Source organism: Adiantum capillus-veneris, chromosome 7, assembly GCF_014529385.1.
Source record: "Adiantum capillus-veneris isolate H3 chromosome 7, ASM1452938v2, whole genome shotgun sequence".
NCBI lineage: Eukaryota > Viridiplantae > Streptophyta > Polypodiopsida > Polypodiales > Pteridaceae > Adiantum > Adiantum capillus-veneris.
The window spans coordinates 4,839,478-4,911,566 of record NC_140937.1 but is presented as its reverse complement, the minus strand read 5'-3'; the positions used below and the strand labels follow the sequence as shown (position 1 = coordinate 4,911,566).

General features: G+C 40.8%; 1 pseudogene; it reads left to right on the top strand.

Moving 5' to 3' along the window:
- Nucleotides 1-37,096: 37,096 nt before the first annotated feature.
- LOC147453376 (uncharacterized) lies at nucleotides 37,097-46,631 on the top strand (annotated as a pseudogene).
- The last annotated feature ends 25,458 nt before the right edge of the window (nucleotides 46,632-72,089 follow it).

Here is a 72,089-nt window from a genome sequence, read left to right as displayed (position 1 = left end):
CTCCTTTAGTGAGCCAGATCTAAATGCAAATCAAAAGCAGGTCTCAAATAAGAAAAAGAAAAACCTTAAGAGGCGTCGATATCGAGCCAATGTACGTGCTAGGATAAACAAGAAGAGATCCTCAGCAGAATGGCTCAGTTATATAGGAGCATGTGATGCTCATCGAAAATTGGTAGACAATTGGGGTGAATATCTCCAAAATGTTATGTGGTGTAGACCACGACCCCATGACATAGCCCAATTAGAGATCATAGACAAGCCAAAGTTGAGCCGCACTGCAAGGAGGCGTCAAAACCAAGAGTTAGCTCGACAACACAAGAAAGCAAAAATGGAAGCACAAACCAACGCACAACCAGAATCCACAGACTTGCACCCTGCACCAGAACATTTCAAATCTTACACCACAGGGGAAGCAAAGGTTGTGTACACAAAAGCCCAAAGAATACCTATCGATGGGAATAATGGAATCTATGATGGTCCGGCAATAGTTAAAGAAATAGAATTAGCTGACCCCGGTGAAGAATCAAAACCTGTTTTTATTGCCCAAGACCTCACAGAAGTTGAAGAGGCGGTCCTCAAAGAGCTTCTCAAGGAATTCAAGGACGTATTCGCTTGGACATACCATGATATGAAAGGTGTTCCGCCTTCTGTGGTCCAACATACAATCCCTATGATTAGCACTGCGAAGCCCGTACAACAAAGACCCTACCCGATGAATCCTAAGTACGCAAAGATCATTCAAGAAGAACTAGAAAAGCTTATCAAATGTGGGTTCATATATCCTATTGAACACTCTGAATGGGTGTCGCCAATAGTTATCGTGCCAAAAAAGAATGGGAAACTCAGGGTGTGCGTGGACCTCAAAAAAGTTAATGCAGCTACTAGAAGAGACCATTACCCCCTACCATATTCCGAACATGTACTCGAAAGAGTTGCAGGCAAGGAAGCTTATAGCTTTCTAGATGGGTACTCAGGCTACAACCAAATCACGATAGCGCTAGAGGACCAAGCTAAAACTGCCTTCATCACAGAATTTGGCGTGTTTGCATTTCGTGTGATGGCTTTTGGCTTAACAAATGCCCCTGCTACATTCCAACGATTAATAAACACTGCTTTTAAAGAATATTTGAGAGAGTTTTGTGAAGCTTTCTTAGACGACCTTTGTGTTTACTCTTCTTGGAAAGAACATCTATCATGTTTGCGGAAGGTGTTTGAAAAATGTAGGTTATATCGTATCTCATTGAACCCGTTCAAATGCCAATTTTGGGTCAAGCATGGAGTTATTTTAGGGCATATAGTATCCAAGAATGGTATCTCAACCGATGAGAGCAAAATTAAAGTGATTCTAGAGTTACCACCACCAACCAATTACAAGGGAGTTCAAAGGTTCATGGGACACGTGGGTTATTATCGACGGTTTATTTTATTTTTCGCTGAGATAGCACGTCCTTTGTACAAGCTTCTCATTGAATTTAAATGGACTGAAGAGTGTGACCAGGCCTATGAACAATTGAAGAAAACACTAGCAAGTGCTCCGATTTTAAGGACACCTAACTGGGATGTCATTTTCCATGTGCATATTGATGCATCAAACTTTGCTATTGGGTGTGTTCTCACTCAACCAGGAGAACATAAATTGGACTATCCCATTAGCTTTGCAAGCCGTCAATTGAACGATGCTGAAAGGAACTACACCACTACAGAGCGAGAAGGTTTGGCAATGGTTTATGCAGTAAAGAAATTTCGCTACTACCTTCTGGCAAACAAGTTTGTATTTTATGTGGATCATCAAGCGTTGCTGTATCTGGTAAACAAGCCATGCTCCACAGGAAGAATCACACGATGGTTGTTAATTCTTCTTGAGTTTGATTTCACGATTGTAGTGAGACCCGGTAAAAGGCACGTCATGGCTGATCATTTGTCTCGCATACCCAATGGTGAAGCCCCTACAGGAGTTGATGATGAATTACCCGATACTTCCCTATTCATAGTTGAGACTATGCCTGAATGGAGTGAGAACATTGTTAACTTTTTAGTTAATGGTTTTCCACCCAAGGAACTTCGTAAGGATATCGCTCGAAGGCTAGTAAAAGAATGTGAACCCTATTGTTTGATTGCCGGAACTCTGTATAGACTAGGCAAGGACGATATTCTTAGGCGTTGTGCCCGCGAGGATGAATATTTGTATATCTTGCAAGAAGCACATATGGGCATAGCAGGAGGACATTTTTCAGGGGACCTGACTGCTAGAAAGGTGCTGCAATCAGGCTATTGGTGGCCAACTTTATTTAAGGATGCATCACTTTTTACAAAAGGGTGTGATGAGTGCCAACGTTACAAGACCACACAGCGCAAGGACAGAATGCCCTTACATCCTATTAAAGTAACCCAACCATTTGAAAAATGGGGCTTAGACTTTGTAGGTCCAATTAGTCCCGCAGCTCGCAACACTCAATCTCGATATATTCTAGTTGCTACGGACTATGTAACAAAGTGGGCTGAAGCTAAGGCTTCACAAAAAGCTGACGCGAGGACAACAGCTAAGTTTCTTTTTGAGAACATTATCACAAGATTTGGTTGCCCTTTTGAAATTGTTAGTGATAATGGTACCCATTTTATAAATGAGGTAATAAGAGAGCTTACCACGACCTTTATGATATCCCACCATAAGTCTACACCTTATTACCCGCAAGCTAATGGACAAGCCGAGAGCACCAACAAGACTCTAATCTCTATTTTAACCAAGACGGTAGAAGCTCATCGCACTGATTGGGATTTGAAGTTGACATCTGCTCTATGGGCTTATCGTACTGCTTATAAAGTGGCTATTAATTGTACGCCATTCAAAATGGTATACGGCCAAGAAGCGGTTATGCCTTGGGAGTTTGTCATTCCTAGTCTTAGGGTAGCTTCGCAAGAAGGATGGAATGGTAACCCCTTAACCGAGCGTTTGTTTATCTTAGAAAAACTAGACGAAGAGAGACAGTTGGCTGTGCAAAATGCTCTTGTGGAAAAGGATAGGAGAAAGAAGTGGTTTGATCGCCATGTGAAGGACAAGGATATCAAAGTTGGTGATAAAGTCCTTATGTATGGAGTACGTAAAGAGAAGAAAAAGTTGAAATATGCTGGTAAAGGACCATATAGAGTATGTGAAATTACCCCACAAGGTACCCTTCGTGTGGAAACTCTTGATGGAGTTGAAACCATTGGATTCCTCAATGGGAGTAAATTCAAAAGATATTATGATCCTTTAAGCCAAGAAGAACTACGGGCCATTCATCAAAAGAAGGCCGCCAAAGCACAAACCGAGTTAAACAAGATACAAGCTCAAGCTGAGGCTAAGGAGCGACAACAACGTATAAGACAAAAACGAGAGGCTAACCTTGGGGTCACAAATGCATTCCACGTGGAAATCGAAGAGGATGGGTTGGACTCTGACACACCTCTACGATACCCCATTGAGTTAAATAGTGCCTATGGAAAAGTGCTATATAACGCCTTATTGGACACGGGTGCTAAATACAATCTGCTATCCTATGGGGTGTGGTGTCAGTTAGGGAAGCCACCTCTATCTGAGAGTATTATCCAAGTCAAGGGTGTCAACAAGAAAAAAACTGCGGTTTTTGGAATCTGGCACACTTCTGTCAGTTATGACAATGGGGTGGTAGCTCAAGACTTTTTGGTCATGCCTACTGGAACTATGGAGGGTAATATAAACCTAGGCCGCACGTGGATGATAGCCACCAAATGCACTATTGATTGGGGGACTGGGGGTGTTACAACGCAAAAACCAACTCTTAGCCCTACCACTCAAGCCATAGTCCCTGAGATATTGCCCAAGGAAATAAAACCCAAGACATTGCATGTCCAGGAGGTTGAACCATACGTCCCCATAGCCCAACTCTCTAGAGCTTCAACTAATGTAGTTGAAAGAAAGCTTGAGACACACAAGAACCATCCTAATATAACAGAGAAAACATACAAGTGGGTCCCTAAAGCTTCTTTAGTGACCATAGCTAGTGCTAAAAAACAGAAGCCTTGTAAGAAACGTACCACTCGCTCCAAGAAAAGTAAGAAAATGTTGCGATGGATCCCTAAACGACTATTGGAAGCCCAAGGCTACTATCAAGGAAATGATCAAATCTGGGTGCCAAAACGTAGATTGTGCTCTTACCTATCACCTGACCCAAGTGAGCCCAATCCCGTAGCTCCAAAACGAATCAATAATCGTGGAAAGGAAAAAATCATAGAATGCTACACACCCGCTCCCGAGTTAGTTTGGGTACCAAAGAAAGAACGATTTGTTCCACCTAGCTCAGGAAGGGGGGAGTCCCATGAAGATTCTAGCTCCTCATGTAATACATCCATAGAGGTAAAAGCTTCTACACCGCCTCCATCTATGGTAGTGGACCTCAATGAAGCTACAAGAGAATCCACACCTCCCAGTGTTCAAGAATCACCTAATGAACCACTTCAAGTTCGATCCTGGGAGAGTACCTTACCACCCTTACAACTTGACGAGGCACCTAGGGTAATAGAAAACTACTGGCAAAAATCCTCACCTATTACCAACTGGAACAATTGGTTTCAAAGGGTGACAAGCTCATTTCAAACGGTATGATCTACCCAAGGAAGGGGGGAATGTTTGTGGACATCCATCATTCACTTGCTTCCCTCTCAACCTTTTTCCCTGACCTCTTAATCTCCGATCTTAGGGAATGTATATTTATAGCCTTATACTCGCAAAAAAACAAAAATAGTAAAGAGCAAGAGCGCCTAGCAATGAGAGAGCACCCTATCAAATCTTACATATAAGTCCAAATTCACCGTGTCAAGTCAAGCAACACACAAAAACAACTCTTATGTTTTAAAGGCCTAACCAAATCTATCTGTCTTGTCAGAAATGGCTACTTCACCAGAGGCATGCACTTCTATTTTTGATGAAAGGTACCCCTTGTCTTTTCAACAAGTGTTCTACGTATGCTACCCTATACTTTCTTGCGAATGGGATTTGATAGAGAGCCTTGCATGTGAGAGAAATTTTGAGGAGTTAGAATGGCTGATACGTCTATGGCTAACTAGTGATCCCTACCCAGTAGCGAATGTGTCTCCAATGGCACATGCTTATTCTTTTGCACAAGATGAGTATCCACGCATCACGAGGTTCTTGATTAGCATGCTTGCACAAGAGGATGATGAAGAGGAACTAATAGAGACCGAGGAAGACTATGGCCTCACGGACAATGATTTTATTTATCTAGATGATGAGGATAGAGGCCTAGCCTTAGGGTGGCCACCCGGTTTATATAATATCCTCTTTCCTTGATTCTAAAAGGGGTGACAGATAGGTAGGTTAGGGGTCTAGATTGTGTTTTGAGTTTGTTTTTTAGGAGTTTTAATTTTTCCCACTGATGTGCCTCCTGGAGGTATTCCTTTTGTTTCCTAGTGTGTACAGGAGCGTGTTGCTATTGATAGGATTTGGATCTTCATGGAACCTTCAAATCAAGCGCGACCATCAACACAAATAGGTGTTTCTTATCCATTAGCATTGCCCTTATCTTTTTTGCATCCATGTTTGTCTGCTTTGATTGTGATTGGTAGCATAATATTCAGCGCATTGGCTTAGTATCAAACATTTAATTCAATGTAATGTTTTGTCATAATCACTTGTCTAGGTTTAAAAATCAAGCAGTCCGACTAAGCTAGTTTGACCAAGCTAGGTATTAGAAATCTTCTCTTAATACCATGGGGAATGCCTTCCTAATAAACAATGGTTACTTAGGTTCTTAATCCGATTTAGGCAGCATTGTATGAAATGTACTAGGGCTTTCTAGTGGGCTTAACCCTATCGACCTTTAGCTTAAGTATTATAAAGGGAGTTTACTAATGTGATGAGCCTGGGGAGTGTAACAATGTTATATGACCCCCCAAAGTTACAAAATTAAAATGCTGAAAATGAACAAGCAAAAAATCAAAGTGCCACAATGTAAAATTTTAAGCTGGAAGAGAAATCTCGGCTTGATTTGGTACTTCACTCACATGTATCGCCTATGGTACTAGAGCCCTAGAGGTTCCCAGTGTGGGCGCTTTTCCTTGAAAAGCAAAAAACCCAAGGCATACAAAATAAGCACCCACTTCAAAATTGAATCAATGTGAAAAGACTTTGAGGGGTCAAAGAAAAAGTAATCAGTCAGGCGATGATTTCATGAGAAATTCCTTTTATGGTAGCTTAACTACAAAGTTTTCTAGATATAGCCTCTAGTCAGCCCTCGAACATGAATACTTGGCTCTCGCGATTAAACAACTCAATTGACCACAGAAAATTAAGAAGCTTACCCATGGTATTAATATTCGATCTCTAGTGCTTTTCGACTGTCATATTAGCGACCCCAGACTTGTTTAATTTTCTACCTTTACATCTGTTTATGCATTTGATTACATTGCAATTTAATGTTCATTGCTAACAAATTGTTTGAAATTCTTTGACCAATCAATTTTTCTATCTAAAACTGCATATGCTTTTTAAGAGAATGCAATTACTGTGCCAATGTTGTTTGATTTTGCAGTGACTGAAGAAGGCTAAGGACATTCATCTCAAATGCTCTTCCACCTCGACGATCCAGTTTCAACTCAATAGCTTCCGAGGACGGAATCTACATCAGGAAGGGGGGCATGTTAACCCTCACGGCACACGGACACCCTATCGCCTACGATGGACGCGTATTATGTATTTGGTAGAGTCAGGTACCGGGCTTGTCGGACCAATAGGGAAAGGTAGAGTGATCGCCAATGAGAGGCGCACTTTAACTTGGACATTCAAGGGATTAGTTGGTTAAGCATGGGCGCCCAAGTGTGAATGGGGTGAGCTCCTATAAAAGCCAACTAAACCTAATTTTTACTCATTCTCTCATTTGTGCAATTGAAGAGTGCTCTTGCTCCATCTCCATCTTCTTCTTCTTCACCTCCTTGTGTGTGTGTGTGAGAGAGAGAGAGAGAGAGGGAGAGTGTGTGTGCGATCGAGCATTACGAAGGCACGACGGCGGCGAAGCGGTTGAGCGCGGCACGACTGCAGCTTCTTCTTCATCGCGGCGAGGAATCCACCACGAAGGCGAGCGTAGAGCGGTGAGTGACACACCCTTTGTTTTCTTGAGCTTGCTAGTTTAGGCTTGTTGTGTGCTTGGAGCCGTTTGTGGCTCACATACGGTGTATTGGCAAGTCCCTTGCTTCGACAGTGCGGCAAGGAGCGCACACTTGGGAATTGCGTTGTCGTTGATGATGCTCCCCCCTTCCTTGAGTGATTCATATCTTCCATGTTGTTGATACGTGATTTGATCTTTGATCTTTGATTTTTGAGGCAAATTTTCTTCTTGATATGCATTTGCCTCTTTGTTGCCAGTCTTGGCCACCATGAAGATGGATGTTGATGTGTCTGAGCTTGTAGAACTGATCCTCTTTGTTGTGTGGACTTTACGATGGATTTGCTTTCAAGGTCCATTGCAATTTGAGTTCTGCACAATAGGTAGCCAATGATAAAGCACTGTGTGAGCTACTTTTGATTGTTGTTGATCACTCTCTCGTGGAATTTGTCATTGCTTTTCATTGTAGGCCAGTCTTTAACTTGCCATTTTTTGATGGAGCTTTGTTGTCTCCCTTGAAGATAAAAGATGCTCTTGATAAGCATATGGAGACATGAAATTTTTTCTCCAAGTCGTTGTCGATTGATTTGAGTAGTCGATTCCTTATTGTTGATATAGAAGGAATATATACAAGAAGTTGATGATGAGACTCTCTAGATTAGGGTCTTAAAACTTGGATGACCAAAGGGAAAAACCCGGTGGGAAAAATGTGCCTTTGGTATACGATCTTATTGGAGTTGAGCATTTGGACTTGAAGTACCTGTCATGCAAGGTGAGTGCTTGGGAGAAACAAAGGAAGAGTGCGTAATGAAAGTGCCAATTATGGGACACTCTATATGTTTATGAGAAATTTGTCAAACAAAAGCATGTAGTGTAAGAGATGAGTTGATGGGTGCTTCAAGGAACAAATGTAGCACATGGGACATCAAAGGATGTCTCAATAGCTTCCATGTTTCCAAGAAGGATTTTTGATGTAGAAACTTCTCCACTCATACCTCATTGTGTTGAGTGCATGAGTGTCTTTTGAACTTCATCTTTTACTTACCACTATACTACAATGACTTTGACTCTTATGCTCACCTATACCAGCATGAGTGACACAACATAAATATGCTCAACTCTTCTAGATTGAGCAATACCTAGAATAACTAAGATGCTTAGACCACGGAGAAATATTACATGAAGCTGTGGGACTAATACCTTGCTCATTTAGTGGCTTAGCTGCCCGACTCTAACTTTTATGCCATTTATGTTTAATGGAGACTTGGACTTACCTGTTCAAGGCCAAAAACCCAATTCCATAAGTTCTAAAAATTTAGGCCTTCCATTGTGTTGGTCTTTGGATGCCACCATTTTGTCAAGTAGGTTGGCATATTTGGGCTCCTCTTGACTTGCTTGTCGTATGTTCACATTGCTTTGTGAAAAAAGTCTTTCAGCTCTTGTAGGGATTGATGTAGCCTTTACTTTATCTCCCATGAGAAGAAATTGTTGAGAGGTGTGGGTTCTTTGTGATTGATTTTCTACTAGCAATTTTGGAACCCACCTTGTCTTTGCTCCTTGCGTGAGTGTCTTGTGCATTTGCTCCTTTTGCTTGATGACTTGATGGACACTGGTTTGGTAGCTAGATTTGATGATTTCCATTATAGAAGCCCTGATTTTTTTAGTTGATGATGAGGTATCCATCTATAGATCTTAGCAGCCTTGGTTGCATTTGGCTTCTGTTGGCTCTTGGTTATCATTGCTTTCCTTTGGGTAGAAGCTTGTGCTGTATGATTTCTCTTGGTTGTGCCAGAGTGAGCTACAATTTTTGGTAACCATATTTGAGTGTTACCTGCATAAAATCCTTGTGCTTCGAGTAGCTTTGACTCGAATCATCCGTTGCTTCACCTGTTTGTGTTGGGTAGCTTGGCCGAGGTCTGACTTTGGCACCCATACTTGTCGCATTGCTTGCTGTGAAGGTCTTTTCTTTTGTCTTTTGCTATTTTTCTTTCTCTTGGTTGAGTTGTTTATCTTTTGTTGATAGATCAGCTTGTCTTTTGTAGAACTCGTAGATTGAGGTGCATAGATCCAAGCTGTTACTTTAAGCTTTTTGGCCCAAACATTAGTGTTTCCTTGGAAGTAGCCCTGAGTAGTGATTGACTCATTTGATGCTACCCACTCTGTCACCTTTTGTTATTGTGGTTGAACACGTGCTTCAGGTATCCAAACTTGGTTTTTGACTTTGATGTGCTCTTTGGATACTAACACTTGGTTGATTCTCTTTGGCTTCTTCCTAATTCTTTGATGTGATGGAAACTTTGGTTGATAGACTTTTTGTTTTGGTTTCCATTGCCTTGTCGATGGTTTGGCTCTTGATATATAAGCTTCGTTGGAAGTTTGATGTAGGCTCGTTGAAGGTAAAGTCATCTTGCAAGGTTGATATACTTCAATTTTTACCTTTGCTTTACCCTTTTCTGTGATGGTCGTCGATTTCTTCTCCGCATGGATATGAGAAGCTTCATGAACTCTTACAGTTGTTGTTGTTGAATCTTTTCCTTGTGGTTGAAAGAAGATGTTCCTCCAGCTTTCTGTCAGGATCAGACTCTCTTTGATATGATGGGAGTCAATTATGTGGAAAGTATCTTTATATTCCCTGGTACTCAATTTGAGTACGGCTTCTGCCATGCCAAAGCTAAGAATTGGAATTTTTGAGCTTGTGTACACAATCTCCTTTAACTCCATAATTGGCGGCTTTCCCATCATTATCCACGTATAATAAGACATTAGATTCTTTGTTACTTCTGGATCTATCACAGTTGAACATGTGATTTTGAGTCCTGTTTCTCTATATATGCTAAATTTGCCCATTGTAGGAGATAGAGGATCTTCTTCCTTGTCCCTGTTCTTCTTTTGATCTTGCACTTGTTCAACATTTGATGAACTTGGAAACTTTGCTTCTTTGTCTGCTTTCATTTGCACTCTTTCTGGAGTTGGCTTCTTTGAAACAGATTTTGTCGATTCTTCAGGTATGTCAATGATGACATATTCTCATGGTTGCTCTGCTTCCTTCGTTTTCACTTTTGCCTCATGCTCCATGATGTAGCTATCTGTCTCACATTTTTTGTTTTCACACTCGCAAACCTCATTAGCTTCCTTCAACACCTTTATTGTAAACAAGGGAGTTATATCATAGCCATCTTCATCACAAAATTTGGTGCATGTCACCTCATTTACGTAAACATCAAGAGTCGCCAGTATTTCATCCCATCCAAAGGGTTCAAATAACTCCTTCAGAAATTGTTCTAGAATATAGTGTGTGTCCTCTATAGGTCAATCAAGAATACACTCCTCCTTCCTCAGTTTACACTCTCAGGAGCTCCTACATCCAAATATGTGCTTTGCTTTCCAAATCATCTGTGGAGTTTAATTCTTCCCCCGGGGTCTGTTATACATCTCTATAACTATGATCTTTGACACTGATTTTTGTAGTAATTTCCTTGTGTCTTAAGTAGATATAGTCATAGCCCCATTCTTGTACCATTTTGAGCTGATGCATGAATGGTCTGCCCAATATGATGTCAAAGTTGCTGCTCTTATCAATATTCATTATGGAAAAGGTGTGTACATACTCTATGCCATAAGAGGATACAATAATTTGTTCTAATATTCCTATCGATTTCTCCATGTATCCATCCACTAATTGCAGTTTCATTCGAGTTTTTGTATGAGCGGGCTTTCCCCATTTTTTCCATATTTCTTTGGTTGCAATGGCAATTCCTGCCCCACTATCTAATATAGCAATCATATTTACTCCTTTTTACTTAAATGATAAGGTGTGTTGGGTATGCAAGCCCGGTAATGGTGTCTTAGCCTGTGGGAACACTCTTTATAGCATGCAAGCAAGTTTAGTTAGAGTTTGAGTCTGCATGGTAAGTTTGGTTACATATATGTAAGGTTATTTACACAAAAGAAAAAAACAAGCATAGTGAGTACTTTCTCTTTTCAAGCTGTGTCAATTTCTCTCTCTTTCTCTACAGCACGCTCTTCTCCTTGCCATGGCCCCTCTCAGGCGACATCCCCCTTAGGCATGCAACCCCAACATATGGTATCAAAGCCTTGAGGGCTTGAGCTCTAGAAGCTGCGTGAGATCAACCACTTATACAGAGAGACAAGAGGAGATCGACTGCACGTATTTTTCCCGTAATCAGCAGTAAGAGGGTCGTCTTGGCTTTCCGGTGAAATCTCGTTTCTTGAGTGACTTCAGATTCAGTAGCGATAGCCTACTGCGAGCCAGAAGATCATTCGATCTATCATTCTGCGCCATTGCTGCATACAAAGCTCATTTTCCCCCCCCTGTTCACACTGTTTAGAAATAGTAGCCACCCCTTTACTCTATCAGCGGGTATTCACACACTCGGGTATGCTCGACCTTGCAGTACAATGCTTGTCAGTGCTAATAGCCGCTATAACCCATCAATTGGTATTCAATCGTCATCAAAGTTGCTTCTCAAAGATCCGACACCGCTTTTTTAGCCGTTGCTTGTTGCTTCCGACACAACAAACATTTTCCTTTTTTAGTGGTGAAGTTGGTCGTTCAAGGCACAGCCTAGCAAAGTGTTGCTTGGCAACTGTGAAGCAGATAACCAAGGAAATGTGCGGTGCTTTTGATGATGCTCATACACAACAAAGAGTATCAAAGTACTACAGAGACAATTGTTTGCAAAGCTTCTCGCTTCATGGTGATACCAAAGAAAAGCAAAAGTGCGACTCCAAAATCAAAGCAACAGAAGCAATTTCGGATTGGTTTCTTTCAACTCGATTTTCTAGTAGTATTCTTCAACTGCTTTTCAATTTAATTATCCTAGCTAAAAGTCATGTTTTCTCATGTCGTCATAGGTTTGTTATGATTTTATCTATTGTCACTTATTGTCATGCAAAACTTTTCTACAGGTTATAGACACTGCCATGAAAATAAAGTGGTAAGACCACCCTTTGTTTTTTGGTCGGGTTCGGGTATGTCTCACACTGATGGTTGTTTGAGGGAAGTACACACACACACACACACACACCTATGCTATAGTTAAGGGGGGGACTTCTACTCATAGTTTCAGGTGATTGGACTCTGCCATGGTCCGTCTCGAGTCCATTGTCAGTGGTCTGGGCTTGGGGGGGGGGGGGGGGGGTTGTTGGGTATGCAAGCCTGATAATGGTGTGTCTATGGGAACACTCTTTATAGCATGCAGGCAAGCTTAGTTGGAGTTTGAGTCTACATGGTAAGTTTAGTTACATATATGTAAGATTATTTACACACAAAAAAACCTAGCATAGCGAGTACTTTCTATTTTCAAGCTGTGTCGATTTCTCTCTCTTTCTCTGCAGCACGCTCTTCTCCTTGCCATGGCCCCTCTCAGGCGGCATCCCCCTTAGGCCTGCAACGCCAACAAGGTGGTGTTTCCTTCTTCTCCTTTCACAGTAGTCACCCACCTTATTTACTGGTACTGGATTTGTTTGTGGATTCTTAGGCAAGGTGTCATCCATGTTTTTGTCTGCAAGCTGGTCATGTGAAGGGATTTTCAACCCCAATTTTTCCAGGTGTTTGCCCATTTGGCCCCATACGTGCGGTCTAATTTTTAGTAGCTCTGAGAGATAAAGTGTGCATTGTATAGGAGAAGACATCAATTCATGCAAGCTCTTGGTATCCATCATTTTTGGTGTGGCTTTCCACTAAGAAGGTACCATTTTAACCTCCAGTTTTGTTTTGGTTCTTGTTAGCAGCAGCTGGACACACCCTACGGAAAATGACTGCTCGACAGATTATTATTTTTTGTAATTTTTCATTTATTGAGAAAACTCGACATTTCACCTTTGTAAATATCGGGGCTTACAGAAGTTTCCATATTGTATCCCATTTTTGACATTTAGATTGAGTAGATGGTTAAAATTGGAACATTGGGGTTTGAGATTGTAAGGTATTTATACCACTTTTTGACCTTAATGAAAAAAACCTTTGTCATTTTAAAAAAGTATTGTCTGTGAGTGAGCGTACTGTGTATGAGAGAGAGTGATAGCTTCATCTTGACGCTACGCACGCACCGATGGTCGGAATCGAGTGCAGAGAAGTGCAACGTGTTGCCCCCGACGAGAGTTACGCACCAATACCTACATTGTGGGCGTACGGTCCGGTTTTGCGAGCTCGTCCTACGAGCTTCATCTGGTGATTCGGTGAGCATACGTTATCCATTTTTGCATTTCAGCATATCCACGCGTTTGCATTGAGTAGAGCTACACATTAGGCACTTTAGTTTTTGGAAACGACGATCTGCAAATTTTGGCCAGACATCCTATGTGATTTTGCACCAGGTGTTTAGGGTTGGGATTTTGGTTCATGGACCTTAGGGAGAGCGACCTATTGGTGTTAGTAGGGTCTCCTTCAAGTTCTATGGCGTTTCAAGACCGTTTAATGGGTATTTGGCTCTTGTAAGCGTTGTAGGAAATCTCCTCTTATGCACTCCTGAAGGCTGTAGCTTAGACATTGGGTAGAGACCTCTATAGGAATTAGTCGAGAGTCGGTCGAGTGTAGATTGACACCCTATGATTACTTCCACGCGCCTGCAGGTTGAGCTTCATCCTTAGCTGTCAAATCTTGTTAGGTGAGTTCTCATTGTGCTGACATCGGTCGCAGCGTATCCGCCAACATTGGCGCCACTACCGGGGATGAAAACCCTAGGTAGGTGACCGAGACTAGTCCTTGAGGATAGGGATTCTCTGGCTTTCCAGAGTCTCGTTTTACATTTAGATAGGATCAGAGGATGGAGGACTCTCTAGGTCTTAGAGAGAGTCTAGGGAGCGTGTGTCTGGCTTAGATCCTTCGACTTAGGTAGACTTAGATAGTTTTTAGTTTTTAGTTGAGTTGATGAGTAGGAGTTGGAGTGGTAGAAGCGGTGAAAGGAAAGCTTGAGAGCCCGGAGACGCCAGGAAGCAACCAAAACACCAATATCACCATTTCACATGATGAGTAGGAGTAGGGTAAGTAGGACATCATGATTCATGATCTAGAGCACTTCATGCATGTTATACTTGTTGTTAGGTTCATCACAAGGTTGTAAAAGACGCAAAAGAGTGTTTGAAATTTGAAGTGAAGTTCAAAAGTTGTTGTGAGTGTTTCTGAGAGAGCTATAGAGCATCAGAAGCATTTTTGTCTAGAAAAAAATAAATTTTAAGCCAGGAGACATCCTACGCGTAGGATGTCTACAGGCTGATCTGGTCGGAATTTTGAAATTTTGAGTTGACGAGTGTGTTCAGAAGGTAGGTTTTACCCTATTTTCACTTGGAAAGTGGAAATTTGACCATATCTTGACAGGATAAGGCCAAATAGATAGGAATTGCAAGACATCCTACCCAAATTGTGCTAAGGCATTATTTTAAGACCAAAACCATAGGGTGGCTGCATGAGCATGATCTGCATGATATATTGAGTGACTGAGAAAGGTTTCATCTCAATTGGGTGAGAAAATTGGGTTCTAAGCAGACTTTAGCACTTTTGACTGAAAAAGGGCTAGAACAGCTAAAATTGGGGTCTTTTGAAATCCAAACTAAAATCTAAGCATAGCACTGGGTTGCTGACATCAAGGGAAAGTTGTGGCTCAAGTCTGGGGTCAAACAGGCCAAAAAGACATCCTACACGTAGGATGTGTTCTGTGTGATTGGGCACTCCAAACCCAGATTTGAGCATACCAAAGTGATCAGCACCTCAAGGGGAGTCTGTGCTTTGAATTTGAAGCCATTTGGATCAGGTAGACATGCTACGCGTAGAATGTCTAATGCATGAAATTGGAGCCAGAAACTGATGTAGTCATAGCAGGGTGCTGTATAGCCTGAGGCAAGCCTCCTAGTCAATTTTGGTCCAAATTGGAGTTGATTGACTGGTTAGACCAACATCAGGCTACTGGAACAGATTTCTGATCGATTGACCAACTTATAGGTGTCCAAAATAAAAAAGTAAAAACAGCTGTGGACTCAGCACATCAAGGGGAGTCTATAGTGCAAAAATCTAGGCAAAACAGAGCAGGAGACATCCTACGTGTAGGATGTCTACTGGGGCTTAGGGAAGTGAAAAACTGACTAAGGACATACAGTGATGTTCCAATTGACTTAAGAGTTCCAGAACTTCTTTCAAAAGTGAATTTGGACCTTGTTTGACCTTTTGACGAAGCAAAGACGGAATTAAGACGTTTCAGGTAAATTAACCAATATCCGAGGGAAGTACAGTTCCAGATTAGCAGACCTAATCAAGAACATTAGAAGTGTATAAACTACAGCAGTGGTTGGGGTTAACCCTCCATTTATACCAATCATTACCAAAACCACCTCTAGCGGATAAATGCTTTGATTCGATTGCCAAAATTAAACGCTTGTGTACGGCAAAGCAAGAAGTTGTGCGGAAACTGATCCTTTGCCAGGTGAGTGGTTGGATTTGTGTTAAGTTGCATTGCTAAGTTTGATGAATTTAAGATCAGGAAGACACATTTTTAGAGACCAAAAGGTGGCAGGTGATCAGGGTAGCTTAGTGTCCATCGAGGAGAATGTAACTCAGGCAAGGCTAGATCCACTAGCACCAATCATTGAGGAGGGTAGTGATACTGACACTTCATCCGATAAGTCCTTCTTCATGATGGGTAGTCAACAGCTAGGAGGTTTCACCTATGATGGACCAATTCTAGGAGGAACCACCTCCCTAAATCCTTTGAACGATTCCAAGTTCATTGTAATCTTCTTAGAAGGAACAAACTCGGGAGCCCTAGTTTATTCTGACTATCGAGGATGCAAGTGTATTTGTATTGAAGAAAGACCGGCTCAGAGACTGGAGATCATTCGAGTCTATGATGATGGGGATAGATTCCGAGACGAAAAGGGGAACCACTATCTGTTAGTTAGTAACCCTGAGGATTACAATAGATATGGAGATAGCGTGGCGAAAGGAAAAATGGTTTCAAAAACTCAAGAACCACCTCCAAACATTGATCGACCTAGAGCTCTTTTTATGTATGATAAGAAAACAACCAGGGTCTCAACTTATAATGAGAATGTGGGGATTTACAAGCATGAGAGCGAGGGAATAGTATCTTACTTCCGTTGCAAAGAACCCTACCCCAACGAATTAATCAAAGACAAGGACTGCCAACTCTCCAGACTTATGCTTATATTTATTCAAGGACTAAGGAATGCAGATCTCCAGAAGTACTTACATATGAAGAGGAGCACGACGTTAAACGAGTTAACTAAGGAGGCTCTTTACCTTGTAGACAATTGTGCGGTTTACAAGGAGGGTGAATTCAAGGATCTTGACGATGATTCATCCTCACAACAAAGTGGAAGCAAATCCGCTAAGACAACACCGAAAGGAGAAGTAGCTATAAGCCAGGAGCAGCATGTAGAGGAAGTGCTAAAAAAGATTAACCTGTACGCTAAGCCTCATGATAAACAGCCCAAGTGGTGTGCTATTGAACAAAAATGGACAAACCATGGGATGGAAGAATGTTATTATAACAAGGGGTATGTGAGAGGACGACCTTATGCTCCCCAGGCTCACGTAGCATCTCCTCAACTTCCACCGATGCCTAGGTATCAAGCAGGCAACCTACCAGGACCTGTAGGTGTAGAAAGACCACAACCAGTGTTGTGGAAACAACCAAATCTACCAGGATTACGACCAACCGGCATAAGATACACACCAACAGTAACCGAACCAGAAGAGAAGGCTTTGGTGCCCAGGCATGCATATTATGAAGGTCCCAATGGATATGCTGCAAATATTTCCTATTATCCATCGGAAGAACCCTCAACACCAGAACCATGGAGCATGATAGGAAGTACATGACCACCAACAGCTGCACAGGCAGCAGGGGAAGGAAGATATAGCTTGGATGAAAGAACATTGTTGTTCATAGCCAACGGAAGCATGGGCGGGTAGAGACGTGCATACCAACAAAGAGGAGTTCAAGGAGCACCTCAACAGCCTAAGGGACCCTGCTACAAGTGTGGTGGAGACCATTGGCTAAGAGACTATCCTCGTGATGAAATCATTAGAGTCAACGCATATTGCACCGAGTGTGGAGTTACTCATTTGATTCTTGATTGCCCTAAGAACCCGAGCAAAGGAGCAAAAACTACCTTGAACATGCTGGAAGCAGTGCCTTCCAGTGGAGGGTCAGAAAATGAGACAATAATACCTATTCAGGCAGTGACACGAGCCCAAGCTCAAAGAATGACGAATGAACCCATAATTGAAGAGCCAAAAACCGATGCCCAAATTTCAGAAGTGAAGAATCATAGAAGCACTTGGAAAGCTAGAAAGGCGTGTACGAAAGCCAGGAGAGAACGAGAGCAAACGGTTCTATCCAAAGAGTTAAAACACACAAAGGATAGATTAGAGTGGTTAGAGGATCTAGCTAGTCTAAGCTCACACACTGCGGCAACCATAGCACCCAAGGAAATAGCAGAACACAAAAGTGCAGGATCAGGAGGATCAGTGTTGGCAGAAAAGGTAAATGAGCAGTTAGACGCACTTTTGAAAGCTTACGAAGCCAGACTTAAAAAAAACCAAACCCAAGAGAAAAGATGGATGACTTATCCATATGTGGAAATAGAAAAACAGAGGTTGGAAATGTGTAGAAAGATGATTGAAACAACCCAATCATTGATAGGAAACCCGCTTGGTAAACCTGTAAGTTGGTATGAAGTACCAGCTCCAACCCCTATCAAACCAACTTTAGAGAAACAAGTAGAAACGAAGGAAAGACTCACGAATGCCTCTGAGTCTAGGGGAGAGCCTATCATAGTGCCAAATACAACAAATGAGACAAGTGAGGGGTTCCAGCCTAAAACATTGGTAGAAATGGGTAAGGATTGTAACGGTCTAGATGACCTGTGGAAGCAAATCCGTGATGCCAACGAAGCTAACAGGGTGAGTTACCACATGAATAGCACGAGAAAAGACAGAAATGAGATCTTACCTCCTATTGAAGAATTTGAGGCAAGATCACAAATGAACTTTGATATGCATTCGCAAGGTGGAGACCAGGGATCAATTAGTTTGGGGCACAGCCAACCAGATTCGCTAAAAACTCTACCCTCTTACCTAGGAGATTATGAAGCCAAGTCTAAGGTGAGAGCAATCCCATCTCAAAGACTTTCTCCTAACAGAGTGATGGATTCCCAAGGGCTGATTGAGTTATTGTCCACCCTTGTGGCATGCACAATCACATTAGCAGAACTCCTGAGGCTGCAACCAAACATGTGGACCATAGTAGGCAAATGCTTACAAAAATTTGGAGTAAAAGACCCCACCTCGAAGCTTCAAGAAGGGATCAGAGAATTGGACAAGCCTCAACTAAACACTAGGCCAATACCTTTAAACAAGGTTGGAGAATATTGCGAGGGAGAAGATGGAAACACCACGCTACCAGTAGAATTCCAAGGAGTAGTTTCCAAAGCTATTCTTGACAGTGGAGCAGGAGTCGCAATTGCCACCAAGGAAATCTGGAAAAAATGGGGAAAACCGGTTTTGAGAGCTACCAGAATGAAATTGCAATTGGCAGATGGGTTCATGGAGAAGCCTTTAGGACTCTTAGAAAAAGTAATTGTCACTTCGTGCGGAATCGAGTATGAGCATACATTTGCAATAGTCGATTTCGACAAAAAGAAAAATTACGAGATCATCTTGGGAAGACCATTCATAAGACAATTAAAGATGGTCCAAGATTGGGGTTACGACCACATATACCTCAGACATGCCGAGACTACTGAGGCGGTCCGGGGTGGGCAACAAGAAGAGTGGCCTCTAAGCACCCTTCTAGGCTCCTGTGCTGCTCAATTGGGTTGGGGTTGGAAAAAACAACAAACACACACACAAACCCGCAACCTAACCCTACACAAATTTGGGGCACCACCTAGTTTTGGATGCAAACTAGGACGCGTAAGAGAGAGAGAGAGAGAGAGAGAGAGAGAGAGAGAGAGAGAGAGAGAGAGAGAGAGAGAGAGAGATAATGCTCGGGCTACTTTGAAATGTATCGGCAGTGATCAAGCAAACACAATTATATATGTAAGAAAGAGAGAGAGAAAGGGGAGGGGGTGCTTGTTGCATTAATACCTTCTTACAAATCTGTCATGACCAATCAAAATGAGATTAGTATTTGTTCAACATAGCTTGAGTAAATAACACCACAACACATCACAAGAAAAGCCACCCCAATCATTGTCTTAAGGCCAGGGGATTCCTCTCCACCCTGTTGCCCTCTTACAATATGTGGAATTTACGGCTGAATTGATGACAACACCCAGAGACAAGCTATCAAGAACTTAAAAAACACCAAGACACTTACACATCATTGTTGTCCATTACTTCACGTTGGAAGAGAGACAAAGTATCCAAGCTTAGTCCAAATCCACCCTCCTTGATTCAGCAAATGTTGGGCTTACACTAGTAGGAGAAATGATAGATTTCCTACTCTCAATTGAATGATCACTCTCTCTTACAATGACATAGAGTTCCCTTGTTAATCACCTCTAATACAACACATGCATATGCATAAGACAATGAGCTTCCACTCAAGAGCTCCTTCTAGAGAGGTTGAGCTTGGCTTCTCAAGCTATAGCATAGTGCTCTTGCTTATGGCTCCCCCTTTTGTGCTAGCCACACCCTCCTTTTATAGCAATTTTGAGGGCTCGGGTTACTCCTCTAACCATGGTTGGGTTATATTTTCAGCACTTATCTAATTTTTTTTGCTTGGAATTATCAAGAAGTTGGTGGGGATAGATGAAGAAGAGAGAGAGGAGAGAAGTGGAGGTGATAGGACTTTTCATAGTAGGTTAGTGTTAGTAAATTAGTAGAGTTAGTATTTTTATTGATTTACAAATGGAATTGGATATTTACAATGGGAGTATTCATGTAGGATACAAATAAGGAAGAAAAAACTCTTAATAGGTAAGAAAATATGGATTTCTTACAATGTTGATGCTCCAAGTGTCTTGAGTAGAGTCAATTTTGACGCTTGTTGACGGTCCACTAGCTTTGACGGTACATTTTTTCTCCACTCTTAACCTTCCTTGGGAGCCAAGATAAGTGAACATGAGTAATCAATCACCATGATGCTGTCTTTCAAGAGAAGAGGCTGAATTTTGTGGTTTTTTTGATAGATATGGGTAATATGGAAGAGGAAAAATGAGACTAGGTGGTCAATTTTGGAATGGAAGTGTGTGTAGGAAACATGAGTTCACCATGGTTTCTCTTATTATTCAAGGTTGAGAAGAAGGTGAGTAGGGTACAGAGAGGAGTGGTGAGAGAGGTGGGGATGATGAGTGAAGAAGTGTGTGTGAAAGAGGAAAATGATAAAGTGGAAGAAGGAGTGTGGCTGCATAGCATGGGCAAACTGGGGTCCACCAATAAAATCATAGCTCACAGCTCGTAGCTCAAAAAAATATGACAAAATTTGAGGTAAAAGTTCAGCCCACGAGCTACAACTTTTGTTTGTATCACCTTTTCAAATTCGGGGAGCATGTGATCTTTAAAAATTCAGCAAAACTGACTGTTTTTTCCACTACACAAAGTCCTTGTGAGGTCCTTCTTTGGATGATTCTTTTGAATACCTCCAAGAGTGAGACCCCCATGGTGCATGCATGCATTCCACATACCCTTGAACTTATTTGGTAGGTCTATAATTGAAGATATTGTTGAGATCATGATATAAGTGAATAGTACAACTAAGAAAATCAAATATTGAGGGGTCTAAAAAAATATATACATGTCAAATATAAATAATATAGGTGGAAAAAATATAAAGGGGTCAAAATAAATCTCTCTCATTATAAGTCTACCATAAAAAGATGGATATTTTTGATGCTCTAATTTATGAGAGTAATAAAGAATAGATGTAGGAAGGAAAAAATCACAATAGTGAAAAAATATACATATAAATAGAACTAGTTTTTTTGAATTTTTGTTGGGATGGAGTTACACCAAAAATAAGAGAAGCTTGCATGAAATTATTTTTATATGGAATAAAGAGTATGCAAAATGGTAAGAAAAAATATGGTAATGGTGAGTCAATGTACATAGCATAAATAACACACCATAGGTAGAAATATTTAAATAAATACCAAAATAATTATGAAAAATCCTTTTATTTAGGTCCTATATACAATGAAATATTTACACACAAATGGGCCATAATATACTTATATTTTTATATTTTATATTTTTTTGGCTCAACTAGCCTAGTGACTAGCTAATTAAGGGTTTTTAAGAAGATATGGGAAAAGTCCCCTAACTCACACACACCTATATACAGTGAAATGGTAGGGATAGCCATAGTGTTTGGATGATTTTGGTAGGGTGGGTTAACTCACTATGGCAATTACGGAGAGCCGAAAAACGGCTATCATTAGCCCCCCCCTTAGATAATGGTACATTCATGTACCATTTATCCGATCATACAACATGTAGATTGTGTAACGTCTGTCTTTGTCTGCTCTCATCTTTGAAGAACCTTTGTTGTATGATTAAAAAACCTTGTGTGATATGAAAGGTTCTCAGAGCCAATAGCATGATGTAATGAAGTGACTGAGTAAACCTCCTCCATTGAGAAAGTTTCCATAAGCACCACCCAGGATCAAAGATCTTGAAATATCTTTCCCAAAGAGAGATGTATGGTATGGAAACACTTACTGATTTCGGTTGAAAAAACTTGTAGATTTTATTGTTGTCCATCATTGCATATATCACTATGAATGTGATATAAAAGATTGGTTTCTCTTCCCCTGTGTAAAGTTGATGTATCTGCTACGATTTCAAGAGCTTGTATGAGCAAATTCCTGAACTGTAGCTCATAAAATTCATTCAACATGGGTAGGCTCATCAAGTCAAAAGTTCTATGACCTTCATGATTTAGGAAATCTTGATCCATGCTTCCAACTGCTATTGGAAGATATTGCAAATAGTTTACCACATAAGTAGATAATAGACGAAGGTTTCTATTGCTTCCAACACATTGGAAGAGAATAGATTTTGGTACTGATTGATGAAATATCCACATGTAGCAATCAACAAGTTTTTCATCTATGATGAAGACCAGAAGCATCACAATGTGTGACCTCCATACACCAAAGAACCAAATGTAGAAGGTTTGGAAACATCTGTTCATCATCAAGTATTCATGTCCTCTTCCACTTAAGAAGGTATGGTGCCCCCGATGAAAGGTATATGTGAAGAGAGGAGAAGTTGACTTTGAAGAGGTGAAACCCAATGTGAAGATGATTGGGGCTTCAAAAGTTTGGATTTTCTTGCTAAGAGATTGTCCCATGAATGAAGAGCCACCCACTAAAACACCATTGGAGAGAATGATACCCTTCTGACAATTTCCTTTTATGATTTTTTTTTTTTACTACTCTCCCATGTTCTTCATCCCCTTCTAAGACCCTCCTTTGGCAAGGTTGTAACTCCTCACATTGTACCACCTCAAAGGTTGATGGATTACTGTTTGATTTTGTGAAAACTTTGGCTTCTTGCATGATAGGTTCCTCCATGCTTAATATACATGGGTCATACCAATGCTTTTCAACATCCTCAAACACTTCTTAAAGATTATCCTCACATGGATTCAACTCACACTCTTCTACTTTGTTTTGGAGTTGGCATTCCATGTACACAATCATCTTTTCATGATCAATGTGGTCTATGATCTCCCCACCTATGATTTCATCTTCTTCTTCACCCTCTTCTTTTAGACAAGATACACTCTCAGAACATTCCATAAGATCAAGGTTACCTTCAAGGTCTTCATTCTCCATAGAGTCATGTTGCACAAAAGCTTCGTCTGCTCGGACTAGAAATTGATCCTCCGCCAAAAGGTTGGATGTATCCATTATTGAATCATCAATGCCACTTGAGATATCTTGTGTCGATTTTTGCATGCTTGTGATAAAGGTAGAAGAAAGAGATTTCACATCTGAATCTTGGCCACACACTTTAGCACTTGAATAATCAGTTGGCATGTAAGTAACTTCTTCAACATTTGTCGGAGTAGAAGGAGACAAGTATGGCAAAGGAGATGACTCCTTGATAGACACTTTCATGATGGTTGGTTCTTCCAGCATGATGGAAACCATTTTTGATGTAGAAGTACTTGTGAAACTTCCTTCGGGCAATAGTGACCGCTTCTTCAAAGGTAGAGGGTCCACTACAAGTAACCTTAGTCTTTAGGAAAGGAGATAAACCCGAAATAAATTGCTCCATTTTTACATAATCTGGAAATGTAGAACTAAACCCACATCCTCCCCATTGACGAGAAAAAATATCCTCATAAGCATAGTAGTCTTCACCATGTTGTTGAAGTCTCCCTAATGAAGCCCATGCTTTCTCCGTTGTTGGAAATTTAGAGAATCCGGTCTTCAAAGCTTTGGAAATTTGGGTATACCCATCTTCAATCTGAGAAGACATACTCCAAAACCATTGCTCAGCGTTGCCTCTAAGGCATAACAATAGAAAATCCCCTTTTTCAATGTCATCCCTTTTACCAAGGATACGACAAACCATTCTAAAATCAACAAGAAAATCATCAACATCTTCTCTTAGATTTCCGAAGAAGATTGGGATATCATCAAAGGTATAGCGTGTCATAGTCTCTCAATGCTAGAACCACACAAAGATTAGTTCCAAACAATCATTTTCTCTCATGACATCAACTAACTACACAAAGTTTTGAAAGGTCTTTCAACATGAATTCTAGATTCTTATGTGAAAATGTTTTTTCCCTTTCTTATGTTATGCTAATCCAAACCATATTCTAGATCAATTTTTGTTGTCTTGAAATTAAACTCAGTCATACAAGTTTTCATGATTCATATAATCTACTTGATTATGCTAAAATTCAAGCATTCATGCAATACAACAACAATAAGCACAAAGTCATTCCTCAGTGGGGGCACCAATTTGAGGCGGTCCGGGGCGGGCAACAAGAAGAGTGGCCTCTAAGCACCCTTCTAGGCTCCCGTGCTGCTCAATTGGGTTGGGGTTGGAAAAAACAACAAACACACACACAAACCCGCAACCTAACCCTACACAAATTTGGGGCACCACCTAGTTTTGGATGCAAACTAGGACGTGTAAGAGAGAGAGAGAGAGAGAGAGAGAGAGAGAGAGAGAGAGAGAGAATTCTCGGGCTGCTTTGAAATGTATCGACAATGATCAAGCAAACACAATTATATATGTAAGAAAGAGAGAGAAAGGGGAGGGGGTGCTTGTTGCATTAATACCTTCTTACAAATCTGTCATGACCAATCAAAATGAGATTAGTATTTGTTCAACATAGCTTGACTAAATAACACCACAACACATCACAAGAAAAGCCACCCCAATCATTGTCTGAAGGCCAGGGGAGTCCTCTCCACCCTGTTTCCCTCTTACAGTATGTGGAATTTATGGCTGAATTGATGACAACACCCAGAGACAAGCTATCAAGAATTTATGAGAGTAATAGAGAATAGATGTAGGAAGGAAAAAATCACAATAGTGAAAAAATATACATATAAATAGAACTAGTTTTTTTGGATTTTTGTTGGGATGGAGTTACACCAAAAATAAGAGAATCTTGCATGAATTTATTTTTATATGGAATAAAGAGTATGCAAAATGGTAAGAAAAAATATGGTAATGGTGAGTCAATGTACATAGCATAAATAACACACCATATGTAGAAATATTTAAATAAATACCAAAATAATTATGAAAAATCCTTTTATTTAGGCCCTATATACAATGAAATATTTACACACAAATGGGCCATAATATACTTATATTTTTTATATTTTTTTGGCTCAACTAGCCTAGTGACTAGCTAATTAAGGGTTTTTAAGAAGATATGGGAAAAGTCCCCTAACTCACACACACCTATATACAGTGAAATGGTAGGGATAGCCACAGTGTTTGGATGATTTTGGTAGGGTGGGTTAACTCACTATGGCCATTACGGAGAGCCGAAAAACGGCTATCACTACAACCAAAATACACCTGAAAGACCATAGTTACAAAGATGTGAACTAGACACTAGTGGAAGAGTTTGATTCAGCTACATTGGCAAGATTCGAACTCCCAGCATGGTTAGGGCAACAAAAAGAGCTATGGATGTGTGGAGCTTCACATCGTGGGAGCTTAAAAAGAGAGGAATGCGTCTTAGAAAGAGCTATTGAGGACAAGGATTATATTCCGGAACGTTTTCCCGAAGATGCCTTAGAACCTCTGGAATGGGAACACATACTAGCAACATTGGATGTCTGTACCATTACAGATAGCCCAACGACAAAGTTTTGCGATAAGGATGGATATGATGTGCTACCCTATTATATGGTAAGCCTTATACGAGGAGGAGATGAGGTTGTACAACCACCAGAAAAAGAAGAGTTTTATAACTCCTCTGAGCATCTGGAGGTAAATAACGATGCAGATAATGAGTGTTCTGACAGCTCAAGCGAGCGTGGGGAGAAAACAGACAATATCAAGTTTTATGATTTTGCCAATCAGCACCCTAGACGCCAGGAACGCTATAGGAGAAAACGAGCAAAAAACAAAATGAGAGAGAACCTGATGCCCAGGATAAAAGATAAAACTCACTATCTAATGCTTGTCAAAGCAGAGGATTGTGTAAAAGACCAAATATCAAGAAGATTCTCGAGAGTGCGAAGGGAAAGAACGCAAGAGGAAATAAAACAAGTACGGAAAATAAATAAAAATAAAATAAAAAAATCCTCAAAACGGTCTTTACGAGAAGTATGGACTACTGAGGGAGAAAGTGATGGTAAGGAGGATTCAAAAAAAGAAAACATGAATGTACCATCACACTATCGGAAATTCACCATCCAAGATAGAAAATTCATAATGACACCACCAGTCACGGAAAGAATAAACCAGGAATCTTACAATGGGCGAGAAAATGCAAAATGGATAGACCTCGTTGAACCAGGTGAAAAGCCTCAGCCGGTATATATCGCAACTGATTTAGAGATTGAAGAAGAAGAACGGCTAACACAACTTCTCGGGAAGTATAAAGATGTGTTTGCATGGTCCTACAAAGACCTCAAAGGAGTTGATCCATCGATATGCCAATATACAATTCCTTTGAAATCAGATGCCAAACCTAGCAAACAACGTCCTTATACATATAATGACACATTTGCTAAACGAATCAAAGAGAAGATTGACAAGCTTATGGATGCTAAATTCATCTACGAAATCGAGCATACAGATTGGGTGTCACCCATTGTTGTTTTCCCCAAAAAGAACGAAAATCTGCGAGTGTGTGTAAACCTCAAAAAGGTAAATGCGGCCACCATAAGGGATAATTATCCCTTGCTGATCACAGAACATGTACTTGAGAGGGTGGCCAGGAAATGGGTTTATTCCTTTCTAGATGGGTTTTCAGGGTATAACCAACTGGCAATTGCAATAGAAGATCAACACAAAATAGCGTTTTCCACAGAATGGGAAATTTATGCATATCGAGTTATGCCTTTTGGTTTAACCAATGCCCCAGCTACCTTTCAAAGGTTAATGACACATGCGTTCAAAGAATACCTGAGACTATTCTTAGAAATATACATGGATGATCTTTGTGTACCCTCTTCTACGAGAAGAACATACAGACCATTTACAAAAGGTATTTAAGAAATGCAAAACATATCAAATCTGTCTTAACCCAGAAAAGTGCATTTTTATGGTTAGGCAAGGCCGTATCTTAGGATATATTGTCTCAAGAAATGGCATAACCACTGACCTCGGTAAAATCAAAGTCATAGTAGACCTGCCCAGGCCTACTAATGCGAAACAAGTACAATCCTTCATGGGACACTGCGGATATTATCGAAGATTCATATATATGTATGCAGTCATTGCACAACCTCTGTATTGTTTGCTAGTCAGTTTTGACTGGACTGAGGAGTGTGAAGATTCATTCCAAAAGCTGAAGGAAAACCTTGTATCAGCACCTGTACTTAAGGCACCAGATTGGGAAAAGATATTCCATGTTTACATTGATGCTTCTGCATATGCAATTGGGAGTATTCTGGCTCAACCTGGAGACGGAACAATGGATTTTCCCGTTTGTTATGCAAGCTGACAGTTAAACAGTGCAGAAAAGAACTACACAACCACTGAAAGAGAGGGGTTAGAAATGATTTATGCTGTAAAGAAACTTTGGCATTATTTGCTCGCAAACAAATTTGTGTTCTTCACAGATCATCAAGCTATTTTGTATCTGGTAAATAAACCATGCAATACTGGGAGAATTGTACGCTGGTTTATTATATTGCTAGAGTTTGATTTCACAGTGGTGGTAAAAAAGGGTAAAACACATCTACGAGCGGATCATCTTTCAAGACTGCAAAACGGGGAAGCTCCTGAAGAAGTAGATGATGACATACCTGATGCTTATCTTTTCAATATTGAAATGATACCCAAATGGTCTCAGGAAATTATTAGCATTCTTTCCTTTGGAGGTAGATTTGATAACAAGGAAGACAGATCCAAACAACAGACAATTCGACAAACAAAAAACTTACAGTTGATTGCAAGATGACTGTATCACCTAGGATCGGACCAGATTGTACGATTATGTATAAATCCAGAGGAATTCGAGTGTTATCTTGAAGAAGCACACGTCCAGGATTGTGCATTTCATTGTTCGACAATGAAAACACACCAAAGAATGAAACAATTAGGGGTTTATTGGCCAACTATGTATGCTGACACACATGCTTATGTTAACAATTGTACTATATGTAGTGCCAAACGACCAGTGGATCATGCGACATTGTTTCAGGTAAACATTGCACCTGCATGGAGTCAATATATCATTGATTTCTTAACCACAAGGACTTTTCCTGAAAACATAACAAGAGCATGGAAAAGAGCTATAGAGCTAGAGGCTCGTGACTATAATTTAATTGGGAACCAACTCTATAAGCGAGGAAAGGACAATCAACTTAGAATCTGTGCAAGTGAAAGTGAATACCTGCTGATTCTAGAACACACTCATGGAGGAATAAGTGGAGGCCATTTTTCAGGCGATAAGATGGCAAAAATTGTCTTAACCGCAGGAATATGGTGGTCTACATTGCATATGGATGCTGAGGAGTTTGTAAAGCATTGTGACGCATGTCAGCGCACCAAGGTGCCGATAAAGAGAGATGAGATGCCACTACGGCCAATGATGGAAGCAAGGATATTTGAAAAATGGGGCATTGATTTTGTGGGACCTATTTCACCCCTTGCACATCGCACCCATACCCAATATATCATTGTGGCTATGGACTATCTCACAAAATGGGCGGAAGCCAAGGCAACACAAAAAGTAGACACAAGAACCACTGCACAATTTTTGTATGAGAATGTCTTTGTACGATACGGATTACCAATAGAAATTGTTAGTGATCGAGGAACACATTTTCTTAATGAATTCATTGAATATCTGCTAGAGAAATTCATGGTCATACATAGAAAATCTGCTCCATATCATCCACAGGAAAATGGACAAGCTGAGGCCACAAATAAAACACTATGCATGGTTCTCACTAAAATTGTATCAGAGTGAAGGACAGACTGGGATCAACAGCTACACTCCACACTACGGGCATACAGGGTAGCATACAAAATATCAATAAGAACGACACCGTACAACATGGTGTTTGGTCTAAACGCTATATTACCCATGGAGTTTTTAATTCCAACTCTACAAGTAGCGAGACGCTTAGAATGGACAGGGCATAAGCTCTCTTCAAGAATAGATGATCTTGAAAAGCTAGATGAACTTCGCTTGAGAGCTGTAGCTTCGATCTATGCTAAAAAGAGAAAACAAAAAGAATTTTTTGACAAGCATGTGCACACAAAAGAGTTCAAAAGAGGTGATTATGTACTTGTTTATACCTTGAAACAACATGCCAAGGAACTTAAAAAGCGAGGGATGGGACCCTTTGTGATTAGTGACCTATCACAAAGTGGAGCTGTCAAGCTTGCTACATTAGCAGGTGAAGAAATGCCAAAGTTAGATTAGTGGGTGTCGATTAAAGAAATATCATTTACCACTAACACAGGATATCTTCAACAAATCCATCAAGAAAAACAACGGATGAAGGAGAAACAGAGGGTACGAGAAGAATCCCAAGCAGAAGCAAAAGAACGCATTGCAAAAATACGGCTTCTACGACAACAAAAACAATGTGGATCACCGTTGCGAATCAATGCCATTCGACTAATGAATTTTAATGAAGACACAGTGGAGCCAATAACTGCAGTCAAAGTGGGTAGCAATCAAGTTGAATCGACGGCATTGCTTGATTCTGGAGCTCAAGCAAATTTGATCTCTTATAGATTATACAAACAGATCAAGCTCAAAGGTCAACTACATCCTACTCCATAAGTGCTAGAAAGTAGTACATCACATTCGCTGAAAACAGTAGGCTGGATAATATTGCATTTACAAGTACATCAATATATTTACCCACACACGTTTTATGTGGTCGAGGATGAAAGCACACAACACCCCATGTTGTTGGGACAACCTTGGCAAAAAGAGTATAATGTGCAGATAGATTGGACTGTGGATGCCGTCAAGATTCAACATGCACAAGAACAACAGGTTGTATCCTTTGCTCATCAACCCCGGAAGAACTAGATGGCAGCAACACAATCATTGGATAAAGAACCAAAAGGATGGGTGCCATTAAAGAACAACATGGCAAACAAACAGGGAACTGCCAACCATGTTCACTACAAACATCCAACCAAACAGACCGCAGTGCCAAGATCAAGGTTAGCAACACGCAACAAACAAGTATGGGTGCGGAAGGATAGAAATGACATGGCAGACAAACCACAATACTGAAGTCGCGGAGCGGAGCGTGGGTCGACTCTCTCTCTCACACACACACAATGAGCTTACACAGTACAGTACGCAGAGAGATGTTAGAAGGGTTATCTCCCAAATCCTTAGTATTCACAAAGAATATGTTAGTATATACAAAGAGTTAGAGGTAAGTGAGTTAGGCGGGCGGCCGGCCATATCCGCATAAGAGGCCACTTGGGCTTTAATCCCAACAACCTCCCACTTAAAGTCCAATGTGGCACTTTAAGTAACTGTAAATCTATGAACATAAATGTACAAAGATTTACATGGCTGCCATCTATCCAATGCCCAATAACTCACGACAATGCACAAAGCCCTCTCCTGGAAGTCCCTTTGTGAGTAGATCAGCAGGATTGTCCTTGGTGTGGATCTTCAGCAGTTGTATCTGCTTGTCTTCAAGTACTTCCCTAATGAAGTGATACTTCACATCAATATGCTTAGTCTTCGAATGGAACACTGGATTCTTTGCCAATTGTATAGCACTTTGACTATCACAATATAACTCTGGCATATCTGCATTGATTCCCAAGTCTGCAACCAATCTACCAAGCCAAATAGCTTCTTTGCATGCCTCATTTGCTGCAACATACTCAGCTTCTGTAGTAGACTGCGTAACACAATCTTGTAATCGAGATCGCCATGATATGGCACCTCCAGCCAATGTAAAGACATAGCCTGATGTAGATCTCCTCTTATCCAAGTCTCCTGCATAATCTGAGTCAGTGTATCCTCTGACACTCAAATCCTGACTATCATAGCATATGCGCATACTCTTTGTATGTTTTAAGTATCTCATGATACCTTTCACTGCCTCCCAATGTTTCTTGCCGGGATTTGACATATATCTGCTAGCCACTCCCACTGCAAATGCAATATCCGGACGTGTAGCAATCATTGCATACATCAAACTACCCACTGCAGACGCATATGGAATCTTATCCATTTCAGCCTTTTCTTCCTCAGACACAGGACAATCTTGTTTGCTAAGTTTCACATATGGTGGCAATGGAACACTCAATGCCTTGCCAGCAATCAACATGTCATCCACATACAAAATAAGGATCAGCCAACTGCCATCCTTAGCCTTCTTTGTATATAGACAGTGATCGAACTCACTACGTTTGTAGCCTTGAGAAAGCATAAACTGGTGGAACTTATGGTACCATGCCCTCGGTGATTGTTTTAAGCCATAAAGACTCTTTAACAACTGGCATACCAAATGTTCCATGCCTTTCTCAACAAACCCTTCTGGCTGCTGCATGTAAATTTCCACATCTAAATCACCATGCAAGAACGCTGTCTTGACATCCATTTGGTGCAACACCAAATCCAATATAGCAACCAATGCAAGAAAGCATCTCAATGTAGTCATCTTAACCACTGGAGAGAAGACTTCATCAAAGTCAATGCCTTGTTCTTGCTTAAAGCCCTTGGCAACAAGCCTTGCTTTGTACTTTGGCTGACTATCATGAGCGGTGATCTTATACCTGTAAACCCATTTACAAGGTAGAGCCTTTTTGCCCTGTGGTAATTTAACCAACTTCCATGTCTGGTTTTTATGCAGAGCTGTCATCTCTGACTGCATGGCCAACTGCCATTTTTTCGAGTCAACCACTTGTAATGCTTCCTTGTAACAAGATGGTTCTCCGCAATCTGTGAGCATGACATAATTTAGAGATGACACATAACGATCAGGTGGTTTGGAGACACGCTCAGAACGTCTCACCACAACTGATTCTGCCTCTCTAGCCACTATAGGCTGTTCCTGAGCCTGACCATGCTGTCTTGATGTGCTAGCACTAGGTCCATCTTCCCTGAAGACAACTCTTCTGATCTCCTCTGTCTTCTCTGGCTTAGCGTGAAACTTGGCTTCATTGAAATGCACATCATTGCTACGAATAAGCTTTCTGGACTCAGGATCCCAAAGCCGGTAACCCATCTCGCCTGATTCTCCGTAGCCAAGAAATATACACTTCTTGCTCTTTGGTTCTAACTTATTTCTGAACTCCTTAGGAATATGGCTATAAGCTTCACAACCAAAGACTCTGAGATGCTTATACGAAGGTGCCTTGCCTGTCCATAGCATCTCGGCCACTGCACTCTTATCCAGAACCCTACTAGGAGACCTGTTGATCAAATGGACTGCTGTAGCCACTGCTTCCGCCCAAAATCCATCAGGCAACTCAGCATTTGACAACATGCTTCTGACCTTCTCTTGGATGGTCCTATTCATACGTTCTGCAACCCCATTCTGTGAAGGATTATATGGTGCAGTAAGTTCCCGCTTAATCCCTTTTTCTTGACAAAAGTCTTGAAAAGCTTTGGAAACGTACTCTCCACCATTGTCAGTTCTCAAGCACTTCAGCTTCTGACCACTCTGATTCTCCACCAGCTGCAAGAATGTCTTAAAGACCTTGAGCACCTCATCCTTGTGCTTCAAGAAGTAAACCCATACTTTGCGAGAATAGTCATCTATGAATGTACAAAAGTACGCTGCTCCCCCTAGTGACAAACTAGGCATTGGTCTGCATAGGTCACTGTGTACAAGAGCTAACCGTTCGTCCCTACGATTCCTCTTTGATCTGTGCGGTTCCTGTGTTTGCTTACCATAAACACAATGCTCACAAAACTCGAAATCTTGAAATGAAAAGCCAGGCAAATAACCATAATGAGAAAGTATTTCCATTCCTCTTTTTGACATATGTCCCAACCTACGATGCCACAGTGACACACTTGGCTGCTCAATCACATTAATTACATGGTTTTTAACCTCTGAAACATGTAAAGTGTACAGAGTTCCTGACTTGCTGCCATGTGCTACAGTCATCGAACCTTTGGAGATCTTCCAAGCGCTGTTACCAAAAACTGTCACATAACCCGCATCATCCAACTTCCCTGTACTAATCAAGCTCTTTCGGATTGCTGGAACATGTCTGACATTCTTGAGCCATAAAGAAGAGCCATTCTGAAACTTCAACTGCACATCTCCCACTCCAAGTATGTCACAAACCTGCTCATTGCCAAGTCTGACATAGTCTTTAGTAGCCACATATGATGTAAACCACTCTTTGTGCGGAGAAACATGTAAAGATGCCCCTGAGTCGATAATCCAATCACTCATAGCATGTCCATCCTCTGCAGTCAAGAAAACAGAATCAAGATTGCTTGTAAGGAAGATGTCACCAGTTGCTATACCAGAATCACTGTCTGAACCAGATCCTGTGACATTCACCTCTTCAATCTTCACTGAACTCTTCTTTTCATCTTGCTCAGAACTCTTTGTTTTGCCTTTTTCTTGTTTCCACTTCGTACAGTCTCGCTTCATGTGACCCTTCTTGCCACAATGGTAGCATTCTATGTCATCCTTTGACTTCGAATCACGAGACTTACTTCGGTTTTGTGCCTTCTTACCCTTCTTCTCTTTAAACTGTTGTCTCCCTCGAACGACCAAAGCACTATTGCCTTTGCCTTTGTCAATGTTCTTCCTGTTCACTTCCTCTGTGAGCAAGCTGCCTTCTACATTGGCACTTGTAAGACCTTCTGGCACGACATAATTACTTAACGCTGTACGAAAAGTATCCCAACTGTCTGGCAAAGTGATTAAGAGAAACATAGCCTTCACTGAATCTGGAAAGACTATCTCCTGTGCTGTTAACTGGCTGAAAATTGAGTGAAATTCATTCAGATGATTTGACATGGCTGTCCCTTCCTTCATCTTCAAATCCACCAATTTCTTGAGCCAGTAAATCTGAGAAGCAGCACTTTGTTTCTCGTACATATCACATAGCTTTTGCCATACGCCATACGCTGTAGTCTCTTCTGCTACGTTGAAGTAAACATTTTCTGCCAGTGTCAGCATGATTGTGGAACAAGCTAACTCGTCAAGCTCTTCCCACTCATCTTCAGCCATAAATTCTGGTCTCTCCCCTTTGAGCTTCAGTGGCTTCACTTGTTTTTTCTGCACCAAAACCTGCCAAATCTGCTTCTTCCAGAATGGAAAGTTTGTGCCATCCAGCTTCTTTATGTTGTAAAGAGTCTCACTGTGAGAAGATGCCATATCTGCCAAACTGTTTACTCCTGAGAAAAATCCGGCAGAGTTTCCCCTGTAAACTGGCCTCTGTACACAGTAAACAAGCTATAATCAACAAGCTGAACACCTCTCCTCAGGAACTGTCAGTATTTTGAAAATTTTTGACAGAGTCTCCCCTGTAAACTGAGCTCTGGGAACCAAAAGATAGCTCAAGAAACAATCATAAATAGCTGACCAATGACAAATCTAAAAAATCCCTGTAATATGTTGTCCTGTAAGCATACACTGTCTCCTCTCTGGGCGATGACAGAACCTGTATCTGTCTCAAGACTGAGCCCTGAACAATGCCTCAACGGCCTGACGCATAAGATGCAATCCAGTGTCTACACAAAGTCATACATCCTAAGGGATAAAAGTCGCCGAAGAGGATGCGTGTAGAGGGGAACTCCAGCAACCTAATCCACCTCACACTGGGTAACCCAGCCCCCAGTGCTTGGCTTCAAAAAACCTCACACACGACCCTCTCAGATGGCTCAGCAAACTGCCCAGAACTAGCATACATCCTATAATAGACCAATCACTGTCCTATGACCGCTGCGGCGGTCTGTCTGCTAGCGTGACTCACAACTAGCAGACCCACAATCACAGTACATCAATCTGCAATACATGCCAGTGGTGTCAAGCCGTCGTATGGCCACACCTCCCCTGGAACCTGGCAAGCACAAGAAGTAGCAATGCAGACTGCAATATATATATCTGATGATATATATGTGTACCTGGTCTATAGATGATGCTCTGAAGACGAATAAGTGATGTATGTCGATGTCGATATTGATGTCGACCACCTCCTGCTTGCCAATCTACACAAGACGGATTTCTTTGTGGCTGAAATCTATCTTCTGCTGTAGTGCTCAGAACGAAATTCTGAGGGCATAAACGGCTTCGAAAGGGGGGTAAAACCCTAGGTCGCCTGGTGGAAACGCCCCCGGAACGCCGAGTGTGAATCTTCGAACTCCGGATCCAGAATCTGCCGGAAAAGTGCGCGCACGCGCGATTGCGCAAATCCGCACTGAACCAAGGCTCTGATACCAATTGAAGTCGCGGAGCGGAGCGTGGGTCGACTCTCTCTCTCACACACACACAGTGAGCTTACACAGTACAGTACGCAGAGAGATGTTAGAAGGGTTATCTCCCAAATCCTTAGTATTCACAAAGAATATGTTAGTATATACAAAGAGTTAGAGGTAAGTGAGTTAGGCGGGCGGCCGGCCATATCCGCATAAGAGGCCACTTGGGCTTTAATCCCAACAAATACAACAGAAGAAGTCAACCGAAGCAGACAGTTCAACCAAAAACCAAGGTCATAAAACAGATATGGATCCCCAGGGTTCTACCTTGGATCCGCTTGAAGAAGGCATCACACCTACAACATTCATTGTTGATTTCCCCTTGTAGTTTGGATTCTTAGCATAGTGCTAGCGTAGATGGTCTATCGCACAACGTTCATAGACTACAAATAACTATTTGTGGACCCTTGTTTGGACAACTTTGTGCCCAATAATCACCTCCACACTCATAGCATGGACCTTCTTGTTTCATAGCTGGTGATCCAGCCAATGGTTGTTCTTGCCTTGTGAGGATGTTCTTTGAACCATACTGATGATTGGCTATGAACATGAGCATTGTCGTGCCGCTCCTCTCCCATGACAAGAAAATGAGCAAAGGAATGCTGATCAAGAGTATTTGAATCCTGGATGGTTTAATCAGAAGTTATAAGGGCTTGCTAACAAGCCAATCTATAAGTTGAAAGTGTGCCAGATGTGGCTCTAAGGGCCAAAAGATGTCTTGGTAATGCCAAATAGTGAGTGTGCTTAATGTGGTCACATCTGGGGTTGTATTAATCCAAGTTGAAGTACCCAAAAATCTCTGCATGCTTGTCTTTATAGCTCGTCAATCGGAGCTGCGGAGAAGAAGTTATGACAATTTTAAGTTGAGTAGGTAGCAGATACGTACCGGATTGGGCAACTGCAGCTGAGGGGACAAAAATGAAAAGAATGCATCGAGCTAAAGTGCTCACTTTGTGGAGCATGTCGGTCTTTTCAAATTGAAGATCGGGTTTACGGTTGCCAAGTTATTGGTCGTTAAAGTATCACCGGGGGGCCGGGTTCGAACCGCCCTAGTCGCCTTGATCAGTCACATTCATCTGGCTTAATGGAGTGTGGTGCCCGATGTGAAGATTCTATTCATGATGATATTGCTAATCAATGGCAATTGGAGAAAGAAGTTGTGTTCGACAATGCTTGCCCGACATTAATGAATGAGGCCATATTATTTTCTATAAAGAAGAAGGGGATCACATGCAGTTCCTTAATTATGATCAATTTTGGGACCATATTTCTGCAAGAAGTAAAGCCAAGGCAAATACAGCTTTGGAAGAAGCAGATTCAACTTCAAAGGACTATATTTTGAGCAACCAAGCAAAGGTACATAATGAATTTACTGCTGAAACACAAATGTATGAATTTTTTTCGAAGATTGCTCGCATGGAAGTTACTTTGAATAACGGTTCTAGTGAAGAGCTAGACTGTACAACAAAAAAATTTCAAGCTATTGACCTTGGCATGGGATGCTCTCAACAAGTCTATCAAGAAGATGAGCCACTACAGGCTTCTAATGGTTCTATCTGCACTACAGCTGAGCAGGGCATCATATCTATTACAGATGATTGCATAAACAAATCTATTATATATACAATAGTTGATGAAGTGGCCGAGGCTGTGAACCTAACACAGGATGTACCTGATAATGCCAATGAACCTATGGTTGCTTCTGGCAATATGTTTGCCGATTCTATTATCACAGAAGCAGATTCCATAATTGATGGGTTTTTGGCCCAATCTGAAGGAGAAGGTTATAGCAGTATAGCTCATCTTTGTGATGCATGTACCCCTTCAGAGGGGGCACCTGATGAACCTTTTCAAAGTAATAACGGCTTGCTAAGTAGCATGGATGCAGATGAGGAAGCAGAGGATGATATTGAAGATTGCTTATATCATGTTGATTGGGAACAGGATATTGACATGGATTGTACATCTATGCTTATATACGGGCAACAAGAGGAGCCAACTCCTATAGCTTTGATGAATGATGAGACTTCCAAGGTTGATTTTTCCAAGGATGTTATGGATGAAGATCTTCAGGATAAAGCTATTATTCATTATCAACCTCAAAAGCCAGGTAAAAATCTCTCTAATGATACAAGTCCGGGAAGTCCTAAGGTTTTTTGTGATGGCTATGAAGCTAGAGGGGGTGATGATGCTAAATCATCCCTGATACATCATAAAGTGCTCAATATTTTTCATTTTCTTGGACAATGTGCCAAATGTGGCTGGGTTTGGATATTATTCCTAATTCTTATGTCAGTGATGTCCTGGATACCAATAAAAGAGAGTCAGAATTCTATAATTCTTGCTGGTAACGACCTTAAGTTACCAAAAGTTTATGAGATGTGGTTGCTGCACTATGCTTCAGGTGAAGCTCTAGTATATTGCGGAGGCCATCAATGCTATGTGATCTTAATGGTACTTGATATAGGTGATTCAAAAGACCTTCAAAAGCAGGTTCATTATGGATGGGTTATTTTGGGTCTACATTGTGATTTGTTTTTGCTAGATCCATGAATAGCATATTTGGAGCAGAAAGGCTTGAAGTTGATTGATACAGGATGTGTCTGCTTATGTGGATACTATGCTACTCCACTATTGGGGCAATTCCTTATTATCCCATTTGATCCTGGGAGCTATTGAAGAGCAACTTGCAGATCCAGAGATTTCATTTATTTTCCTGTAGCAGGTTACTTACCAGTAGATTTGTTTTTGGATGTATGTTAAGGCAGAAGTGTTTTTGGTTATATGATCAATAAGCTTACATGGCTAGCTTCCAGTTGACATCTTGGACAATTGTTATAGTATCTTCACATCTTTTGAGATGGTTCTGCTACCAGAACTTGAAGTAAAGGACTTGACGACCATTCTGTGTGCAGACAGAGTAAGGCATACTTGAGCTTGACAGGGTTCCCTAAACCGAGCTGATGGTCAATCCGTGTGCATAAGTAACTGGAGCACTTGAGTCTAGCGGGGTTCACTAAACAGATTTGCTCAATTGCATGCTTTGTAGATACGACCACTACTGTTCAAAGATTTGTGATGGGACAGCTACCAGATAATTGAGCTAGACTACTGATGTTATGATTTACACCTTCTTTTTGTTTTACATAGCTTTATCAACTACATGAGCTTGATGATAAGTAGCTTAAGGTATTTATAGAAGATGCAGCTTGAAGACCGGTTGGCACAAACCGGATGCTGTGCAGGTTCAGAGGGGGTGAATTTCGTGCCGCTCCACTCCCATGACAAGAAAATGAGCAAAGGAATGTTGATCAAGAGTATTTGAATCCTGCATGGTTAATCAGCAGTTATAAGGGCTTGCTAACAAGCCAATTTATAACCTGAAAGTGTGCGAGATGTGGCTCTAAGGGCCAAAAGATGTCTTGGTAATGCCAAACAGTGAGTGTGCTTAATGTGGTCATAGCTAGGGTTTTATTAATCCAAGTTGAAGTACTCAAAAAGATTTACATTCTTGTCTTTACGGCTCGTCAATCGGAGCTGCGGAGAAGACGTTATGACAATTTTAAGTTGAGTCACTTGCAGATCCGTACCGGATTGGGCAACTACAACTAAGGGGACAAAAATGAAAAGAATGCATCGGGCTGAAGTTCTCACTTTGTGAAGCATGTCGGTCTTCTCAGATTGGAGATCGGGTTTACGATTGCCAAGTTATTGGCCATTAAAGTATCACCGGGGGCCGGGTTCGAACCGCCCTGGTCACCCTGATCAGTCACATTCATCTGGTTTAATGGAGTGTGGTGCCTGATGTGAAGATTCTATTCATGACGATATTGCTAATCGATGGAAATTGGAGAAAGATGTTGTGTTCGACAATGCTTGCCCGGAATTTGTGATAAATGTTTTGCCTTACATTACTTATGGCTATCAATGAAGGAAAACCTTGGCATTGCCTTAGCTAACATGTGTACCAACACTGCATGGCCGGTAAGTGTGTCCGAATGCCGCTAATGAAGGAAGCTTTGGCCGGGGGAAAATGTTGTTCTTGGCAAGTTTGTTTTGATAATTTACTTTGAAGCAATGCCTTGCAGATATGTATGCTTAATGTGGTGCCAACCCAAAGCAAGGCCGCCCAATGAATGTGCTTGGCAATGCTTTAGCCGACATGTATACTAAATGTGGTGAGGCCCTTACAAAGGCCATGCCACTAAGCAAAGCCGCCCAAGGGCCATTAAAAAGGGCTGCCCATTTGATCAATGGGCACCTTAATTATAAAGGGTGTGAAGAGGAAACGGAAAAACGGAAGGGATGGCGAGCAACAGAGGCCGCAGGCAGCGAGGGGAGAAGAAGAGCTTGCGCTCGCCAGCACGGACCTCAGATGAGGTTTCCGTAGAAATGAGAAAGACTCAGAAGGACCTTGCGATTGTTTTTTGATCCACTCCCGCGAGATTTCATGTTGGTCAAATTCGGCCTTGCCACGTCACCAAGGGGGAGGACCCATTAGTGACGTTGCTAATGGGTGCCTAGCCATTTTTAGCAAGTAGAAGACGTGCAAAGTATAAAAAGAGGGGAGGATGAGTAAAAGCCAACAGATTTTCATTTTTTTTGGAAGTTCTTCTCCTTCATGAGCTCTCCTCCTCATCTTCTTGAAGGAAGCTCTTAAGCTCTCATAATCCTCCTTAACCCGATAAGCCAAATCTCCTAAGCCTTAAGCAGTCCTAAACCTCTGGAATCCCTCAAGATTAAGCCCATAAGCCATCCTTAACCTCTATTAACCTTCATAAGCGAAGAAAAACCTACTATAAGCCAAGGTTGATTTCTAATCTCTCGAGCCAAGCCCAAGCGAAGTAATCATAATCTTCATGAGCTCTAATCCTCAATCATAAGCCAAGCTTGATTTCTAATCTCTCGAGCCAAGCCCAAACGAAATAATTATAATCTTCTTGAGCTCTAATCCTCAATCATAAGCCAAGCTTGAACTCTCACCTTGCTTCAGCCCAAGCTTTGATTCCGAACCTCATAAGCCAATTTCATAAACCGAGCCTAAGCTCTCATAACCAGGAGCTAATCTTATTATCCTTAAGCCAAGCCGAGCTTCTAAGCCATCATTAGCCATTCGAATCGGGAAGTGGAAGCCAAATCAAACGGCCATTGGAAGAAGAAACTCCTTTGCCTTAGAAGGAAAAAGCAGAAGGCAAGACAAATCATGTCTTTGTTAAATTCTTGATTAGCACCTGGATTAAGCCAGGTTTCATCTTGTAAGGAGCATTAAGCCTCCATTAACGATTGATTAATGATGACTACTGTTGATTAACTGGAATTAAGAGAACCGTTTGTTTTAAGCTCTATCTTGTTAATTGTGCCTACTACATCTCTTTTCCCCACACCTCTCACAGCAAGAGGCCCGGTGCCTTCCTGGCTCACCTTTCGCACATTTATCCCCGACAGCCTATTTGCATCCATGGAGTACTGGTTTTTCATGGGTTGTGGCACATACATTGGCTGAGTGTAGTTGACTACTCTACCATTATTCTGAAGAGGTGGTTGTTGCCCTATCTCACGTTGTGGCTTTGGCTGAGTGCTACACCATGAAGTGGGATGATTCCCTCCACAAGTATTACATATCCTCAATTGAGGCTGTCGTACAATCGGGTTCTATATGTAGCCTTGGTTTATTCTTCCAATCACCCCCTCAACCACTTTTTCAATGATTGGTTCCCAAGGAGTTTGAACATCTCTCTTTGTTGTTGATTTGCTCTTCAGAGATGAGGCACTACTAGTCGTGTTGTCTGTATCTTAAGTCACCTCTCTGTAGGCCTTACAATTGTCAACTAGATATAGAGCTTCTCTAGTGACTTGATCAAATGTCGTGCATCCTTTCAAATGTAGGTCCTTTTTGAGAGTTTCATTCCTTAAGCCCTCTATGAAGAGAATTGATTCTCTCTCATCTTGTGGTAGCTCTCTCATAGGACATCTCTCAATGTATTGTTTGAAGCGAATCAAAGCTTCCTTCACTCTCTCGTTTTCTTTTTGCTTGAAAGCGTAAATTTGGGACATTGTGTTGTGTTTGATTCCCCTTTTTGAGAACTCCTCTACAAACTCTTGTAAGAGTTACACTATGTTTGGAAAATCATCTCTATTTAATGGTTGGAACCAAGTCAAGGCTGCTCCTTCCAATGTCAATCCAAATCCCTCATACTGAGTATGGAAATCTGCAATCTGTTCAGCTTTCAACACTTCTTTGAAGATTGAGACATGAGCATATGGATCCTTTGACCCATCGTACTTTGTCTTGACAAATTGAGCCACTTGATATGGTCTTAAATGTTGTGGTTTAGTCACTAATCTAACCAATTCGTGGTCTCTTGAAAAGACGTCTCTCATGCTCTTCTCTCGTTTTGGAAGAATCCTGGTGGAATCCTCTTGATGTGTACTCTGGCATCATTTTTGGTTGAAAGTACGTAGAGATCGGAGTACCCTTGTTTGTATATCATTCTAAGTCAATTGGGTCAACAAGTATATACTCACGTCCATACGTATCCACCATCAAAACTTGCACTCCGTTGGCATCTGTATACGTAAATGCATAGAGGTTCTTATGGAATGTCAACTCTCCAGTGTAGGATTCTACACACCTGTAAAAGATGTACGGATCTCCATTTGTGAACCTATACAAGCCCTCATGAGCGTAATCTGCAAGCACTCTCAAGGTTTCATTGGCTTTGATGAATCTCATGTTTTGGTTTGTTGATCAGAGGATGCATCTCCTCTAGGTATTCTCCCAATCCTATTGTTGAAGACATTGTTGCATTTTTCATGCCTCTGAGTGGAGTAGAGAACGCTGGTGGGGCAAGTGATTTGTCATGGTCAAGGCTCACTAAAAATTCTCAAGACATTCCTTGACAAGCCCAACTTGTCTTAGTGCAACTTATCCCTTTTTGCCCTGGTGAGGTCTCTCAAAAGTCAAGAATTTGCGCTTTTTTGGTCTCTGGAAACTGGTTCTGGGTACCTTAAAATTTTGGAATCAGGAAACCTGGTAAAATTCAGCTCTAAAATTATGTGTCCTATTGCCCAAAGCTTTCTTCCTGCCTATACTTGATCAATTTGGAGTTGTCTATCAAAAGTTAGAGCAATTTTAGTGAATTGCACTTGAAACAGCACTCAAAACAGTCTCAGGACCAGCACACAGGAACTTTGGCTTGTATCGCAGCCTTCGAAGGTATTTTTAGCTCAAACTTGAGATTTGGAATGTACTCAACTATGTCTACAAGATCACCAACTCAGATACCCCCACTATGCTGAGGTAGATGAATCGTGATCCATGTTCCCTGTCAAATTTTCTTCTCCAAATTTTGACTTTGTAGATAAGGTCATGTGCAGGCTATATACCAATTTTCATCAAATTTTGAGGTTGAGGTACATGGATCGTGATCCATGTTTGACCACATCTGGACTTCATCTCTTGGCAGCTTGTTGCACTCTATTTTCACAAGCTAAATCTCAAATCTTTTTGGATTTGGACTTGGTTTGATAGGTCAAAATGCCAACACTAGATCTGCACAACGGGTTTCTATTTGTCACCTATTTTGCTCCCTTTTGACCCAAATTTTCTCATTTTTTTCCAAAATTGGACTTGGAGATATGTTTTCTTGTGTAGGCACTACTGATCTGGACATTTTCAGGTTAAGCTGTCACTAAGTTACATGGATCGTGATCCATGTTTGGAGCCCAAATTGACTTCTTCTAGTACCATCACAATCAGCATGTGGTGTAGGTCCTATGGTATCATTATTTTTTAAATGGACCTCTGGATTGAAAGTTAGGTCAGTTTTGGCACTTTGTCAGATTACTTGCGAGTTCAAGGCTTTTGGTTTGGTTTTTGGTATCCAAATTCAGTATTGAGGAAACCACTAGACTCCCTGTGATGTGCTCTAGCTATGGTGCAAGTTTGGTAATAGTATGTGACAAAGGAACATGGATCGCGATCCATGTACCTATGTGTCAGATGGTAATGAAACTTGGCACAGAGCTTGTCCTTGGTCTCTTAATCCCTGCTATATGGTTTTTATGTGATTTGGATCACTTTAGGTCAAGCAAAAGTCAATCCCTAGGTCTGTTTCGGGTCTTCCTCTCTGAACGCTTTTTGGCCCTTTTCACCCACTTTTTGAACTTTCTTGACAAAATTTCTTTGGGGAGATTTGTTCACAATAGTCTCTACTATAGGTCGGAAACGTTTCTGTCCAAAAATTTATCAGGGGTACTAGGATCGCGATCCATGTTCCACCACTTTTGGATCTGAATCTTTGGTGTGCTGATAGCTTGTGATGTTTATAGCTTGCTCCACAAATCTGTTTGAACTTGGATTAGTTTTGCCCAACCACAATTGGTTTTTCTTGGTACCATCAAAATCAGCATGTTTACTAGATGCTATGGTATCAAAAGTTTTGGATTTGGGCCAGTTTTTGTCATTCAAAAGCAAGTTTTTATGTGTGTACTGCGGTTTCTGACTAGTTTGTGTATATTTTGACCAACTTTTTTCTTTTTTTGACATGGTCCCTTTTGGCAAAGTTTTTCCACTAGTTCTCAGGGATGTACTTGTCAAATATCAATCCCAAATGTCAAAAGGTACATGGATCGCGATCCATGTTTAGCATCATTTTTTCATGAATTTTGTTGTGCAGGTTCTCTATCCCCTATAGAAGCCAAATCTCACCCCTTTTTGAATTTGGATCCCAAAATCTCAAGATTTGCCCAATTTTCTGTCTGAATCCCTGTTTTGGCTATTTTTCCCCTAACAATCAATTCTGATGTGATTTTTGACAGTTTCTTTCAAGAAAACTTGATCAGAGCAGTTTCCCAATGATGTACGCTGTAACTGGTCACTTTCACCAAAAATGGTTTTTGAGGTACATGGATCGCGATCCATGTTCCTCCACAGAATCTGGTCAAACTTCTTAGATTGCTTCTAGAGAGTATGTTGATGCCTTTGATCCACAAATTTTTGAATTTGGGTCACTTTTGAGGTCTCTACCATCAAGTTTTCAAAATTTCAAAGTTATGGTGATTTCGACCAAAATATGGTTTTCACCCTTTTTTCCCTCAATTTGTTAGCCCAAATTTGATAATTTTAGTTTCTACTTACCCTACTCCTAAGTACTGAAATGAAACATGAAACAAAAACAAACAAAACGGTACAAAATAAAGTCAAAACGGAAAATGGAACAGCACTCTGAAAGCATAGAGAAAATCAGAGAATGAAATGCTTTTGGCTATCTCACTCACAACTCTCTTTACCTATCGAGAATAGATCTAGCAAGTCCTCTACTTCTAGACTCTATCAAGCACTAAACCACGTGTCTAGGTGCTTCACTACTAACGTGTAAATGGAATGGAAGGACAAATCTTTGCAAAAGAATGCTCTAAATACGCACTAGGTCACTCACCATCTAAGGATCATATCCCCGGCAGCGGCACCAATGTTAGCGGGTCGCCGCGATGGACGTCTGCAACATAGCTTTTTGGTACTAACATAATGTCAATACTCAGGGAAATGACTTGGATGGGGCACGAAGACTCTTTGAGATCGTCAATCTCAAGAAGTAAACCTTAACAAGAAAACACACTAGCTCAACAAGCAAACCAACACTCAATGATCAGGGAAATTTGCCTATTGCCTTTCTCACAGCTCTAGGTCATCACGCCATTTTGCCACTCTAACGGACTCAAAATGCAACGAAACTCTAGGAGGAGGTCTAGGACACCTAGGGACACTATCCTACTGTGTCTGGTTGCAATCCAACAAGGTACCAAAATCATGATTCATCATGAAAAAGGTCCTGAAAATTGCAACAAATCAGTCCAGAAAGGTCGCCCTATGGTCTAGGAGCACTCTCCTATGGTCAAAATGACTAAACATAGTGATTTAAGCACTCAAATCTGAAGATTAGGCTCACTAATGTATAGTCACGAACCTCAACAAAACTGACAATGCTTACACTTGAAAGAAAGAGCAAAGAGAGAGGAACACAATTCAAGTTTCTGAATCAAAAATGGATTACCCATTCATTAACTGCGATGATTACAAGTTAGAGTATCTCGTAGCTCGAGCGTACGTTTTTAGAACTCCCTTCTTCTTCTAAAGATAAGCCTCCTTTTACATTAAGATTATTGACCTTTATACCCAGGGCATTCTAAATGGCCAATGGCCGGCTCACACAGACCTTGACAATTATCATGACATCATTACAACTCAAGGAATTGACGTGTTACTCTAGAATTAGGATTTACATAGAGTATCACTACACTAGCTCAGACAATTAATAGAGTACAAATGTGGTGTCTGGCTACATGCTCGACCAGGTGGGCGCCCGTTCGATTTTTCCTCAAACAACATGTTTTGAGAATACAAAGCTAGGTGTGAAATCACAGTGTAATGTTTTTGTGGATTTATACTTAAGATTTGCCATGCATTTATAGTCATATTTCCATCCACATTGGTGGAGGAGCAGCCACTACATAGTCTCTCCAGCACATTCAATGTTATACATGCAGATATTGGAGCAACAATTTTCACACGTCTTTGCCCAACCAAAGTGGTTCAAAAAAGGATTTTATTCTATTGTCACTCTTATATTGTGCCTACTTCTACACAAGAGTTTGGAAAGCTTGAATCCATCAAAGTATCTTCCTTATTGAGTATGGATTGGCACAGCTTTATTTGTGGTCTGTAGCATCTTTCAAGCAAAAGATGATATTAAATGTCCAAAACTCTTTGAGATACTCTAAAGCTTCTAGGTATGTGGGCTTGAGTTGGTGTTTGCCTATTCATTGTTTTGTGCACATTTTTAAGGAGTTTGGATTTGTGGAGACTACCACAATGCTTGTATGTAAAGATGTGAATTATGAATAATTATAAAGGCTTTTAGAAGAGGAATGGGGTTCTGTGGAGGGGATGCACAATGGGGATAGGTACCGTTGTAAGGTTGGAGCTTCAGGTATCAGGATGCACTATTTAAAATCCCGCACCTCCTTGTACATACGATTTCACTATGATCGTTGGATGTGCAAGCTTGGAGTGTGGACTCCCTTACAGAGTGTAGATGGCGCTATGACAAGCTTTGACATTGCAGTGAGGATGCTGAATGATGATTTGGAGGCTGTCCAAGTAAACAAACATTGGATTCTCAGTAATGTGCGAGAACATTTGGCTATTATGGGTTTTAAGGCCCTTCAACAAGCACAATTTCATTTGCAAGGTCACAAGGTGAGAATCCTTCCACCATATTTTCAATACATCATACTTTGGCAATCATTGGCTACTTATTGTAATGAATGTCTGCAAATTGGGAAGAGAATGGAAGACAAATTGAAGGTCGAGGAGGACTGGGGCATGGATGGAACTATGCTATCGCTCTAATAGCTTCGTAACTCTTGCAGTTTTGGTACCAATCCCCCATGTGATCAACATGATTTGCTTCGGCAAATTATGACTTTTAATATCATTTTACACATTGATATGAAAGTTCATTTTTTGGTAAAAGTGCTTTTTTTTTAAGTTGGGGAAAGTGCCTTTTTTAAAAAAGGACCATTATAAAAGGGGGGCTGCATAACTCATTCACACTTTTTACTTTCGCAACACTTGAGCTCCTCCACTATCTCTCTGCATCCTAAGCTAGACATGGACGCCTCCACAGCCTCTACATCTGCTCCCACATCCACCCCTTTGTCACGCTTCATCCTCTTCCTCGAAGACACCAATTACAAAGAGAAGCTGGACCTCCACACCTTCTTTACTCATCTCCTCGACCTTGACACCACAATTTCCTTCACATGGATGCATTCGACAATATTTCAGCGTTCATGGAGGAGCACATACAAAATATTCCGTATTTATCACCCCACATGTAGGGATCTAGGTGCCTTGCGATCTTTTGTGCTACATACACAAAGGTGATCGCCCATTGTCCAAGTGACTGAGATGGTTCCAAGAAATTGCCACCAACGCAAGCCATTTCTTGGACGAGCAAGCCCCAGGGGTGTCAGTGCTCAAGAAGCACAAGTTGGGGGTGGAGTACCTTTCTCGACTGGCAACATTCATCTTCTTTGTAAACGAGGAACCTGATTTGGAGGACCTCCGCCTACCACACCTTTAGGCTGGGTCCTTTATCAAGGACATCAAGGAGCAAGAGGTTGTCCCCATTAACCTTGCAGCGGAAGGGCAAATACTTCAGCTCAAGTACCCCACGAGGATCGAGGAGGTGCTTGAAAAATCCATTGTTGTGGCTAGCCCTAGTGACACTCTAGTGCAACTACCATTGACGGATGAGGCTATCCCAGACGCTTCTCCTCAGTGGTAGTGGATAGGGAGGAGTATGTGCTTATGCATGACTTAGAGAAAGCATTTGGTATGCACATGGATGAATGCTTGAGCGTGCTATGTAACAGCGCCAAATTTCCCTTAGACAGTGCACCAGATGCCCTTAACAGCAAGCTCTTGCCACTTGGGGACTCTGTTACCAACACTATTGCACTTGTTTGTGTGGAGGTCTTGGCAGTAGAGCAGTTGCATGTGGATGAAGAAGAACTCCAAGCCACGCAAGCCAAGATTGTGGCTGCTAGGATGCCTACTCCACTGTGTAACCCTCCCCTCTGATGATCCAAAGCTCGTAGGTGTGGTGCAAGGGAGCATTGACTTGGGTTGGAAAGGTCAACAGGGAGGAGGACGACAAGGAGAAGGAGGTAAACTATATCCTAAATTTTATGTTATTTTTTTTTAGCCTTCATTGTCTTTTTTCTTAACCTTGACTAGTTTATGATAGGACGTCCTGGAGGTTGATGAGTTTGCATCAAGGATGGGTGGGAGGAGGATGGGCTTTGGACCTCATTCTTCCCTTGTGCATTACCTAGGACAACTCCCCCATGGGAATGTTTCCATTGTACATAATGAATTCACTCCCCAAGGCCATTTTATGACGTGGTCGTTTAAAGCTCTGAGCAAGGTTTTGTGTTTGTGCACCATTGCTCAGACTGCCCAACTTGTGTTCCTAGTGCGTAGATCCCTTGTATGCACATCATTTGGCACTGGCTTCCGGGGTAAAGTGCTTGCCCAAATAGGGATACATGCTTTTGTTGGCAAAACCCACCCTAAGGCGATAGCGGAGTCCCTCATACTAGGGAGTTGCCTTACGCGCAAGAGAGGTGCCAAGAAATGGTCAAGAAAATTATGAGCTCCTCAGGTGTATGATGTAAAATCAACTTTTAGAATGAATAAAATATACTTTGAATAGTTTCTCTATCTTGTACATTCTTTTCTTGTAAGTTGCTAAAATTGGTGATGTGTTTCTAATAAGTTGTGTCTTATTTACTTATAGTAACAACACAATAGAAATGGGATGCACCTGATATCTGCTATCAACTTACATTAATTTTGGGGACAATACAAAAAACATCTGAGTGAAAAGAAGTGTAATTTGTACTGTCATGTTGCATTACGATTTTCTTTCACTTAATCTTTTAACCTTTTTTGGGTACCCTAAGGGGCAAACAATGCTAGAAAGTGCAAAAAAAGGGTGGCCACAAGGGTGCGTAGGTGAGCCATCCAATAGTTTTGGATGGCTCACTTGCACGCCCTTGTGGCCACCCTTTTTTTTTGCACTTTCTAGAATTGTTTGCCCCCCAAGAACGTGGAAAAGGTGATATGAACATGAGATTAAACTTTCTAAGCACATTATGCCTTCCTTCAACTCAACTTTCTAGTTCCCTGCACCAAAAGACCAAATCACATTGTGTCAAGCTACAAAAACAATTGGTTTCACTATATCTCAACAGATTTGGTCACCATAGGGGCAACAATGCTAGAAAATGCAAAAAAAAGGGTAGTCACAAGGGCGCGTAGATGAGCCATCCAAAACAGTTGGATGGCTCATTTGCGTGCCCTTGTGGCCACCCTTTTTTTTGCACTTTCTAGCATTATTTACCCCTTAGGTGACCAAATCTGTTGATATTTGAATTAAGTTTACCTCTTCATGATGGCCAGAAACACTTAACTTAAAAGAGATGGATAGTCCAAAAAGCCAAATGACAGTAGACAAAGACAGTAGACAACTCATAATATTTTGTCATTGCAAAACTAGTGATTACAAAGAAAAGGATTCTCAATACAAAAGAGGACATGTAACTTTGGCTAATGCTCCAAGTCATGTCGCAATCGGCGTGCAAGCTGCATATCCTTTGGCTGTATTGTCACTCTCTTTGCATGTATGGCACATAGGTTGGTATCTTCTAAAATCGATATGATGTGGGCCTCTCCAGCTTTTTGGATAGCCTCCAACGCTACTGCTTGCATCCTATACCGATTTCCATAGCCTTGAAGCACCTCCTTCACCGTGTGAGCAAAGGGGGCGTGTCGAATTAAAAGTTCCGTAGTCTTCTCGTAGTCTCGAATTTCTGCAAATGCCCTTGCTATTTTTCGACGCTGCTGAGGTTGTCTTGGGGGCACTTGTACATTTGTTGGTTGGTGGCGTTAGGGCTTCTTGAAAAACTTAGACTTGTGCATGTTTACATGCTTTGGGGCTGGAGCTGCAGCCTCTTCAGAGTCATCCTCTTCCCTTGGGTCTCGATCTTGTGTTGTGGGGAGAGCTCCCTGGCCATGAGGCAATGTCTTCCCCCCAACGGGCACCCGGTGTGTGTGCAGTATACTAGCTCGCTGCCATGGTGGCTCTACCTTCACTATCTATATGGACCACCAAAGCTCTGGATGTTCCTGCTTGCGAAGTGTGGCATGGAGACAGATCCTCCCTATGATACTCTGGTGTTTGTTGGGCCTGCTCTTCTGACCAACGCTGGGCGCGTTGCTTCACTCTATGTCGAGGTGTTTGTTGTTGAACAAGTGAAGTCTCTTCTACCCTTTATGTCTCCTAGGCCCAACTACCATGCCCACTACTAGAAGAGTGCCTGGAATGGCAAGGTGTTCCTGGCCGTTTTCTTGTGCCTTTGAGCCATGCCGGCTTCTCACATCCTTGGAGGGTGTTTCTGTTGGCAAGCGAATTCTCTTTTGCGGTTTTTTTGGTGCACGCCATTGGGTATGGTAAGAGCTCAACTCTGCTTTAAAAATGAGTGATTTATGAGAGCATGCAATATTTATAAGGGACGATTTTAAAAGGGCCCTGTTCACACTAATTTTGAAAAAAAACTATTATTTTTTAAATGGATGCACCAAACTTTTTAAAATAAACATGTCTAGATTTTGACCCTTCATTCACGTGTAGTCACTTGCGTAGAATCCACTTAGACCCTTGTCCCACTCTGCATTGGTGCCATGTAGCATGCTTGGTGGGGCCTTGCAACATTTTCCACTTGTTGCTATGCTCTTTACGACTCCATTTCCACACTTCCCTAGCAATCTTGGATTGTCACGCACGCTTCATTGTGATCTTACAAGCAAATGTTGTGCAAAAAAACCAGTTGAACATCTCCTCCAAATAATTGGATTGCTCCATTCCACCACCAAATACACCCCCCTTGCTCGATAATGGGACGTCTCCATGCCTTGAGTGCTAAAAATATCAAGAAATCCATATTTGTGCATAAAAAATGCACCATGCACAAACAAGATATGTTTTTCACATGAAACAATACACATTATTTAATGAAAACAATCCCTTGTAATAAGTTCACCACGTACATGGCTTACCATGTAATGTGTGATGTTATTTTCACCCAAAGAAAGGGTGAAGACCTTGGTAAAATCTGCCAAGGCTTCCTGAAATGTTTGGCATTGTTCTTATGTTGTGCTATTAAGGCCCATAAGCTTGACCACTTTATCAAAATGTGTCCAAACTTGCTTGCTATTGTTTGCAAGCTCGCCAATTGAATCATTGTCAGTAGTAGCTTTGCATAACTCCTTCCAAAGTTCCCAAAGGTTACCTGCCTGCTGGTTGGAGCTCTTTTGAGCATCATATTGATCTGGCTTTCCTTGGGTTACTTTCTTCAAAAATCTTTTAGCTTTTTGTCCAGGCTCATTAACACTTGTTGTGCAATTTCATGGACATCCCCTGTGTTCTTTGCAGCAATGATAGACACATTTCCACCGTGACAACCAATGGAATTCAAGAGTGCCTCGACCCTTTTGATCACTTACTGAGATTTTTCCAATGGCTTCATCGTGAAAGCATAGTCAATGTGGAGATTCAATAGCCTATCAAAAGTACGCATGAATGCGTGTAATGTACAAAAATGTACATTCGATAGAGGAAATGAAAAGATTGGATTCCAAGCCTGTTCCTTTTGTGCACGGTTTGGGGCATTGAGCATGGGACATCTTAAAATAGATGCTTTCCATTCTCTACCTTCATCTCCGACATCACGACAGTCTAGCCCTTGTTCTCCATCCCCTTGCCATGGAAGCATTGAACCAACCCTTTCAAAGCTCTTGTGTGATTTTTGTCTGCTAGGTTTGTACCCTCGAGTGCAAAATGGAAAAGGCATGAGAGAAGAAGCCCCTTATTTGCAGCCAAGAAAACACTTTATGGTCTTCAAGTCCCCACCTAAGTGCCACTCCACATCATAGCTACCAAAACCCTCAACCTCCAACTTCTCACCTACAATTTGGGAGTGTATTACTTCTATGATCCATGGAGTTCTCTCAAAAATCCATGAAAGTACTCCATTGGTCTCTTTGGGCACCTCAATAGCACCCAACCACCAAATATCTTTCTCTGATTGCACACTAAAAGCCGGGTTGGGAGATGGCTCGACTGAGTCCCTTTGCTTGGTTTGCAAAAGGGCCTCATTCATTAGAGTGACACTTAGTCTCTGTAACCTTCGGCCTTTCACTATTTGACACTCATCAATTTTTAGCACAAAAGCGACCTTTGTGCCAAGCACTGAAAATAAATAGTGGCAAGACCTTATACTTCAAAGTCTATGATAAGAACACAACCAAAAGAAAGAAGTTTAGTGTGTCACCTTGTTCAGGTAACTTATAAAATCTAAGCATGGCTTGTTGAAGCCTTCTAAGGTCCACAAAAATATTATTCCACATTGTGTAAGGGAAACCTTCTCTGTAGGTCTTATGGAGTGTTTCTTACCTTTTCCCCTTGTCTTTGTTGTGCACAAAACATAAAGCAAATTGGCATTGTGTCCTCAATGTGTAGGTATGCCCCAATGCGAGAGAACACATCTTTTGTTTGTGGCCTTATTTGCAAGGTTGACCTTATGCAGAATGGGAAATAGGTTTTCCACAATGCCATGCTCTTTGAGGGCATCCTTTAGGAGTCAAGAAACAGCCTGATAGGCTTTGGTGATGATCCCTGTCTCGTCACAAGCCGTCATCTTCACTAACCACATTTCTCAATTTGCACATAAGAAGGTCCTTGGTGACCGCATCCTTAATGTGATTACCGACTGGTGATTGTAAGATAGAAATCACATCATGGATATTGAGACAACTAGTGAGAAGGCTGACTTGATCATCTTGCCTTGTTCCATCGCATGCCTCCTGGATGAAGTTTCTAGAAACCAATAAGATAAATGTTAGAAAATAGCGTGAAGTAAGAATGTATCATTCAAGTAAAGACCAAATCACCTTGTGGCTGTCACTCGTCGTTTGCATGCTCCACCTGAATCTGCAAGGGTTTCAATGGATACCTACGTTTGCGTTTCCTTGCACCAAGGGGTGTTTCTTTCAAATATGTGATGGTGTTGGCAAGCTTTATAATGTGGGAATCCTCTTCCTGTACCTCCCTCTCCGAAGAGGCGATACTATCTTGTAATGTCGTCAGCTTGAGCTGTAGAGCTTGACATTTGTGCATCTACATATGCAAAGAAGCACCTGCACCCATACACAAATGCTTGCAATAGCCTAACAAGCCTGCTTCTCCCCTCCCAAGATATTGAAGAAATGTCAAAAGGCTATTAAAGGATGGATGGAAGCGGCTTATAGGATCGTAAGGGTACAAATGGCGGTCCACCCAAATGTCAACATTCGTCTCACCGGCGGGCGACGTTCTTGTGATGACCTTTGATCACCCTCACATGCGGCCTTCGGTGCAAACACCATGGACAAGCAAATATGAATGCTTTTGGTGTGCGGAGTACGTGGTGGTGGAAGCAAAAAATTTGTGATGTCCGTAAGCACCATGGTAGTTGTTGCCGCATGAGGAAGGAAAGGAAAAGATAGAGTAGGAGGGGGAGGGGGAGGGGGAGGGGGAGGGAGGAAGATGGGAGGAGAGAAGGGGGGAGAAGAGGGAGGGAGAGATTGGGGAGGAGGAGGAAGGTAGGGGTAGGGAGGGAGAGGAGAGGGAGAGAGCACGGAGGAGGAAGAGAGAACAAAGTGTTTTTTACTTTTTGGGGGAAAGGATTTTGAAAAAATGGACTTTCAAAGCTTGTAGGTAAAAAAAAGGGTTAGAAAATGATTTTTGAATATGTATATATGTTGAAAGGGAGTTTTAAGTCAAAAAAAAGTAAAAATAAGCTTTTTGAAAAAAAATAAAATTTTGGCTCTTAGTGACCCACGTTTTTGCTGATGTGACCACACCCCTATACTTCCTTCACTTTGAAAAAGCTAGATAGAGAAAATAACCTCTTAGGTCCACATCTTACATTTGTCTTAAAAAAAGGCTAGGAACGCCTACTCAAAACTACCTTCTTGAATGCCCTTGTCCCCTTAACCATACACAACATTAGCTTTGATCCCTAAAAATTAGGATTCCTTACAAGGTCCATGCAAAGTCCATATTTCTCCTAATGGCTCTAGAGCTTCTAACTGGTATTGCGGTTCCTGGTACATGAGCTGATTTTGATGGATTTACAGCTCCCCAAGTTCTTGGGGTGATCACTATAACGTGCTTCATTATAAGAGTTCAAAATTGTTTGGCTCTGGTTGGCTCTGGTTTAATCTCAACTTTTGGGACTGTGACGGCTCACTTTGGATGTTTGACATCTGTGAACTTTCTGCATAGTGTCCTATATATCTCCGTGAAACATGACATATTCCCCAAGTCAAGCTATATATAACATTATCTTTGTCTTGATATTGTCTATCCCATGGGTCTTTTATGATATGCGCTTCTATGGTTTTAAGACCCAAGGAATCATAGATGCTAGACTCTTGTCTATATCTACAACTGTTTTGATCAAAGTATATGCTCATTTGGTTACAATGTCGAAGCTTGATTTCCGATGGAAGAGAGTGTGGCTCTGAACAGACTTTTGGGTTCACTCGGGTAATATCCTTCAGTCTTAGAGAGGATTGGCTATAATAGATTATTTCTTCTGAAATGAACCATCCTTTCTGATCTATCACTGGACGTACTTCTATAAGCTGGTGTGTGGGCCGTTCAAACACTGGTTGATCCTTTTTATACAGTTTTCCTTTTTTATCTACATTGTGTGCATATGAATTATATATATCATATAATGCTAAAGCATTCTGTTTAATGTGTTTGTTAGACTCGTGAATGATTGCAAACTTGTGGCAGTGGATGCAAAATCATTTGCAAACTTAACAGTCTTTTCAACATTCAGTGATATCTAAACATCTTGACGAAATTCATGCAGGAATTTGTTGTTTAAAGAATCAATTTTAAGCTTTTCAGGTGCCTGTGCATCTTTATGCTGATTTTGAATTTGCAGTGCATTTAGTGGTGCTTCTAATGGTAATGCAAAATTATTTGATTGCATCAAAAGTGATGAGTTAGATGAATGGAGTATTAAGACTATCAGTAAGAGTCTAGGACTAATGAGAAATGAACCTACATTAACCTAAGGTCAAGGCTAATTACCTATGATTAGCACACATAAAACCTAAGTTTTTGATGAGTTAATATTCACAAAGCAAAGTGTTGAAACTTTAGGATGCCTAGCTTTTGAACATGAAAAAACCATAGCTTAGAAGTAAAGTTTCACTTAAGCCAAGCAAGAGAATGAAGAGATAAAAAGAGCAAAATCATGGAAGGATTACACCTATTCATGCTCTTGTGCATCCTTGAGCAAGCATGCCCTTTGTCTAGAGAAGTATCTTGATCTTTTTACTTGCAAAAGAAGACTTTGATTTGAAGCTAAGTGTAAACACAAGCTTCAAAGGCCTTTTATTGAAAGCCAAAAACACACAAAAACATTAATGAAAACTAAAGCTAGGATTGCATACCCGATTTTGCCAAAGGGAGAAACCCAAGGGAAAAAGATGCCTTCGGTTATGCACATGATCCTTTTTTATAGCAAATTTATGCATACATATCATCAATGAGAGAGATAAAATGCTTCTACATAAGCAAATTTTGTAATTTTTACCATCTCTCATGCATGATTCAGAGTTGATTAATTTCTAGCTCAATGAAATATGGAATTAAAAACAAGCCAAGAGCTTAAAATAATGCAATTTTGATGAAATTATGTGGCTCTTGAAAGCCAAACTTTACAATTTAAAGCTTTCCAAAAATTTGGCTAACAACTAGCTCATGTGAAATTTTCAATTTAAGAGCAATCTATGAGCTAGAGATGGCTTCAACTTGTTGAAATGAAAATGAATGGCTCTCAATAGCCAAATTTGTACTTGAAAGCTCAAAAAAGTTGACTAAACACTAGCTCAAAATGAAAATTTTAACTTTTGACAAGGTTATGAGCTAGCATATATACAACTTTTAATCCAATCAATTGGAATGGCTCTAATTAGCCAAATTTTGCAATACATTGCAATGATGACCCCTCCTTGGATCAATGAAATCACACTCCTGCCACACCCCTTCAAAACAATTCAAAACATTAGTGCTATACATTCATATGGTCAACACAATACAAGCACTAAAAATCATGTTCAATGCTACCTCATGGCCATTCAAGAAGTCTATTTAGTGCTATGCAATGATTTTACATTAAAATCAAGCACTAAAATGCAAAAGCAATGCTAAATGTAAGCACAAAGTCCCCACCAAGGATCAACTCATCCATTTACTGTAACTCTCACATGAAGCTCACATGCTTTTCAAAGAGCTTTACCTTTAGTGCAAAAACTTCAATCAAACCAAGCATTAAACCATGCACAAGCCAATAATTTGGTGCAATACAAGTTCATGTATGCATGGAAATGATTACACAATCATAGCACACAATAGGAATCCCCACTCTTGCTCTTAAATAGCATACATAACAATGTTATGATGAAAGGGATTATTATCTCCTTGATAGGCAACTCACCACCTACGTTTTTCGACGGCCAATGAAATCCCCAATGTTCTCTCTTCAAAACTCAATCATTTTAGTAGTGCACAAACTGTTATTTAAATGATAATAAGCACCACAAAATGCAAGAATGAACATAAGTTTGAAACTCAATCTCTTCCAAAACTATTGACAAGGACACAAATTGTAGAAGAAGGAGGGTGAGAACCCCCTTCAATTCCATAAAAAACAAAAACCCTTTTGTTTTATTTCATTTTTTAATGCTTTGTTGTTTTCTGATGGTGGCGGGATTCACCCTGCAGGCTGTGTGACAATGAGCCTCGCGTGAGGGGGAAGGGGAAGAGAGAGAGAGAGAGGGAGATAGAGAGAGAATCTCGAGCATGATTTTTGTTTGCATGATCGGCGGTAGCAAACTCAGCACGTGGTTGGTGTTTCTGCCTCTCTACCCGGCCCTCAGAGAGGTTTATCTCGCTTGTGAGCCCTCTGTAACATCCTCGTCTGCGTTTTAGGATTAGCACTTCTCTTACCCGTTCGCCATCCCCGTCTGCATTTTTATTTTCCTGTTTTTGCTAACAAATTCTTTTTTTCAGGGTTCTTCACCGATTTCAGGCACTGTCGATGACATATTAGGACATCTGTTGGATCTTTCGAATTCCCTGCATAAAAAGATAGGGTTTTGTTCGTTCTCTCGAGCATAAACGCCAAGGTTTCTTTGTTTTGGCTATGGAGCACGCTCAGGCTTCTGCATCATCCAACCAGGCACAAGAGTCTTCAACAGGTGAGCCTGGTTATTGGTGCCATCAATGTAATGCTGCCTTTGTGGTACAACCTGCAGAGGGCAACAGGACCCGATCTGCCCAGATTGTGGTGGGGGCTTTGTCGAGGGTATGGATACTGCAAGCACACTTGTTACTGTGCGTCGAGTTGTACGAAGGCAGAGGCGCCGCTAGCAATGGCCCCCACACAGCTCGAGGGTCCTTGAAAGGTCTGTTGAAGACAGTGCAGCAGAAGGATGCCTCCTTTCAGCAGGTGCGTTAGTTGGTGTGTGAGTGTGTGGAATCCAAGCCAGGCAGTGAATAGAGGGCAAGTAGGGGACTGCAGGTGTGCGGGAGTCAACGGGAGCTGCGGGATCGGGATGTGTGTGTGCATTGATTGGGTCATGCTTGCAGTTTGACCAAGCAGCAGAAAGCTGAGCTGTGTATTGTACGTGCTTTCCGCCTTTTGGGTAAGTGACAAAGTGTTGTGAGTGTGTGTACAGTGTGAGCCAAGCCAAGCCAATTGGAGGCTGATGCGAGCCGAGGTAGAAAAAGGAGGTGATTTAGTAATCATGAGCTCGGTCTTACCTCAAAATTGTTCTCGTATAGATACTCTTAGTGCTATAGATGAAATAAGAGATCCACTCAAATTGAAATTGTATTCACAACGGGATCCTTTCTAGACCCAAAAATCCATTCCCAGACACGCCAACGATGGAAGGTGAGAGAGTTATTGGCTAGAAGAAAGGCAAAGTAATTTGGCGTGTGTATGTGCATGTGTGTGTAGGTTTGCATCGAGAACAAAATGAAAAGAGAGAATGTTCAAACCAAAGGCGGAATGCTAAATTTAATCGATAACAAACGCATCTAATTCTAATGGTTTTACATACAGATTCACATGCATCCTATGCTCACATGTCAATATAGAAATCCTCATGGATGCTACATTCTATCTCAAAATTTCAATTGAGATGTCAAAATCTCCTTAGTGCCACTTGATAATGCACACAAGAACAACGATGTCCAAAGATCTATTCAAAATTCTTTTAGTTATCTCCTTCCCCTATCCAATTTTGGTAATTATTTGTATCACTTGGGCATACGCTCTTTGAATTGGCACAATTGTAATGCACCAAAATCAATGTAAGTGTATCAATTAATCATGCACACAAGATAAGTAATGAAATTTTTCTTGGGCAATACAAATTCAATCTTCCAATCATTGCAAGATTTAATTGCTCATATTCAATAGGCATAATCATCCAAACCTAATTAGGTTTGTCATTTAAGCTTGCATTGCTACATGCTTGTGATTATGAACTTGTAAATGCACAAGTTAATGAAATTTTTACCATATCAATCTAGCATACATGACAATGGTAATACATAAAATCATCTTCAATTGGGTACCAATTGAATCATCCCAAGTCAATCAAACACATCACTTTTTTAGGTATTCAATCATTATGACTAGTGATCAACACCAATCTTTCATTCCAAATTAGATATCAAGCACCATTGCATAGGCACAAACATTAGTGCATTTTTTCCATGTTCATCAAATTGATTCATCATTAGCATGGAGATACACTAAAAATCTACACAATTGAGCACCAGTTGACTGATCTATTCCAATTGCCAAAGTCAATTGTGACACACACATCAATTATTTGGCCAAATTAATCATCATAATTTGTAAAAAATACCAATTATTCATTCAAGCATCAGATTGCACATGCCATTGAGTAGGCACACACACCCAAATCTAGGCCAAAGTTTTATGCAAAAATTACATCAATTCCACATTGCAATGCTCAAATTGCAAACTCGATCAAGCATAAATGAATGCATGCATGCTTAATTTCTAAAAAATTAGCACTATTTTTACTCAATCAAGCAATGCACACACTCAAAAATTAAACACAAAAGATCAAATTTGGTTCAATTGGCAAAGCATTAAGGCTTATACCTAATGATTGCACACACTTTTCATGCATATTTTACAATCAAAAATCATTTAGGTGCCGTAATTGACCATCAGCCCCCACAGAAAATCAAGTGGTCTTGGATAGGCACACACACTCAAATTTTTGAGAATTAGGCTTATCCAATGGTATGATTATCCTAGCATACACATCATTTACATGATTGTATACTCATGTATCATCAATTACAGCACTTTATATGCATGCACACACTAAAGATTAGGTGCACACACACTTGAAATTTTTGACAGTTTTTTTCCCTCTTTGGTGCATGCACACACATGAATTCTTGATAAGAATTAAGCATTATTTGGATACACACAAAGTTAATTAGTCACAATTTGACTATCAATTTCATTCCAAATGTATCAAATTAAGTGCAAAGTGTAGGTCAATTTGTGTTATACACCTATTTTAACAAATAATTAGCAACATTGAACCTCATCAATCAAATAAGAATTGACATGAGCAAGTGAGTGTACTTACATCATCATTACACTCCAAGCTATTCCTTTGCTCCATGCAAAGACGCATCATTGCACACACAAGTGTGTGCACCATCAAATCGGCTCCAAAATTGACCATCGTAGGTCAACAAATCACACACTCAAATCATCAAATTACGCATAAATTAGCACAATTAACTTGATTAGAGTGATGATTTCATCTCTTAAAAGGGGATTTAACATACTTTACACTTCAAATGTTAGTGGTTAGGTTAGCAAGGTTAGTCAAAATTAGTAGAAATTAGCATGAAATTAGTACAATTAGCATGGAAATGAAACAAATTAGCAAGGGTTAGCATGCAATTAGTGAAATTGGGGGTGGAATTGGGGGTTTGGGATATTCATAACTCAACATTAGCATCAATTTCTTGCACAATCATCATCAAATCACACCAAAATTGAGTTACACACACTCAAAAAAATCAAGAAATTAGTAGTGGAATTACTCTATTCTACACAACCTAAACTCGCTAGCTTAGGTTATCAATCCCTGGCAGCGGCGCCAAATGTTGGGTGGCGTTGTAGCATGACCTAATCGCAACCCACACATAATTATCAATCCATGGATCGGCAACCCGGCTAGGGCAAGGAAGCATGAGCATCGGATGAATAAGAATAGAGGATTCAAGAGATCAACTCTTTAATGCAAGTAGAGATTAGCCATGGCAAGACTAACTCTAACCATTCTCTAAGCACTAATCTAACAACTCGTACACACATTAAGTCCACCAAATTCTGACTTGCCATAGACTAGAAACCCCAAGCACACTAATGATAAGCACGCACTAGTTACCACATGTCAATTACGGCACTTCATCAATAGCTACACACACGAGGTGAATGGTGCTAGAGCTTCATAAAACCTATCTACACACAAGCAAAGAATAGGGCACACACACAATTTACAAAATTAAGACCCAACTTAATCAATCTAATTTGTAATGCTAAATATCACAAATCAAAATGCTTATGGAAGAAGAGGAATGGTTACTAGCAAGAAGTGCATACGTCTCTCAAATCTAGAATAATGAAAGTGTAATACTACTTCATGACAAGATGAAGTGTAGAGAAGAAGAGATTAATGAGAAAATAATAATTAGATTAATCAAGAAGAGCTTACTCTAATTACAATGGTTAGCACTAGCTTCTTAAGCATAAACATTAAGCTCGAGGCTAGGCCATAGAGTGAACACTTTAGAGAGAGGGAGCTCTCAAAAGTGGATCCTCAAGAGTGGATACTCAAGAATGAAGCCTCCTTGCCTAAAGGCTTCCTTTTAAGAGCTTTCACCACAATCCCTTCTACTATGGGTTGAAGCTTGAGCCCTCAAACTAACATTTACAACTTTGGAACTCCAAGTGAGCCCAAGACTTATACAAAGTGAGTGGGAAATATTGTGACATCCATAGATATCTCCCACTTGATGCATATTTTGTGTAGCCTGTGTTAGCCACCGCTAACATATGGCACTGAGGCTATTATACCTATGGAGTTTGTGATTCACAGTCTCAACATGGCAGTGGAGTATGGATTGGATTTTAATCACAATCTAAAATAGAGACTAGAGGAGTTAACAGAGCTGGATGAGTTGAGACAGTGTGCTATGCTGGAACAGGAAACTGTTGAGCAAAGATGGAAACACTGGCATGATAGACAAATCAAAGTCAGGGAGTTCCAGAAAGGAGATTTGGTTCTGCTATATCAATCAAAACTGGGTCCTAAGAAATTGAACTTAAAGATAACTTGGGCTGGTCCATATGAAGTTGATTGGGTGTTTTTCAATGGCACCGTAAGATTGAAATATTTCTCTAGATTACTGTTGCCAAGCGGTTATAATGGGGCCAAAATCAAGCTATACTATTCCAATGACATAGAGACTACCAAGGATGAGGATATTAGTATTATGGGAGCTAAAAACCGAGAAAATTTGGAATCAGTTATTTAAAGCTTGTTTCATGTACAGCCACTATTAGAGCCAGTCAAAGACGTAGCTCAAGGGTCAAAAAAGTTCCAGTATGAAAAAACTCTATTAGTGCAGAATTTGTAAAGTGTCAGAATCAGTATCAGTTTTTATGGGAAAAAGGGCCAGTTGGACCATCAGTAGTAGTCATTTCAAGGAACATGGAGAGTATTAGCCAATGCATGTATGCCATGTCGTTTGCGGTGCACAGGACTCTAGGACCGGGTAAGTAGTGGAGCTTTTATGGCGTGAACACCTATAACACTAAGGCGAGTAAGCATTTTTTCTCATAATTCTCCTATGTGATAATTGCCTATTGTCACACATTCGCCATCGCCAAGCTCCGAAGCCTCGTCACTGCAACCACAGACTTCTTCTTCAGAAACAACCGTCGATTGTTGTTTATATTTACTCGACACACCTAGATACACATTTGAATATTCGGGTAAGTCTTCTTCTTCTTATGACACAGAGGCATCGCCTTCACCTTGTATGGGCCAAAGAAAAATGTCGGATAAGATGCAAGACACTATAGAAGAAACCCAAGCACTTATCACCTCTATCAAAGCTTCCCTACCACTCATTCCCCATAGCAAGATATAGTGGTATGTGTTTATTGAGCAAGCAGAAGCGTTTTTACGATTGTGGGATTTGCATGTGGTGGTGCAAGCTACAAGAATAGAGTTCAACACAGCCATCATTACGCAGGTTCTTGATTCCTTCAATGTTGATGAAGGTAGTTCTATGGTGTATGGAATGAAAGTGTCAACAACTCTGGATAACATTTCTTATGCTTTCAAGATGCCAAATGAGCCGAAGCCGGCTGTGGCAACCACAGAACAAATAAGTGCAGCCTTGAAGGAAGATGACGCAGCCAAGAAAAAATGTAAGGCCAGTGCACAAGGGGTTCCAATAGAAGGTCTGGACGTTCCCATTGCTTACCGATTTGTGGTTGAAGCTATGAGTCTGAAGAATAACCCCCACATATGTTTCAAAAAAATTGTTTGCTATGTTACTGGAAAAAAGATTGGATGACAAGGCCTCAATCAACCTATGTCAAATTCTGTCTCATAATGTGCTTTAGCAGACCGCCAAGCTAAAGTCCCAGATAGTTTTTAAATCCTGGTATGCCGGTAGTTTCTCTATTGGGCAACTTCCCCAGATGCTCATCATCAAGTACGGATGGCGTGGAGTCAGAAACCCATCCCAGCAATGAATAATGTTGAATTATCCTCTAATGAAGAAACCCCAAGCACTCAGTTGACTCTTACTAGTGAGAAGAGAAAGGTCACACAGGAGGAAGCTGACAGTTCTAAGAGACCAAAAACTACATTGGCCAAGAGCAGTGCTCTTCTAAAGCAGCTAGAAATTCAGGTCAAAACTATGTCTATTGAAAAATCTCCAACAGACCAGACTTCATCCGGCTAGACAAACCAGCCTCCAGTGAAGACTACTATTGGGATTAGCCAACAAACTGAGAAAAGTTCAGCAACCACCAGTACTGGAAAAGACGATCCTGAAAGACCAGTGCTCAACAGTTGGCATCCCACACTGATAAGGGAAAAGGTCAGAGGCCTGCTAGCCCACTTGGTAATTCTCTATCCCTTTCAATGACATGGCTTTAGCCTTAACCAAGAAGGACAGATTACAACAGCTGCAGACTCATCCTCTCAAAGGATGATTAATCCTGCATAAACCTGATTATGTGACACTACCATATATGGCTCTTGCTATAGTTTATGAGCCGGTAGTCTCTGACCCAACAATGATCAATGATGGTTGCTCAATGCTAATCCAGTCATCATGGAATACGATCGTCCATGCCTTGGGACAAATGATGGATGCCTCAGCGTCCACTGATGAAGTGACCAAGTTACAACTTGAACTCAGGAATGAGCAGCAAGTTTAGAAGTTAAAAGAAGATATGGGGACACAGTCCTTGAGGCATAGCATTCTTGAAAATCATTCAGCCAGGACAATTCACAGGCTGGAAAGTAAGCTGACAAAGATGGAGTTTGAGATGAGGCAGTTGAGAGAAGAAAAGATAGAGGCTGAGAGAGTTGTTGACAGATCTGAAACTATGTTAAGAATGAAGAGAGTTGAATTCAACTCATTACTAACCAGCCACACTGCATTGAAAGCCTCTTTAATAGAAAGATATATATATAATAATTTGGCTGATATTTTTAATCCAGACGGCAACGTGGTCTTCAATATAGATAATCTAAGGGCGCTTATGGAAACCATGCAAAGTGATTTGCAGGATAAACTTTCTGAGTATAGAAATGCTTTGAAAAATCAAGCCATTATGGACTATATAGAGAAGCAGAATGACCTCGAGAAAGATTCTGAGAAAGAAGCAGAGAAGGATGAAGAAAGGGAGGAGGAACCAGAAGATAAACATGATGATGATGATGATTCTCCTCCTCTATCTCCACCTTCAGGATCTGGTGCTGGTAGATCAGCTGCCACAGGGGGCAGTCAGCCCAACACGGACCAGCCAAACAAGTATAAGGATCAGCAGGCGGGAGATCAAGGAACTGAAAACCAGCAAACAGGCAACACTGAAGACACCCCAGCACACCAGTCGTAGCACTGTACAGATGATAAAAATAAAGCTAAGGTTGTGGTTGAAGCTTTGGAAGGTGATGAGCAACATTCATTACAGCTCATCACACTGAACAAAAGGTTAAGACATCAGCAAGCTCTAATAACCAGGAGGTATTTGGAGGGTGATGCTCTTCTTTCTGACTTGGAATGGTTTTAGAGGTTATACGTTGGCACCATAGAAATGGTCTAGCATTGGAAACTAGCCTCCTTCCATGATCAAGAAGTGTGCCAACTACCGGAGCATCCTAGCCGAATTCAGTTTCTTGAGAGAGTACCTAAATGGGTACTAACCTCTGATGATAGGCAAGTCAATGTACACTGGCAGTGGAAGTCTACTGCAGATTGTCATTCCTTAGCCATTGAATTAGAGCTCCTGCTTGGGAATAGGCCCACATACAAGTGTATGAGAGAGGTCAGAAATCAATTGAAAGAAGTCCCACTGCAAATGCAAATTACCAGAGGGTACACGCTATGATTGAAGATCAAGCTTCCACCAGTAGGGGACCATTCCACCAGTAGGGGACCACAAACTCAAATGACAACAGGGGCACAGGTGGCGGCTCTCTGAAGTTTGTTCCAGCTGGTTAGAGTCGCTAGGAAGATGATGCAGCAGGAGAACTAGACTGTTCTAAATTTTTCAAAATTTGTACATGATTCCCCAGTTCTCCTGTATGACTTGCCTACTAGGGAAAGTGAGTTGCCTAGGTTTTTCCCAGCCTTGTATCCTCAACATCCAGAAGCAGTGGATCGGCTTACATAATATAACATCACTGATGATCTTCAAGATTGGTATGAGCGATCCAGTGTCAAATGGAAAACCTGGCAGTCATTGATCAATGATTCTCTCCAGTTAAATGATGTTCTTGAACTGAAAGATGAAATGCAAAGGATCAAGCTCTGTATGGGGCAATGGAAAATCCAGCTCAAAGGGCTCACCAAGATCACAAATCAGCTATTACAACTTACTGTGGAGTCCTCTAAGGTTCCTGAAAAGGATATTACGGCTTAACCAGGTTTAGGACCACAGTACAGAGAAATGGCTGAGATACTCTTTGAAGCTAGGGTTAAAACAAATCAGCCTCTTCTAGAAGGATGGATCTACATAGCTTTGCATTGTCATAAATTGGCCAGAGCTCTTCTGACAAAGGGTAAATGCACGCTCTATGATCCCGACACCAAAACCTATCATCCTCTCACGCCTTATGAAATCGAGATGACCACAAAAAGGCAGGATCAGCTTGAGTAGGAGGCCATTTATAGACTTACCCAGAGGGACAATGCTGGCACTGGGACTTCTGAGACACCAACACGGACAAAGGGCAAGAGGAAGCGGGTTCAGTGGAAGGATACTGGGTAGTTCCATCTCAGAATCAGACGGTGGATTTTTCCAGCCAATCTTAGAATCAGATGATGGATTTTCCTAGTGAGAAGTTGGAATTTTTTTGGCTAAACATCCTTGGAATTACAATTATAGGGTTGTCAAGCACTCAACAAGCATGAAATATGGTATAAAGCTAGCAATACCAGAAGAGCTAGCAACTACCAGGGAGTACTATCATGAGAAACATCAGCAACTCAACAAACGGGCAAAGGGGTTCCTCAACAACATTTCAAGATCAGGCAGTGGATTTTTTAAAAAATTTGGAGTTATACCAAAATTCAAGAAAGGGGGGGAGGATGTAGAAGGTGAAGGCGGCTCCAGCAGGCAGGAACTATCTCCTGGAAGCCGGATAGTGGATTGGTCACACAGCAGTAATTACCACGATAGTTACTACAGTAACTCTAGAGGCTATAAATAGACCATTACTTTGTAATCGGGCTGCTTGTCTTTTTGACTTCATACTCCTTAGTTCTCTTGGTTTATCTTCCTAGGCAGTCCTTGAGCTACAAGCTTTCGCCTGTAAATCCACTTTGTAATCATAACTACTATAGTCAATTGAGCTTCAGTCTGAATACCTTGTACTGGTTACTCATGAACTATGAATGTGAAACTGATCTGTGAACACTTTTCCAGTCATCATGTCTATTTCTCAGTCCAGTATACTATTTCAGTCCGGTTTTCACATTTTATCCCAGTTTCTCTAAATGATCTGATGACTTATCAGTAGCTGTAAGTTCTAACACTAGAATCAGCTATCTGAAAGAGACCAGCTCCAATTCCAGCAAGATAGACAGATAATCAGGAGGGAGGTAGCCTTACCATAAAAGATTTCTTTTTAGGTATTGTTGATTTAGAATTGTTTTACCAATTTCTTGACACAGACCCCCTAGATAGAGAGATAGAAGTAGATAAAAAGCGGGAGCAAGAACAATTTTTCAAAAAGATCCTGCCACTACACAAATTGTTATGCATAAAGAGAGAGAGTTTGGGCAAGTGAGAAATAGAGGGGGGTTAAAAAGAAGGTGTTGCTCTTAATGCTAACATCTGGGATTCAGAGAGAGAGAGAGAGAGAGAGAGAGAGAGAGAGAGAGAACAAAGTTGAGAAGGAAGAAAGAATCTTTTTGGAATCTGCTCACCGGATTCCAAAAAAGTGCTCGCCAAAAAATATCCCCTCAGTATCTAGAGACCTCCAAAATATAAGACCTCCCTTAAGAATGGATTTTATACTAAGCTAGGCATGTGTGCCAAGTGTGCAGCTCTAAATACCAAGTGGTTCAAGTTAGTGAGAAAAAATAGTGATTTTTTCCCTATCTAGCACAGAAATAAACTTTTTTAACTAAGCAGTGATTCATACACACTTACACACTTCTTTCAAAGGTTCCCTTGATGACTCATCATTGAACTTTCTATCAAGTGGACCATGGGGCCACTATGTCCTCAGGAAAGATCCTCTAACTTTGACATCCGATCCCTCGGATTTGTGTACTGCAATGCACCATTCCCCATTGTTTGGGAATAGTCTGTTGATGCTCCATGTAATTGTTTAGCCCATTCCATCATCCCATTACTGCTTTGCATTGATTTTGATGGTTTCTCGAGTTATAGGAGATTTTTTATTGAGGAACCCTGAAAATCACCTCTTCTATGCAAGTTCCTTTACCAAAGTTAACTGCCTTGCTACCCCAAATCTACTAGCCAAGTTTGGGTGTATTCTGGCAGTTGGCAAAAAACACGATTTTCTTCTACAAGGTTTTTCCAGCATACCAAAACTTACTTTTGAAGCTAGGTATGCGTTAGTTGACCTAAAATCGACCCCCCTTTTGATTTTTGTAGTAATTGATTGTCCCAACCGGACGTAGTCGTCGTTTTTGGGTTTGATCCGGCCTAGGTCTTCCCCATCACCGGATTTGACATGCAATGGTGCCAAATGGTAGTGTACTAGGTAGGGAACATACCTCTCATGTCTGGTGTTGAAGCTCAAAGTGTGTTGGGCGTGGGGATCGCGAGAAAAACCGCTCCAAGGTAGCTTTCTCTCTCACACACACAAACTCACAATTGAAAATGAAGAGTTAAGTGGGTCTCACCTATTCATACCCTAGGCTCCAAGATCAGTTTTTTCCCTCGCCTCATAGTTAGTCCTACCTCATATCATTGATGGCCACCGTGTCAAAGATTTTTGAATTGGGTGACCCTAATCCGTTTGTTTGGTCCAATCAAGATTTTGCAGCTTAGAAACATTTTTTGTAACCTATCTAATTTTGGCCATAACTTGGTCGTTGTTGCTCCAAATTGACTTCTAAACATTATTATCTCTTCCTCTGGTCTATGTTCCTATGTCTAGTTTTTTTGGTAAGTTTTTTGCTTTTGTAGCCATTTATTGCTTAGAAAATCAATTAAAAAATAAGAAAAATAGCAAATTTGACCTTAAAAATCTACAACTAGCTAGATAAATAGAAAAAGTCAACATTCACCAAAAGGTCCTTATTTACAAATTTTCAGTGGATTATTCCACTTCTTATTATAATTTTTATCAAAAAGCCTTATTATCTGTGTATATACACACTTACAGGCTCATCTTTAACGTTTGTCCTCATTCTTGAGTCTCTTCACTCTTAGGGCACAAATAAACAATTGTGGCAAAAGACAAGAAATCAAACTCGAATCTCAAGAATCAAGAAAACAGTGTCCTTTCCCTTTTGGGTTTCAAATTTTGCATTCAAATTCTTCAGAGTGTCTCCCCCCCTCCTAGTCGGAGTCGTCTCTGACGACAGTGTGTCATCGAGGTGTATTGTGCATGGGCCATAAAGAGGTGCCTTATGCAATGCCGTGTAAGGGGACCTACGTATGCATACTCAGTCAATGCATGAAAAAAATTGATGATGTGCAAGAGGCGGGTCTTAAGCAGAGTGCTTAAGGGCATTTGATGGTGAGGTTCACCTATGTGGTTATTAATGAGCCTATACCATGTAGTAAGCATTGTAACTCAATAGTTCATTGGTGAATTTTCAAAGGTTGTTGTCGATTGTAGGATCATTCATGTCCAGTCCAATGAAGGTTTTTGGATATCTGCAATGTGGGTATCAGAAACTCTATGGGCAATATGGCATAAGTCCATACACCATGTTATAAGGTGTAGTCCCTAAAATCTTCTTGTATGCAACTCTATAAGCCCAAATAGTAGAGTGCAACTTTTGATCCCAATCCAACCTATTGTCATTTACAATTTTAGTGAGCACTGTTCAAAGGTTTTTGTTGATTGTAGGATCATTCATGTCCAGTCCAATGAAGGTTTTTGGATACCTGCAATGTGGGTATCAGAAACTCTATGGGTAATATGGCATAAGTCCATACACCATGTTATAAGGTGTAGTCCCTAAAATCTTCTTGTATGCAACTCTATAAGCCCAAATAGTAGAGTGCAACTTTTGATCCCAATCCAACCTATTGTCATTTACAATTTTAGTGAGCACTGTGCACAAGACTTTGTTGGTGCTTTCAGTTTGACCATTAGCTTGCGGGTGATACGGGGTTGATTTTTAGTGAGCACTATTCAAAGGTTTTTGTTGATTGTAGGATCATTCATGTCCAGTCCAATGAAGGTTTTTGGATACCTGCAATGTGGGTATCAGAAACTCTATGGGTAATATGGCATAAGTCCATACACCATGTTATAAGGTGTAGTCCCTAAAATCTTCTTGTATGCAACTCTATAAGCCCAAATAGTAGAGTGCAACTTTTGATCCCAATCCAACCTATTGTCATTTACAATTAAAGGACTACTTTGCTCAAGTAAGCATATCTCAGCTATTTTGTTTTAATCTATCAACAATTGTCTTATAGACAAAAGTGGTATTATGTTTTCACTCCATCTAGGTATCATTTCTAGGTTAAAGAGATATGCATATAGCAAATCATCTTCAACTCTGTTTGGGTTCTCCCCGTTTAGTGATCTGGATAGGTGATCAGCTTGTTGATGACTTGTCCCCTTTTTAACCTCAACTCTATGAAGTCAAATTCAAGCAAGATAATAAGACACGTCACTATCCGGCCAGTGTTGCATGGCTTGTTTGACCAAATACAAGAATGCTTGATGATCTATAAAGAAAATCAATTGGTTGGCTAGGAGGTAATATCAGAATTTCTTCACAGCATAAACCATGTCCAATCCTTCCCTTTCCATAGTTGTGTAGTTTTGTTTGGTGTTGAGTTGATGATTGGCATAGGAGATTGGAAAATCCATGTTTCCCTCACCAAGTTGTGCCAGAATGCATCCAATGGAAAAAATAGAGGCATCTATGTAAACATGAAATATTTTAATCTAATCAGGTGCCTTGAGGATCAGTGCTGAAACCAAAGCCTACTTTAACTTCTGAGATGATTTGTCACAGTCTTCTATCCAATCAAAGGGTACAATCAAAGCATAATGAGGCTTAGCAATAATTGTGTACATGTAGATGAATGTTCTATAGTATCCACAATGTCCCATGAATGATTGAACCTCTTTTACTATTTTTGGATGTGGCATATCCACAATCACCTTGATCTTATCCATGTCTGTGGATATTTCATTTGTAGACAAACACAGTATGTCTCAAAATCTTGCCATGTCTAACCATGAAAACACATTTTTTTTATTTAGGCAGATCCAATAGGTACGGCATTTTTTGAATACGTTTTTCAGATGCTATATATGGTCTTCACGTACATTGAGTGCACACATAAGTCATCCATATAGATTTCTAAAAAGATACGCAAGTATTCTCTGAGCGCATGAGCCATATGTCTTTGGAATGTGGTTGGTGCATTTGTTAACCCAAAAGGTATCACTCTATGAGAAAAAATACCCCATTTACTTGTAAAAGCTATTTTGTGTTGATCTTTCAACCCAATTGACAGGTGATTATAGCTTGGAAATCCGTCCAAAAAGCTATATGCTTGTTTTTTTGTTACTCTTTCCAAGACATGATCAGTGATGGGAAGAGGATAATCCTCACGAATAGTAGCTGTGTTCACTTTTTCTTAAATTGTCATTCTTCTTAGGTATCACCATAGTTGGGGATACCCAATCCGTGTGCTCAATTTTGTAGATGAATTCAACTTCTTTTAGTTTGAATTTCCTCTTTGATTTTCTTGGAAAATGTTTCATTGTAGGTGTAAGGGCATTGTCTGCTTGGCTTATCATCAGGATTTAAAGGAATTGTATGCTGACATATGGCAAGACCAACCCCTTTCAAGTCCTTATAAGACCATGAGAACACATCCTTATACTCTTTGAGCATTTGAATCAACAACTCTTCCTCATCTGGTGATAGATCGGTAGCAATGTGAGCAGGTTTAGGCTCTTCTCCTAGTTTGGCTAGATCTATTCTTTTAGCATCCTCGGGTCCATCATAAGATTTTCTTGGTTTAGTCATCTCCCTTATTGGATGTTCAATGATGATTTTGCGGTCTTGAATAGTGTACTTCTTGTAGTGTGAGGGTACACTTTGGCTATATCTATTCTTTTGGCATCCTCCGATCCATCATAAGATTTTCTTGGTTCAATGTTCTCCCTTGTTAGCTATTGAATGATGATTTTGCGGTCTTCGAATAGTGTACTTCTTGTAATGTTAGGACACACTTATTCCTTCTTTCCTTGTTTCTTTCCCATTTTTGTTGTCACTTTCCTTTTTTTTTTGTCAAAATCTCCTTCAATGCTCATTTCATATCATTGTATTTCTTTTTCCATTCAACCTTCATTTAGGTTCACTGATAGCATCCCCAGTCACTAATGCATCTTTAGGAGGTTTTGTTGGTTGTCCTTTTTTGGGTTTAGTCTTGTTTGGCTGAGAAGACATTATTGAATTTTTTTGTTATCTTGTCTCTTACACAGTCATGAACCCCCACTAGTCTCTAGTAAGATTGTTTCCCTTCAATATATGGCATTGGATTGTCTCTCATCCCTCTAGTCGCTCATTTATTCCTGTAATGTCGTTGTCTTCTAGGTTTCTAATTTAGAAAGTCAAATAATTTTTCCACTTTTTTTTCAGGATCATTTTTATGACCTTCTAATCTCTCATCATCTACACTAAGCTATTTGTATCTATGAGCATCAAGAGTGTCATTATAAAATTCATCACTTGATTCCTCATTTTGCTCCAAGGTGTTGCTTGAATTACTCTCCTTGGTAAGATCTTTCATCCTGGATGTGCAAACACTAAACTTCAATGTCAAATATTTATACTTCACGAGTTTTTGTGGTAACCTAATGCATAAGATGCATGGCGAGAACCTGAATGAGTACGACTACACAAAGGTGCATCCAGTTTACTATCACGCAAAGTATGCACCATTCATTTAGGCATATCTCTAGAATGCTCATTTTCAGCCCTTTCCTCATCAAGTACATCATGTACATCTGCATCAGTAATAGGTTGATCTATGAAATTTTCAGAAAACCCCATAGGTTGTACATTTCCCTCATTGGAATTTACATTTGAACTTTGACCACACTGAAAAGAGG